The sequence below is a fragment of the Arachis ipaensis genome, chromosome B5, assembly GCF_059453495.1.
Source record: "Arachis ipaensis isolate K30076 ecotype BB chromosome B5, ASM5945349v1, whole genome shotgun sequence".
In the NCBI taxonomy this organism is placed as follows: domain Eukaryota; kingdom Viridiplantae; phylum Streptophyta; class Magnoliopsida; order Fabales; family Fabaceae; genus Arachis; species Arachis ipaensis.
The window spans coordinates 4,933,901-5,005,989 of NC_142440.1; the positions used below are offsets into that span (position 1 = coordinate 4,933,901).

The 72,089-nt window shown below is 31.8% G+C and overlaps 5 protein-coding genes and 1 pseudogene across 6 annotated transcripts; 1 reads left to right on the forward strand and 5 right to left on the reverse strand.

The window, feature by feature from the left end:
• Positions 1–32,793: 32,793 nt before the first annotated feature.
• Positions 32,794–35,394, forward strand: RLK1 (receptor-like protein kinase 1). The gene has a single exon (XM_016343548.3). It carries the CDS (start codon positions 32,841–32,843, stop codon positions 35,238–35,240), a length of 2,400 nt encoding a protein of 799 aa, XP_016199034.1. The 5' UTR covers positions 32,794–32,840; the 3' UTR covers positions 35,241–35,394.
• Positions 35,395–35,403: 9 nt separating this feature from the next.
• LOC107642588 (ubiquitin carboxyl-terminal hydrolase 3) lies at positions 35,404–37,874 on the reverse strand. The gene is made up of 9 exons (XM_016345985.3): positions 37,707–37,874; positions 37,439–37,570; positions 37,287–37,325; positions 37,016–37,121; positions 36,877–36,935; positions 36,674–36,748; positions 36,424–36,472; positions 36,245–36,321; positions 35,404–35,817 (listed from the first exon to the last, which is right to left on the reverse strand). The coding sequence occupies exons 1-9, from the start codon at positions 37,857–37,859 to the stop codon at positions 35,719–35,721; spliced, it is 789 nt and encodes a 262-aa protein (XP_016201471.2). The 5' UTR covers positions 37,860–37,874; the 3' UTR covers positions 35,404–35,718.
• Positions 37,875–38,804: 930 nt separating this feature from the next.
• LOC107642590 (putative enoyl-CoA hydratase 2, mitochondrial) lies at positions 38,805–41,635 on the reverse strand. The gene is made up of 8 exons (XM_016345986.3): positions 41,201–41,635; positions 40,952–41,121; positions 40,800–40,874; positions 40,461–40,551; positions 40,299–40,350; positions 39,830–39,933; positions 39,638–39,714; positions 38,805–39,269 (listed from the first exon to the last, which is right to left on the reverse strand). The coding sequence occupies exons 1-8, from the start codon at positions 41,424–41,426 to the stop codon at positions 39,090–39,092; spliced, it is 975 nt and encodes a 324-aa protein (XP_016201472.1). The 5' UTR covers positions 41,427–41,635; the 3' UTR covers positions 38,805–39,089.
• Positions 41,636–43,209: 1,574 nt separating this feature from the next.
• On the reverse strand, positions 43,210–45,394 carry LOC107640001 (ATP-dependent caseinolytic protease/crotonase family protein). Of its 2 annotated transcripts, none has more exons than XM_088489151.1 (6): positions 45,296–45,394; positions 45,147–45,184; positions 44,790–44,961; positions 44,615–44,651; positions 44,247–44,482; positions 43,210–44,069 (listed from the first exon to the last, which is right to left on the reverse strand). In XM_088489151.1, the coding sequence occupies exons 1-6, from the start codon at positions 45,332–45,334 to the stop codon at positions 43,419–43,421; spliced, it is 1,173 nt and encodes a 390-aa protein (XP_088345277.1). In that variant the 5' UTR covers positions 45,335–45,394; the 3' UTR covers positions 43,210–43,418. The 2 variants fall into 2 exon arrangements, with proteins under 2 accessions (XP_088345277.1, XP_088345278.1); XM_088489152.1 differs by having other exon boundaries at positions 44,790–44,990; positions 45,143–45,184.
• A 4,745-nt stretch (positions 45,395–50,139) lies between these two features.
• VRN2 (VEFS-Box of polycomb protein) lies at positions 50,140–58,350 on the reverse strand. Its single transcript, XM_016345987.3, has 14 exons — positions 57,722–58,350; positions 57,186–57,241; positions 56,591–56,655; positions 56,270–56,322; positions 55,198–55,251; positions 55,049–55,108; positions 54,178–54,224; positions 53,956–54,077; positions 53,590–53,866; positions 52,638–52,686; positions 51,661–51,744; positions 51,382–51,461; positions 51,153–51,242; positions 50,140–50,557 (listed from the first exon to the last, which is right to left on the reverse strand). The coding sequence occupies exons 1-14, from the start codon at positions 57,845–57,847 to the stop codon at positions 50,434–50,436; spliced, it is 1,287 nt and encodes a 428-aa protein (XP_016201473.1). The 5' UTR covers positions 57,848–58,350; the 3' UTR covers positions 50,140–50,433.
• A 7,272-nt stretch (positions 58,351–65,622) lies between these two features.
• On the reverse strand, positions 65,623–66,739 carry LOC148563252 (galactinol--sucrose galactosyltransferase pseudogene; annotated as a pseudogene).
• Between the last annotated feature and the right edge of the window lie 5,350 nt (positions 66,740–72,089).

The following is a 72,089-nucleotide window of genomic DNA, read 5'->3' on the forward strand; positions in this document are numbered from 1 at the left end:
GGCCTTCTGAGAAACAGAAATCTCATCTTTGCCCACTTTATATTACTACTACTTTGAGTGGAATTAAAGTAAATAAAGTTTTAATTGATGGTGGAGCAACAATAAGTCTCTTGCCAGAGAGGATGCTGATGAAAGTTGGCAAGTATCCTGATGATTTGGTTCCCACCAACATTGCTGTGACAGACTTTAGTGGTGCTTCTACTCCCGCAAAAGGTCTGGTTACTTTGGGGAAGAAAGTGGGATCTTCTGAGCGGAACATTATTTTTGTGGTGGTGCCTTCGAGAGCAAGTTATAATGCTTTACTGGGCCGAGACTGGATTCACGGAGTTAGAGCTGTACCATCTACTGTGCATCAAAGTGTCCTCCTTTGGACAAAGGATGGAAAGCTTGAATGTTAAGGCTGATTTGAATTTGTATGTCGAGCAGCTGCATGTCGATTTTAGGGTATATAGTCCGCAATTGAAGCCTTTAAATGTTGACAGGGTGTTAAATTCTTATAACTGTGAGGGCTGTTATTTGTCTTCAGAAGGTCTGATAGTGAAACTACGCCATCCACATCTTACTGTTTCCCCGACTGGTTGGGATTGTTCATCTTAGAATGAATCTGAGGCGTTATTCGATGGAACATGCTTAAGATGTCTCGGATTACCTGATAATTTTAAATAATTATATAAGTAATTTTCCTTCAGTAGAGAATAAATTTGGTTCTTCTGATGAAGTTGAATCATTTAGGAATGTAATTTTTTCTTTTAGTAGCAAGAGTTCGATGTCTCAATAGAATTTAGTCATGGTTTAAGTTTTTCTTCATTATGTAGTTCAAATGATACTATTAGTCATACTGCTGATAAAATAGCAAAAGTTCATTGTATTGAAAATGAAGGTATTGTTAACCCAACAAATGATCAAGTTCATTATGTCCATAATGAATCTGTTGATTTCTCTTTTGATTGTATCTATGATTTAGAACCTTTGGATTTTGAAAAATATTCAGTAAAAGATGAGGATCACTTAACAGGGTTTGAATCTCAAGATCCCTTAGAAGAAATTAATTTAGGATTTTTTGATGATGCTCGAATCACTTATATCTGTAAGAATCTTGCGGATCCTTTTCGAACTAAACTTTTCCATCTTTTACATGAATTTAAAGACTGTTTTGCTTGGAATTATCATGAGATGCTCGGTCTCGATCGTTCTCTCGTAGAGCATCGATTAATATTGAAACCAAATGCTCGACCTGTGAAGCAAACTCCCGGACGTTTTGCTCTAGAAATTAATTAAAAGATTAAAGAAGAAATAGAACAGTTGATTAAAGCCAAATTTATTCAAACCGCACGTTATGTTGAATGGGTTTCGAATATTGTTCCCGTAATGAAGAAAAATAGAAAATTAAGGGTGTGCATTGATTTTAGAGATTTGAATAATGCCACCACGAAGGATGAGTATTTCATGCCAATAGCAGATATGTTGATCGATTCTACAGCGAAAAATGAAATTTTAAGTTTTATGGACGGTTATTCAGGATATAACCAAATCTTCATTGTAGAAGATGATGTGTCCAAAACTGCTTTCCATTGTCCCGGGGCATTAGGCACTTATGAGTGGGTGGTTATGCCTTTTGGTTTGAAAAATGCTGGTGCAACTTACCAGCAAGCAATGAATGCCATATTCCATGAGTATATTGGGAGATTTATGGAAGTATATATCGATGATGCTATGGTCAAATCGATTTCGGTGGATCAACATATTGATCACTTAAGGAAAGTGTTTGTTACTATGTGTAAAAAAAGGATTAAAATGAATCCTTTGAAATGTGCCTTTGGTATGTCGGCCGGGAACTTCCTAGGTTTTGTTGTTCATAAAAAAGGGATTGTAATCGATAAGAGCAAGGCTGATGCAATATTAGCATTGTCTTCGCCTAAATCGAAAAAAGAAGTGCAATCGTTCCTGTGAAAAGTAAATTATCTTTGAAGGTTTATTTCGAATCATTCAAATCGAACTCAAGTGTTTGCGCCTTTAGTAAAACTAAAGAATGATTCACAGTTTAAATGGACACATGAGCATCAACAGGCATTTGAGTCGATAAAGGCATATTTATCTAAGGCTCAAATAATGGCGAATGTTCGTCCACATGAGCCATTGAAACTGTACATTGCAGCATCTACAAACACAATTGGGTGTATGCTAGCCCAAGATGATGAGAACGGGCATGAACGGGCAATTTATTACCTTTGTCGCGTTTTGACTGATATTGAAGCAAGGTATTCCCCAATAGAAAGATTGTGTTTATCCCTATACTATGTGTGCAAGAAATTAAAGTGTTACATGGTAGCTAAATCAGTGAAAGTTGTGGCACAAATCGACCTTGTCAAATATATGTTGAGTTTTCCAATGTTACGAGGTCGTTTAGGAAAATGGATGCTAGCTTTGACGGAATTTAATTTGCAATATGTCCTAGCAAAAGCTGTGAAAGGTCAGGTCATTGCAGATTTCTTAGTTGATAATTCGAATAATCTGAATGACCAGGGGGCAAATGTACTCGACATTAAAGTCGATTATTGGAAGTTATATTTTGATGGATCAAAACACAAGGATGGTGCAGGGGTAGGAATTCTCATTATCTCGCCAGAAGGAATTCCATTAGAATTCCTGTTTGAGCTAAAATATCCTTGCTCAAATAATATGGCAGAGTATGAAGCTTTAATTTTGGGCCTTGAAATCTTGATCGGAAAAGGGGCTTTGGAAGTCCAAATCCTAGGGGATTCTCAGTTAGTCTTGAAATAGTTATCAAAGGAGTTCAAATGTAATCATGAGAAGTTGCAAAAATATTTGGCAACAGCTTGGGAGTTGTTAACTTCTTTTCGAAAAGTTTCACTGGTTCATATCTCAAGGATTCAGAACAATATCGCCAATGAGTTAGTCCAAATTGCTTCGAGATATAGAATTGGCCTAGAAACATTAAAAAATTGGCTAGTATCCATCAAATTTTGGTGCCTGTGGATGAAAGGGAAGCTTTGTGTGTAGGCGAATTGGAAGATGATGATTGGAGGAAGCCCATTGCTGAGTATCTAAAAAATCCTAGTACCCAAGTTGATAGGAAGATAAAATTGCGAGCAATGAATTTTGTTTTGATGGTTGATGAGTTGTATAAGAAAGGAATCGATGGGAGTCTATCGAGATGCTTAAGTTAAGATGATAAAGACATTGCTCTAGGTGAAGTTTATAAAGGCATATGTGGTGCTCATCAAGCTGGGATAAAAATGAAATGGGTACTATATCGAATCAAGTCTATTGGCCCTCCATGATCAAAGATTGTCTCGAATATGCAAAGGCATGTCAAGAATGTCAGAAGCATGGGTCGATACAACAGATCCTAGCGTCTGAATTGCATTCGATTATTAAACCATGGCTATTTAGGTTGGGATCTGGATTTAATTAGATTGATTCACCCCTTCATCGAAACATCATAAATTTATTCTGGTAGCAATAGATTATTTTACAAATCGGTCGAAGCAGTTCCTTTGGTGGAGGCTGGGCAAAATGAAATAACAAATTTTATCGAAGAACATATTATTCATCGATTTACTGACCAAGGAACTATGTTTACTGGTCAGTGAATAAAACATTTTGCTGCTTCAAGAAACATTAATATGCTTACTTCGACCCCCTATTATGCACAGGCCAATGGGCAAGTTGAGGCAGCAAATAAAATTTTGATAAGTTTGATCAAAAAACAAATCGGAAATAGACCCCGAACTTGGCATGAAACGTTAAGTCAAGTACTGTGGGCTTATCGAAATTCACCAAGAGGGTCGACAGGTACGTCGCCTTATGGCCATGATGCAGTGCTACCATTGGAAATCAATCTTAATACTTTGAGGGTGTCAAAGCAAGATGATTTTTCGGTCGATGATTATTGGAATGCAATGTTTGATAAGTTGAATGAATTAGACTCAGAGCGAATATTGGCGCTTGAAAACATGATTTGGCAAAAAGAAAATATTACTCGTAATTACAATCGTCGAATAAAAGAAAAATACTTCAGTATAGGTGAGTTGGTTTTGAATGTTATTTTGCCAATGGAAAAGAAATCGAGAGTTCTTGGCAAATGGTCTCATACTTGGGAAGGCCCTTTCCAAGTGATTGGATTATATTCTGAAAATGCATATTGAATCAAGGATATCGAATCTGGAAATATAATCAATTCAATAAACGGAAAATATTTGAAGCAATATCGTTGTTTGCTAGATTAGGATTAAAATGCATAAGTCTGAAAATAGAAAAAGGGAAATCATTACAAGTACTGAATCATTACAAGTATTGAATTCTAAGGCGAAGAAATGTAAGGTGCCATAAACTTTGCTAAGTCTGAGCGTAACTTAACCCTTTCACTGTCCAGAACCGAAAGTGTTTCGGCTTGCTTATATTCTTCATATTGGGCCTTATCAAGTTGCTTCTAACATTCTTTTTGCTTGGCCTCAATAGAACGGATTTCTTGCACAAGTTTTTGTTGTTCGTGTTGGATAGTGGCTAGAAGTGTAGCTATATCAGCTTTCCTCTTTCGAATTTTGTCAATTCTTTTATTATTTTAAGCCAATTCTGCTTCAAGTTCTCTTTCTTCCTTATCATAATGAGCTTGAACAGAAAAGGCCTGAGAGATTCTTAAGTCGAATTATTCACGGGAAGCTTTAATTGGCTGAAGAGCTGTAGTATAGCTTTCTGATTCAGTTCTGATCTTAGCCACTTTATCTTTGATCTCTTGTAGCATTTCTTGGGTAGTTACACTTCTGTTGGCAACTTGCATGAATTGGTTGACTATAGCAGAGTGTTGGGATGGAACCTGAAGTTCAAGAGATGAACTTAAGACATCAGACAGAAGTGAGTTCAAGGCTGTGTCATTCGTCCATTCAATGGGTGGATGGTCCAGGAGCATGAGAAGTGACAAAAGTTGTTCTCGAGTATTAACATTTAGTTCGGACGGGAGACTGGATGTAGAAGGACCTATAAGTGCAGGAGTAGAAATGAGCACTTTATCCTCCTGAACAGCTTGATTCAGGATGGTGACCAATGTAACCAGGTCAGCATTTGTAGATTCAGTCAACATACCCAGATCTCCAGATCCCAGAACAGGAGAAGTTTGAAGTTCAACATGTTTGGATGGACTGGAAGTTCTTTGTGGTGAAGGGATAGTTTTTGAAATTCGAGATGGAGAATCCAAATCAGGGGCAATAGTTTCAGGGACTCGAGAGGGAGAGTTAGAATCAGGGGCCACCTGAAATCCAGTAGAGGTTTCAGCTTGGTTTGGTGGAGAAGCATGTCCAATATTTAAAGTTTGTTTTGGAGAATGATGGGCATGCTCCTCTGTTAAATCAACTACTTGTGTCTCAGTTGAAATTGGAGGAGCTACCTCGAGAGGTTCAGCAAATGCAGTGGTTTGAATTGATGAATGAGATGCTGGTTGGCCTAAACCTTATTGATGTGTTGAGGTGGTTGGTTAGGTGCAAGAGATGAAGTGATTGATTGAGCAGCAGTAACAGGCTGAAATACAACAGACATGAGTCAAGGTTTATTTTGATTGAATCAAGATATACTTGAAAACAATATCATGTTACCGGAACGGGTCTTTTTCTTCGAATCAATTGAGAGCCCGAATCCGAGTCAATTGTATCGTCCGATTGTGAGGATGCAGCAAGGAGATTTTGGATGGATGGCTCACTATCATCAGAAGAGCTCTCGCTTGATGGTTGCAACTGTAACTAAAGGAAGATTGAAATAAAGGGAATTGCAAGTAAATGTGATTTTCAAAGAATTTTGGTTAAATAATGAGTATATAAATATAGTTACCCTTCTGGAAGTCCTCGAAGGGGTCCGTCAACTTTTCCTCAGTGGTTGGCGTGAAGAAGTTGTGGCTTCGGCTTTTCTTTTTGGAGGCCTCTTGGGAGAGCCCTCAGCAATGGGAACCGCTCGAACAACAGAATTCTTGATTTCTTCTAAGGTACGACTGTACTTAGAATAATAAGTAGTCCACCAGTCAAAACAAGACTTGGTAATGAAAGAGCTACGATCATAAACAAGATGATTATAGCGCTTTCTGTGTTGTTGGTTCTTCGAGAGACAAACATCAAGCTCTTTCTTTGAAGACAAAGAAATATGGCAAAAGGGTTTGCTGTTCTTGGAAAATGGAGTTGGGATAGCTTGAGAGAAGCCTAGCTGTCTAGCTGTATAATGAGGGGCATACAGAGTTGCTTTGAAACGTTCTTTTTTATGTTGACGTAGCCTTGTTGGAATCACTTGCACAGCTAGTAGGCTTGCCCAATTCCTGTTGGCAAGTTCGTTTTCTTCAGTGTCATGGGGGAAGAGAATACGATCAAGCCAGGCAGGATCACAATTTCGACGCAAAAAATGGGTGAAATTGAGGTCCTCATTATGGAAGTTTTTACAAGAGTGAAAAAGGGAAAAAACAGCCCAAAATCGGTCTTCATCCGATTGAGCTTCTGGAAAAATTGGCTTGAAATTAGCCAATCGAAAGCCTTCAATGTGCTGTTTGTCCGAACCGCCACCTCCAGGCTTTATCATGTGCTTTTCAAAAATGGAATTGAGCCAAAGCTGGAAAAGCCAGAGAGGGCCTCCCGTACTAATCAAGTAATTGTTCTGAAGACAATTGCAAACTGGCCAAGTTCTTCGAAAATATGCCATAGAAGCAACTTAGCCAAATTGAGGTTGTTTCCCTCATGAAGGAGGGCAGCAAGAGGGAGGAAAAGTTTCTGCATTTGAACACTTTGAGAGCATAAGATTATTGCGTTCAACCAGTAGAACAAAAAGGCCACGTGTTCATCATCTGTAACAGGGTCATTTTCTGTGCCCATATGGTGAGCAATGAAGTCACTGTAGGAAGTCATGGGGGCAATGTTGTACTGTTGCTTAGGTTGCATATCAGAAGTAAAATCTGGAGGGCTAATTGGGAGCCCTGTGATGGCAGCTACATCAAAAAGTGACATACTAATCATCCCACAAGGAAGGTGAAAATTATTGGTAGTTCTGTTCTAGAAAGGAGTTATGGCACCAATCATCCAAGGAAGCGTTGAAGGGAAAAAGTGAGAGAGTCTCAGAAGATCTTGAATCCCAAGAGCTCCCCAAGCAGAGTTCTTCACTGGTGCGAGACGCTCATGCCCGGCTGTAAAATTAGTTCCACGAGGGTGATTTTAGGGTTATTCCTAAAAGGTTTTTGATTGGTAAAAAAGGAGATATCAAGGTCTTGATTAATCAATAAGTCTTCCCCTTGAGCATTGGGGAAGTAAAGGAGCCTTTTGTTCGCCTTTTTTAAATTCTCAATAGGACCAACAAAACAATGGGTGTCATCACCCACAGTGAAGGGGATGAGGATTCTGTGGTCATCAAGTTGGAGCTGTGGATCATCAATGATTTCATCATTGACCTGGTTCAGCACGTGTAAGGCCGGAGGAGTTGGTAGTTGCACCATAGGATGCATGCCTTTATCCTGAGCAGCAATGTGAGATGAAGAAGCAGCCATTGATGATTAAAGGAAAGCAAAGGATGAGAAATAGAAGTTATACAAGAAGGAGGAATGCAAGAGAAGTTGAGAAAATAGGAATTCGTGAAAGTTGAGCAAAGATGGAAGTGTTGAATCCAAAGGAAGTTTTGGTTTAGCCGTTATTACAGAGAGAATTCAAAGAGAAAAGAGGTAACTTTGTGAAGAAGGCGAAGTGGTGGAGAGAGAAAAAGTGTGAATCGTGGGAGACGTGTCAAACGGGTCAGAATTAATGGAGAAGGTAAATGGCAATTATGATCAGTTAAAGCGACCAAAGACTGGATTAGGATTAAGTGTTTCATCTTGCAAGAAATGAATTTGAAGGCAAACACATTAATCCTATGGAGCAATTTGTTAGTTGAAATAATTACTTTCGAAAGATTAAGCTGATTCGAAATGTTGTGAAGTGTCAGAAAGGGAGTAGAGGCCAAAAAGCCACACGTGCAAGCATTAAGTGGAAATTATTTCACACGGACTCAATTTCAATACCTTGACAAATCGAGAAATTACTCAAATGAAGAATCGAATAGTTTTTTTCGAATGGAGAATCGAGCGGTTACACGAATAGGGAAGTCGAAGGTTTTCTCTAAGTTAGGGATTTGTTGGTAACGCTCATGGGCAAAAGAGCGGAAACAGTTACCCAGGAATCCGCATACAAGACAGCATCGTGCAATTAATGGTCGGTTATGGAAGTGAGTTATAAATATTAGTGAGTCTTAGGAAATCGAGGTTGGAACTTTGCTTCAGAAAAACACTCAAGCACATTCACATCCTAGCGAATTTCTGAGTCTGGGTTCGAGTTTCTTTTTTGTAGGGTTCCTTCCATATCTTTATCTTTTCAATTTAAATTTTCTACAAACTTTATATTTTCAAGCAAATTTACCTTTCAAGCATTGTTTAATTTCCATGTCAAATTTACATTTCAGCACCTTTAATTTCTGTATCTAAAGTCCTTTGATTCAATTGAAGGCATCTTAATCGCTTTCTTTAAAATTCAATGCAAAGCATTTCGATTTAAGTCAGTTTTACTTCTCGAATCCTTTATTTTACACTTCTTTTAGTCTTTTGCATTTTTTGAACTCATTTTCTATCTTAATGCTCGTCTAATTCGAGGACCTTTGATACACTTATAGAAAACTGGTACCTGCAAAAGAGGAGTAGGTTTTGCTTTCAGACCATTAGAATCGAACCACCATCAATTTGTTAAAAATCGACAAAATACTAGGTAACTAATGACTTTTTTGAATAACATGAACAACCACCAATCAAATAAAAACGCACTACACCTCTAAATTACCCACCTAAATCTTAAAATTAGAATAATCATCCGCACACCTAATAAAATAAATATCCGATATACCTATTATTTATATTGTTAAGTATTTTTATTGTCTACCTATATTTTTTTATTTAAAAATGATCAATTTCCTCTAAGGAACAATCTGTGAAGAATATCCTTCATAAAATGTACTCGGGTTTGTCGGGAGTTGACATAGTTCGATGAAAAGAATGACAACGACTAAAGATTATAATTTTAATTATTTGTAGTTGACGTTAGTGATCTTATCCTATTGAGTTAATTTAATTCTGGAAATATAGGACTTGTCGACCTCTCACCACCACTGATCACATCAAGCATTATAACTACAATACTAACTATTAATTGCAATATGCATTGCTTAATTGAAATTAATAATTTAAATAAGTCATACGATGAATAATACAATTTGGCGTATCTCCTTGTATTCACCAATGTAACTCCTATCACATTTTTCACAAGCATTTGGCTCTCATGCTCAATTTATTGTCCTTTTCTTTTTTACTTTTGTTTTTTAACGGCGAAGAGTCTTAGTTCATACTTTTAATTATTTTTTAAAAACATAAAAAATTAAAAAAATAAAGTTTTTTTTCTTAATTATCGACTAAAAAGATAATTTAGAAAATGACATAGGAGTCTCAATTTTTTTTTTTAATTACTGATGAGAACATATTGTCTTTATGCATATTAAACAATGTACCGGTTCAGATGGGCAACCTTAGATAGATCAGATTATGTGTATCTGTCAATTCATCGTTATGATTATAGGGCTATAGCCTGCTGATTTCGACGTACGGACGAAAAAAGAAATACAGCCTTTAACTTGTGATTCAAATTATTGGAGAAAATATTTAGTTTGGTCTCTAAATTTATATTCGACTCTCAATTTAGTCTTTGAAGTTTTAATTGTCTCAATTTAGTCTTTAAATTTTTTAAATTTTAATTACATTAGTTCTTGCGGTAGTTTCCATCACAGAGTCAATTGAAAAATTCAGAGACTAAATTAAAATAGTTGAAATTTAAAGGACTAAATTAAAATTCGAGTGTAACTTCAGAGACTAAAACTGAGTACTTTTTCAAATTATTATTATAAAAGAAATATAAATTAAAAATATATGGACAATCGCGTATGTCATAAAATTATATAAAATTAAATAAAAATATTAAATATATATTAAAATTAACTATCAAAATTAGTCACCAAGTATTTTTGTATTTTTATACGTATGCAAATTTAATATAAATTAACTACTAATTTCATGTGTCGTGCGCTTGCTTCCTCTTTCTTTTAAGATTTGGCCGCCTTCTTCGGATCCTTGATCCTTCGGTCCCACTTCTCACCGACCACATCGTCCTTTTGTCACCACCATGTCAGAGTCTATATGGCTCGTTGTTAGCACTGGTCGTTCGTGGTTTTTTGTCGCTCGCGATGGTTGTTTTTGCTTTTTTGTTGCTCGTCCTGGTCAAGGTTGTTGGGAATAAATAGTATGACCACAATTCAATTAATCATGTGTCAAATAATTTGTTATTGTTATTATATTAAAATGTTACTATAATAAGGTCTTTGATTAAATTTAGGAATTTATTATTGTGATAGTAATCATAATATTGAGAGATAAATCTTATATAATTTAATTTAAATTGTTCTTAATCATAGAATTATTAAAAATGACGTTAATAATACAGAAAGATCAATATATATATATATATATATATATATATATATATATATATATATAATGGTTTTCATTGGATGAAGATTAATAGATCTCATCTATTAAATTATATATATATATATATATATATATGGTGCATATAGAGATATGACCGTTGAATTGACTCACTTTGAGAATTCCTAATTGTTATAATTATCGCATATTTGTCAATAGGATATTCTCAAGATGAACATGGTAATAGAGTTTCCTTTGACCTGCGACTATCATAGTAATTAACAATATATTTATGATACTTTGATTTCGGACACCTAATACCCTAGGGTGCTAGTTGAATGGATATTGGGTATGATTTAAATACTTGTAGAATTAATGATTAGTCAATAAGAAATCCGTCAACTCTGATAAAGAGTTTGAGCCCCATGATTATAATGACTGAGATGAATAAAATCTTGGCCAAGGGGATTGAATGAATGAATAAATGAGTTTCTTAAGTCATTCACAGTTCATTATAATAATGGTAACAAGTTAGAGTTTGACAATTAAACCATACTTTAAAGGTTAACCAAGAGTTGGAAAGATGGAAGGAATTATACTTTGTTCTTCTGAGGTTCTTAGTAAAAATAGATTACTTCATACAATCGGGTCGTTGAGAAGTGTTGCTAGACGCCAACCTTAATTAGTAAATTTAGTATGACTAGTTTACTACCCGCTTAGTATTGAACCTATGGGGTCACACACTAACGAGTGTTCTAATCTTTACTATAGAATTATTTAATTATTATTTTGATTTGATCAAATAAATAATTATATTAATTCAAATAGAATATTATTATATTATTTGCTAGCACCAAGAATATAATAATAACATGATAATTGAGAATATTAAATGAGATTTTAGAATAATTAGCTATTCTATTTCCAAATTTGAATTATAAATTTGGAGGAAATCCTAACTAATTCTGTTTCAAATTGAATTATGATATGATTCATAAATTTGAAAGATTCAAGTTTAAAATAATAAGTATGATTCAAATTTGAATTGAGATTCAAATTTAAAATTAGCAACAAATTTCATATTATATATATGTATGCCAAGAGTAGAGGAAATAGATGAGAATAAAATACAAGAGTTTTATTCCTTTACCTCTACACACATAAATGTATGTGAGCCTAATTCATGGAGAAGAATTTTATGGCGTGCAAAGAGTTGCAAGAGGTTTCTCAATTTAGATCAGATGTCCATTGGTCAAGAAGTTGACAGCAAAGGTTCGTCTCGGTGTGGATACGCATAGCGCCTTCGTACCATCGAAGAAGAAAGTAATTTTTACTAGCGTATACGGGTATTTAGATCTAATATATATTATTTATTTGAATAAAATTTAAACACAAAATAGATCTTTAGGATTACTTTCTTTTCTTCCGCGGCGTGTTATGAACACATGATAATCCTTCAAAAATCAGGAGAAAGAAACGATGTCGGTTTGAACCACATATGGTGGGAGTCCAGCAGATCCGAGAAAAGGTCCGTGGAGGATTTTGGTGGCGCCAGCAACAAATTTGCCACTATTTGTTTTTGTCGCGCGAAGCTTTGTGTGTTGTTTGATTGCTAAAAGAATGGATTCGATTATTGCACTTAAAAATTTTTCAAAAAGAGCCAACTACCACTAATCGTACTGCACGGCGAGAGCCTACCATAACACTAATACATTTTGAATATAACGTGATTAAAAGATTAGAAACCTCATTTTCTGAATCATAATTGGTTTTTTTAGTCGTTGCATGAATTTGCTTCCCTCATGTAACATTAGTAACATTGGCAGTAGCATTAAGTACATAACCAGACGTGAATGAATTGATTTCCTGTCTAATTTTGCACATTTGAGCAAATTATTTCACTGCTTTTTTGAAATATCTATTTTGTAAAAAATCTTATACCAATGAATTCTATGATATATTGTCTTTGACAAATATTTTATCAAAAGTAATATATGCTTCTCGTACTTCACCACTCCTAGTATAAAGACTAATAAGTGCATTATTAATTCAAAGATCAGAATTACCAACGAACACATGACTGTTCATGCACTAATTGAACTTGCAAATCCTATATTATCATATTGAATTCATTGATCTTGCATTTCTTCAAAAAGATGAAGAGCTTCAAATTATAATCAAACTGAGGTTTTTAATGCTTCACTCGCAATAAACTTTGACTTGAATGATTGAATTTGATTATTATCTTGAGCATATTTGCTTATAACTAGATTTCGTAATATAATTTGGAGTGAGCTTGATTATAATCCAATTATAGTATGAGTTTGAACTTTGATTTGAATTCTAGAGTTTGATTATTACTTTGTTGTATGTGTTTGATTATAATCGGTTTTGAAGTATGACTTGGTATATGTTTGAATATAATCTAATTGTAATATTAAACTTTGATTTGGAGTTTGATTATTAACTTTGTTATGTTTGACTATAATCGAATTTTGAAGTATGATTTGGAACATGTCTGATTATAATCTAATTATAACATTGAACTTTGATTTGAATTTTGGAGCTTAATTATTACCTTGAGTACATTTGATTATAACTAAATTTTGTAATATGATTTGAAGCATGTTTGATTATAATCTAATTATAGCATGAGTTTAAATTTTAATTTAAATTATTGAATTTGATTATTACTTTAAACGCATTTAATTATAATCATATTTTGTAACATGATTTGGAAGGTGTTTAAAATTATAATTAGGGATGTCCAATTCCAAAACAACTTGTCTAAAAACACTAGAATTTGGGATAATTTTACAATAACCAAACATATTGTGTATAACTAAACATAAAATCAATCAAATTATTATAGTAGTAGCAATTTGTAACTAAACTATTATACATACTCAATGTTAAGTTTGTGTTTTCTCAACCTCCCATATAGTATTAGTGGTTTTAACATACGAGAACTGTGTAATCAATACATAAATTTTATTGTGTAAAAATACAAGCTAGCCTAAGAGTAACAAATATTAAATAATGTGCATCAATCAAACATCGTTCTAAAAATTAATCATACAACATACTGATAACCTAAAACAAAAAGTAACAAATTGACACTAATACCAACAGAAAAATAGAAAAGTATAGGTGAACAATAATATTGGTGAACAATATGAACAATAGAGTTTGTTCTTGCTGAGATTGACCGATGTATAACTCGTCCGCCGGTGAATACTTGTAAGCTCACCATTAAGATGAAGTATACGTCGGCAATAAGAGAACAAGGGAGTGGGTACCTGCAAAAGACACTCCGACGCTCAAGTCAGTAAGTGTTTAAGAGGTATATAATAATTCTATGAATATAGAATGTAAGACATGAAATAAAAGTTATCATGTGTTATGTGTGTTTATAATAATTCTATGAATATAGAATGTATTATTGAGATTAGATATAAAAGGTTCTTTTTATAGGCATAAAATTGATAAATAGAATTGATGTTATGACCGTTTGGTCATTAAGATAGAAATGATGGTCATTAAGTCGGTAATGAAGGTGTCAGTTACAAGCAAAAGAATGAATGATAGTTAACGCCGAGTTATAACTCATAATGCATAATAAAGACTGAGTTATAAGGTGACGGATCACAGCCCCCAAGCTTTGTCCGCTGATCATATGATCCAGGCTAAGCTTAGAAAATAAAATAAGTTATAACTCGGTTAAAAGATAAGTGAATAATGATATGGTGAGCCCCCAAGCTTAGTCGGGTTATTATGTCGACACTTATTCAAAAAATAATTGAGTGATAAGAGTCATTCAATCAAGATAGTTGTGTGGGGGATACTTTTCCTCTTAAGAACAATTTTAGCATTTGATTGTACATGAACTGAAAAGTTCAGAGATAGATATCCATTGACGGAATCGATTGTATGATCCGAGTATATAATGGTTAATTGTCTTGGGAATTTTTCCAGCCCACAACAACTTATTGATAAATTTCTCGCTCAAAGCAATTAGTTATTGAATATTTACAATTTATAGTGAATGTCTAACATGAATAAGATAAATTGAGAAAATGAATAGGTATAAAGTCGCAACATATATTGAATAATATATATTGTAAAAGTAAAATAGTTCAAAGTAAAAAAAAATATACCTTAAAAATTGATAATTGTAGAGAAGAAGACGACATATATGAATGTCATACATGCCAAACGTGAATATCTGAATTTTGTTTTGTAGGACATGCTTTAATTTGATAATAAAGTAATAAGATAACAGTTATTGAATTATACATTTAGTATAATGTTTCTAGCAGTTACAGTATGACGAAGAATATTTCTCGTGCAATAATAGTAAATTTTGAATGTTTGCATGTGTTTTTGCTTAACTTTTTGTATTAAACAAATAGTAACATAAAAGTTAATAGCATAAAGTGAATAGTGTAACAATTATATACAGTTGATATACAATTAATTTTTTATGGAATCCAATTTTAATATTTGAACTCATCATTACCGTAATTTAAATGTATAAATGAAATCATTAAGCAATAAGAATATAATACATAATGAAATAAAAATGCAATAGACATGGTTGTTATATGTCATTATTGTATAGGACATATATTGAGGTTTGAATATAACTAATAAATCAATACATATTAGTTACACAAAATATAAATGTAAAAGTATGTTGAATAAAATATATAATTTTACTTGTGTAAGTAGAGAACTTTGAAAAAATTAGCAAAATTGATAAGTGAGTTTGTACTTGGATTTATTGAAAATCGAGTTTTTGTTTTTTTTTTGTTTTTTTTTTCCGGATTGGTTGAAAGCCAAGTTTGTTCTCGGATTGATTATGGCATGTGAAATATTATGATACGTTAGATTAAAATTTGATAAAATGTATTAAATAAAATCTTAAATAAGATTGTTGAGATTGGTTCAAAAATTTGAATGTAAATCAAGTTTTTTGAACCTAAGGGGAGTGGGAATTATTTTACTCGTCCCCACAGACGGCGCCAATTGTTCTTGCTGAGATTGGCCGGTGTATAACTCGTCCGCCAGTGAATACTTGTAAGCTCTCCGTTAAGATGAGGTATACGTCGGCAATAAGAGAACAAGGGAGTGGGTACCTGCAAAAGACACTCTGACGCTCAAGTCAGTAAGTGTTTAAGAGGTATATAATAATTCTATGAATATAGAATGTAAGACATGAAATGAAAGTTATCATGTGTTATATTGTGTTTATAATAATTCTATGAATATAGAATGTATTATTGAGATTAGATATAGAAGGTTCTTTTTATAGGCATAAAATTGATGAATAGAATGGATGTTATGACCGTTTGGTTATTAAGATAGAAATGATGGTCATTAAGTCGGTAATGAAGGTGTCAGTTACAAGCAAAAGAATGAATGATAGTTAACGCCGAGTTATAACTCATAATGCATAATAAAGACTGAGTTATAAGGTGATGAATCTCAGTTAAAAAGATAAATTAATCCATAATTTAATTAATGATTTGATTAATTAAATTCTAATAATAACCATATTTCAAATTTTAAAAATCAGGGTTTGCATATTGAAAAGTTACGTTTCATCTTCTCTAACCATATTTCATCTCTCACTCTCGGTGGACCTTCCCCGCCCTGGAAGCCAACCATCGCCGCGCACCCGTAGTCAATGCCGCCTCCCTTTGCGCCAACGTCCGACCAGCCCCCCAAGCCACGAATTTTTTTTCCCACAACCCGCGCAGCATGCAGCCCCCTGTAGCCCACACGAAGCTAGTTCGAGCACCGTCGCTGCTGCGCCCGCTCCCTCGCGTCGTCCCTGACTCGTCCCCTCACACCGTCACTGCCGCGCCTGCGCATCGCTTCTGCTCCCTCGCGCCGTCGCTGCCCCTCGCTGACCCGGTGCCGAACGTCCTCTAAACGAAGCAACAAAAATCACAACCAGGTTCTTCCTGCCCTAGTTCCTGGGTTTGTTTTTTTTTTCCTTTTTTTTCTTTTATTTAAACTGGTATTGGAATAAACCTTAGAAAATTTTCTAATGAAAATGGAGAACCCAGACTGAAAGTGATTGGAAGCATATTGGATCGCCATGCTTATAACATTCTGCATATTGGAACTCTTTTTGTTGTTAGGTATTTTTGTAAATTTTCTTAATGTTATTCTCAATTCCGAATCCCCACAGACCTGTAGAATAGCTTCTGCCAAGAATGAACTTGAACTTGTACATCAATAGGTTGGTTTTCATTATTATTATTTTTTTCATGTCACTAATATTGTGATTTATATTAGTTTCTTTTATTGTTCTAGTTCTGTCACCAATTGGATGAATGTCAGAGATTTGGAATATAATATTATTCATCCATTCAGTTCAATGAGAAAGTCTTTGTTTTAGTTTGTCATTGATGCATGATTATAGAATACTTGATGATGAGAAAAAAAATTCATCTGATTTTATCTTGATAAATGACTCTTGTCACTGCGACATATTGAAATGAAATGATACTAGTATGTGGTCCACTACACTACATTTCCTTTCTCAGCAACTAGCCAATGAAAATCAGAGAAGGTTAAAGAAGAAGAACAACCTTGATTTGTCACGGAGTTTCTGCATTCTAGTTGAAAGTGATCTTTCATTTTAAATGAAGCATAGCAAAAGGGTTTGAAAGCTATGCTCCTATCCTATGTATCCCTTGTAATGTGCTGAATGAAACTTTTGCTAACATATTCAACTCTGAACTTCCTTCCAATTTATTGAAAGTCAATTGAACAAGTATCTTTTCTAAGGGAAACTTTTTACTACATTCATGTCCATATATATCACAATGACCTTGTAGCAAGCTGAAGGTTAATTGCCACTAAATCATTTGACTACTAAGCAGACAATTGATAAAAGGTTTCACATTTGATTTATATAGGTAGATTTTCATTAATATACCATTTATTACTTCATAACACATTACTATTAGCTCAGAAGCATTACTTTTCTTTCTTCTATCTTGATGAAACCATCATTATTCGAGTCTTGTTACCTATTAGCACTGTTTATTCTATAAACCAATAAATTTGCATTTAGATTGTAATATTTCACATGTAAAGAGACAGAATTTAAATATCTGAATCAATCAATTTTCTTAATACAATGCAACACCAAACTCTTTTTTATATGGTTGTATTCTGTTTTCTTTCTTCTCTTAGTGTGGAAAAACATGAACTATATTTATTCTCTCATTATTAAGTGTTTAGTTGTTTGAATTGGATTCAAGTAAATACAATTAAATTATGTTGGATGTTCATTTTACTAGATATTGGATGGTTATTTTCATTGTTAAGTGGATGTTTGGTTGTTAGTATTAGATTCAAATAAATACAATTAAATTATGTTGGATGTTCATTTTACTAGGTATACGGATGGTTATTTTCATTGTTAAGTGGATGTTTTGTTGTTAGTATTAGATTCAAGTAGATACAATTAAATTATGCTGGATATTTATTTTATTAGGTATATGGATGGTTATTTTCATTGTTAAGTGCATATTTGTTTGTTAGTATTAGATACAAGTAGATACAATTAAATTATGATGGATGTTTAGTTTCATAGGTATGCGAATGGTTATTTTCATTTTCAAGTGGATGTTTGGTTATTTGTATTAATTATTATGTACCTTATGTGAATACATAAAAAGCAAAATTTTCTTATATCTTTAAGGAATTTAATTTTGATACACTGATTGTGTAAAAAGTTTTACCTAATCGACCAATCACATCTATTTTTTTAGATGATTATTCACGCAGTCAAAGTAAAATAGCAGTAACAATAATTAGATACATGCATAAAATTAATTTACACTGATAATATATTAAAATTAAATAATCTTTTAGTAGTTAGAAAGAGTTACTAGAAAATTTTATCATTCTCAATATATATAAATTTTATAGACAGTGGTGTAAATTAAATTGTGACCAAGATTAAATAAGAGTGAACTCACCCTTGATTTTAATGTTTTTCTAAATTAACCTGCATCTATGTATGTAGTTCATACATTTGCATCATTCAGATGATTGCAATCCCTTTTAAAGTATAATATATTCGTGTCATCAATGCATAAAAAGTAACAATAATGACAAAATGAAGGGTTAAGTAATTAATTTTTACCCTTTAGAATCCAAAGAAATAATAGAATAATAAAATGCATTAAACAAAAAGAGTGAGTTAGTTTTGTCACAAAATAGTTACCTTGCTATTGTTGGCTAACTGCAGTACATGATCATTGATCACTAGTAAAATGGTCAATTCTAAATCATAATTTTTTATTAAAATATGTCGGATGTTCAATTCACTAAGTATGCGGATGATTATTTTTATTCTTAACTGTATGTTTATTTGATTGAGACACAAGTTAAAAAAACGGAATATCTATACATTTGTGACTAAAAAAACATCATAATGTCTTATAAATAAACTCTAACTATTCAACAAATAAACAATATCAAAGAGGGTTGTACTATTTTCACTTTTATTCGACTTTTTTTTTCTTTTTTTGTCAGTCTTTTTCTTGGGTAATTCTTCAATCCGTTGTGTCATGGTCCTCTTCATGGGTAAGCCACATAAGAATTGCCGAAAACCATTGGTATAACTCGAACAAACATCTCTTTATTGAACTACAATAACCATCCACATAAATGCTAAAATGAACATTCTTATTGTTTAGGTAACAACTAAATCATTGAACAAAACATCACCGATGCATTCGATTTAAATGACTCTAATCAAACCCAATTTATATTAAAAAAACCTGCAGAGCATGCGCATGGCGAATCCAACAATTCAATACACATAGCAATGGTATAAATCAAACAAACATGTAGTTCTCATATAAAAGAACCAACTACATACATTGTAATCTCAACATCCTCGTTAAATCATAAACAAATTTACTGAAATATCACTCTTGTTCTTGGTTTAAATTATCTCATTATAAATAATTCATAGACTTTTTTTCTTTGATGTGTAATTTTATACAGACTAGACGTACCTTTAATTTCTATTAACTGATGGAGTTTGTAAGTAATAGATCAATTAGTTTTATTACATACTATCAAATAATATAAGAGTATGGCTATATTTGATGAGTATCTAAAGATAGAAAATACCAACATATTATGACAATAGAAGTAGAATTAAGATTAAAAACAAAATTGTGACTTTATTGTTGTCACATGTATGCATAAACAAAAATTTTGCAAAATCTATTTTATGATAGAGCTTCAAAGAAATTTATTTTTCTCAATATCTATATATTTCTCTTCTAAAACAATTACCAAATAAGAGATATTCATCAGTGCAATATACAAGAATAGAGGAACTACATGTAATACATCTCAATAATTTATTAGTTTTATTAGTGTCATTATTACTATCTCAATATAGAGGCTAATTATAGGTTGGACCAACATGTATCATTTGCCTAGTTTCCATTGAGCTTTGAAGCCTTTCTTTGGCATGCTTTAATGCCTCTAGTTCTTCAAGGATACTTTGATTTACTGGTTTGGGTCTATTATTTGTGGCTTGTGATGTTGCTATCACATTTACTGGAACTAATGCCATTGAATTATGAATGAAATATCCCTTTTCATCATCTTCTTTCTCTGTCACGGATGATTTTGAGCTAATATTAGAAATCCTGGAAACAACCAACACCTAAAGACTTTTATGAATATCTAATCAGTAAAAAAACAGCTAGCATTGTACTGACCTTTGATGGCGGCGATCCGGAACACATAATGGTGGTGTCGGGGTTGTTGGCGGAAGACCACAGGCGGCGCGAACACGCCGGGCCGTCAACCTCGGGAGATGGCCGCCAGAAGACGACGTAGGGTGTGGCTGGGCGATGTCCACGCAACGGCAACGGGGGGCTCCGACGGCCATTCCTCGGCTACACCAGGGAGGCGCTCTGGAGGAGGGTAGCCACGGCGACAAGCAGGCTGGGCTGCGGCCGACGGCGAGAAGCAGAATGGATGGAGCGCCAGCTATGAGCGGGCTCTCTTTCGTGAACGTCGTTTCAATTTGGGGGTAGGGGAAACGTTTTTACTGCTAGGTTAAAAGGGGGGGTGATTATGATAGTAATAATTAGGATGATTAAAATTAGGATTGGGGAAAAATTAGGGGTGTACTGTGTTATTAGTTAAATTAGGCCAATTTTAAGACCCGTTGTTCATATTGTTCAAAATGGTTATTGTCTACCTAACACTCCCCTTATCAAATTTAGTTTCACTTAAAATGCCTTAAAAGTAAATCCTTAACATTAATGTCGAGTATATACTAATCTGAATTTAGAAAGCATATACTCATTCACCATAACTAACTAGAATTTAAATATTAATAAATATAAAAATATGAATTTTAATATTAGGGTTACCCGACCCATTGGCTCCCACGAGAAGGCATTGAGATCCAAAAAAAATGTTGAGCATGAGCATGAAATCAAGCGACTTACTAAGAGAATTGCAATCCCTACACTCTGATTTTCATAGAACCCCTCTCTCTCTCTCTCTCTCTCTCTCTCTCTCTCTCTCTCTCTCTCTCTCTCTCTCTCTCTCAATATAGTGATGATTGAAGTTTCTTGTTAGCTGTGGTATTCTTTTGTAATCTGATTTGAAATTGAGTATTTGAAAGAAAAGAAGTAGTGAAATTTAAAAGAGGAGAACGATAACAAGCAAAAAAAAAAGAGAGAAGAAGGTCGATGTACTTCACTAAAATGGAGAAGCAGAAAAGACAAAGATGGTAATGGGTGTGACAAAAAAAAATCACCACGACGGAGAGTGGAGGAGGAGATGGCTTGGAGCGTATGTGAATGAGTGAAGAATTCCGTTAGGGAGCCAATGGAGTATCTGTATAATGTGTACAATGGACTATTTTTTTGGCCCAATATGAGTTAAAAATGAATATTCAGGGTAAAATACTACTAGTTTATGAAATACAATACACCCATACTATCCAAAATAACCATCCGGGTATCAGGGATAATAAACATCTGATATCCTACTGAATTGAACACAATACAGCCCATTATACACATTTTATAGATACTCCATTGGCTCCCTGTACTTCCTCATGAGTGAAAGTAAGATTATTTTTTCAATTTTAAATTTTTTGTATTTGTATACATATAAAAATATAATGATTAATTTTAATAGCTAATTTTAATATGCAGCTAACATAGTTGAATGAATACACGTACTGAATAATTATTTAATTACATTGAAAATAATTTGAATATATTATACAAGGCAGTGTTTACATTTATAAGAGTAATGCAATATCATCAGTAAATATTATTATTTTCGGCCATCACTTAACTAGTAATAATTTATATTTACATTTACAGATGTTTTATACACAAAAATTATATAATTTATACTTATATTTATCAAAAATTTATACACATAAATTAATATAATTTGTATTTATATTTTTTATAATTTATATGCATAATTTAATAAAATTTATTTATTAAAAATAATTTAATATTTACACTAACTAAATAATACTCAAAATTATTAAAAGTTGTTGTCCAAAATTTTTCTATAGTAAAATGAATGGATATTATAAAATTTTAAACTTAACATATACATGTATACAACTATATTGAATCCGAGAAAGCTTTTATTTTGGGGACGTGGACAAAAATATATGAGGAAGTATAGGGAGTTAATGGAGTATTTGTACAATGTGTATAATGGAAATATAGGGATGTTCGATTCAGTAGAATATCAGATATTTATTATCCCTGGTATCCAGATGGTTATTCTGGATAGTATAGATGTATTGTGTTTAAGAAATTAGTAGTATTTTATTCTGGATGTTCATTTTTTAACTCATATTGAGCCAAATAAATAATTTATTATACACATTGTACAAATACTCCATTAGCTCCCTAGCAGAATTCATATATTAGGATCAAATTAGGAGATTCTTCGGCATCTTTAAAAAGTGAGAGAGTATTAATTCCCTTTAGTTGTTAATTAGTGGCTAAACATTAGTCATATTTAGCTCAGTATTTATTTTTAAATAGCACATATATAAAAGAAGACTTTTATTTTTCACTTAAATACTTATGGATTCCAAAAATCCAAATTTCAATCTTCAGATATTTTAGTTTATTAAATTTTAACATTTATACTGTAAAATAATTTTTATTTCTCAGTAATACTATAAATTTGTCAAATTATTTGGTTGTAGTAGTAATAATGCAATTAACTACCATTATGGTGTTATATAGATCACTTTCAAAATTATATTGTCGCCAATATAAATTAATTTGCATTGAAAATATAGAAATTGATGAACACTTTATTTTGGGGAGAAACTAAATTAACTAAATTTGATCAAGTGAACTTAAGTACTAACACATAAATTGATAGCACAATTCATAAAAATTAAATTGCGATGCATAGTAATAGTCCAAACGGGTTTAACTAGGTCAAAATAATAGTCCATTCCATTTACAAATCAGCCTCATCAAGTATATCTTACCACCCGAATATAAGTTAGGACTAAAATTTAAATTCAAGTTTGAATAATCCACGTTGGAATGAATGTTCAAACTAAAAACGAATGCGTTCCCATGACATTTATACTAGATTCCAAAACGAAAGATGAAGCTATATGCCATGCCATGACCACACGCCCATACCGCACGAGGGTTATTACTATAAACTATATTATATATATGGCGGTTGTAATTTATATTAATAATTTATTAAGGTATGAGCTTGCGGGTTGCCGCAGCCATTTGCTTATTATTATCCCAAGCACTTTATTCAAACTTTGACCCACGACTTTTCAGCAACGTAACGTAACATATATACAGAATATGTTCAACCTTTCTTAAGATGACTGCAACCTAGTTTTTTAATTAATGTTATTGGAAAATATAGCTACCAAATCAACTTTCTCTTGACCTTTTATTTGTTTTTCGATTTCCTCATAGTTTACATTGTCTACATCTAAATTCTATAACCATTCGTGTACACACTTTGCAGTATATGTGCAAAAATATTATCTTTATATTAAAATTAATTATTATATATTTATATATAAATATATAATTTAATTTATTTTTAATATATATTTTATATTAATTATTAATTTTAATAATGAATTCTGGTGTACATTTAATCAATAATATTCAGTATGAAATAATCTTATTTAGTTATATTATTTTAACATAAAAATTTAACACGACATGCAACCTTTTTTATCTTTTCTTTTTCATTTATTTATGCAATGATTCTTGCTACCTTTAACATGAATAATGAAAAGTTTCCTTTCGTTATCATACCTTTATTGTTTATAGGGCTTATATTTTATTTGCGAGTATTTAATTTAGACCAACTCGTTCAGATAGAGTTATTTATTTGATTTGTTACAGGTAGAATAGAGTGCGGTACGAGTTTGTCTATAGATAGGGTAGGGTACGGGTTTAGAGTGAATCCGTATCCTACTCTACCGGCACTCCTAATATATATATATATATATATATATATATATATATATATATATATATATATATATATAAGTTATGTATGTAGTGAAAAAAGTGAGTGTTGAATTCACAATCTTTCTCCTATAAAAATTTGAAATAACCACTAAGTTAATTGATAATTATATTATTTGTAATTTTATGTTGGATTTCTTTAAGATTTTATTGTTTTTAATTTTAACTTGAACTTAGATTTTTATTTTCTAATTTATTAATATGTATGAAATTTGGAATGATTGAATTTTATATTTACTTGAAAAAAATTTTTTTTTCTGCGGATATGATCGAGTAGGGTAGGGTTTAGAATTTTAGGGTGCGAGTAGGGTTAGGGTTGAGAAATTCTCAATTCGCAAGTAGAGTAAGGTAAAATTTTAAGAAAAATTTTAACCTACAGATAGGATTAAAGTAGAGTCCAAACCCTACTCTATCCCTTACTAGCCCTAATTATTTACCAACATATGATACTAAAATTACAAACAAAAATATATGCCAACAGTTGCTTAAATTCAGGGATTTTTTTAACAAAAAATAACACATATCTTGATAGTATTAAAAGAGAAAAAACTTTACAACTTAACATTAAATTTTAAGTTTTTTTCTTGTTTATATAAGATATAAAATATAAAATATAAAAAATATATATTTATGTTGTTCGGCTAATAACATCAATTATGGGTTGGATCTTCAGTGATAACATCAATAATTCTATAGAATATTATTTACCAAAAATATATAAAAGAATCCTCAGTGATGGTAACACGAATGAATCTATTATCTATAAAGAGCGAATGTTATTATTTATATATAAAGAAATTATACACACTATCGTAATCATATTCTTATAACAATAAATAATAATATGGCAACATGCCATTTTTTGCTTAGGTTACTCTTATCTTGGTATCATATACTATCATACAAATATTGAGTTAAACCCCAAAATATCGTGAAATTGGTATCGTGCACTAAAATTATCCTCTAAAATTTTAATTGTATTAATTATTTTTTGAGATTGGCAAAAATACATTACATTAGTCTCTAATCCATTTTTTATTAAAGGTGTGATGACATGGCTTGATGACGTGGTGTGTTAGTGACATGTGTCACTCCATAATTTGGCCATGTGTAATGGTATGATGATGTGTTGACTAGTGACACATGGCATGCTGACGTGAATGGTTGCGCCATGTGTCACAATGCTATTTGGCAACGTGTCTGTTTGTGTCACGTGTCGCAACAGTATTCGTCCACGTGTCATCCATTATGTCATGATTGTAGATGCATCAAATTAGTCCCTCACTTTGCATTAAATGACTCATTTTAGTCCCTAAAATTGAATGTCGTGCACTAAACAAATCCATTCAGTGGTTTTTTTTCCTTTTTTTTCTATAAATTCAAAATTATCAATATCTTTGAATCCATTAATTTCAATTCTATTTTTTCACATGTTATTTAAATACAAGTGCCTTTATAAAATATTTTTTCTCTTGCGGGTACCTTGAACCGCTGTCTTGGAGTTGACGTGAAGATATTTCAAGCACCCCCACTATCATCTTCGACCTCTTTCGTCTAGATTGAAGAGGTCAGAGATGGTAGTGAAGGTGCTTGAAGTGCCTTCGGTCTAACCCATTTACACAAAATGAAAATGTGTATTTCATAAGAACAAAAAAAATGTGTCTTTTAGTTTTTGATTTCTTGTTAAAAACACTTTTTTTATGAAAAAATGTGTCTAATCAAACATATACTTTTTTTTTATAATAACATACTTATATATTACAAAATTTACTAATGTATTTAAACAATATGTGAAAAAATAGAATTGAAATTAATGCATCTAAAATTTTGAAAATTTTAAACTTTTAAAAAAATGAGAAAAAACTGGTGAAGGGACTGGTTTGGTGCACGACATTCAATTTTAGGGACTAAAATGAGTCACTTAACGCAAAATGAGGGACTAATTTGGTGCATCTATAATCATGACATAATGACTCACAGGTGGGCGAATACTATTGCGACACGTGGCACAAACAGACACGTGGCCAAATAGCATTGTGACACGTGGCGCAATCATCCACATCAGCATGCCACGTGTCACTAGTCAACACATCATCATATCATTACCGTGGCCAAATCATGGAGTGACACATATCACTAAACACCACGTCATCACGCCGTTAATAGAAAATGGGTTAGGGACTAACGTGGTGCATTTTTGTCAATTTCAAGGACGTAAATAGTACAATTGAAATATTAGGGACCAATCTCAAGGACTATTTTGAAGTTTAACTCTACAAATATTAGATTCGTACTCTACAACATTTTGGTTATTTTGAAGTCATAAACTTAAAATGTTAATAATTAATAATAAAAAACTATAGGAAAAGTATAGGTAGTCAAGTGTTCACCAGTTAAGAATTAAACAACTCAATTAATAATGATTAATTTTAAATTAATTTTTTAAATTTAAAATTCGATTAATTCACATTAATAGCATTTTTGAATCAAAATTTACTCAAATTTATTTTCACTTTCACTCACCATTCTCCACACAAAATCACAAATCCTAATCCCTCTTCCCAATGCCCCACGTTACCACAGTTTCATCCTCGCGCCGCTAGCGTCGCCGCAGCACCGTCCTCGCGCGCCATCGTCGGTCGTCCTTGCATCCTTATCCGCCACCTCATATGCCGTTTGCGCAAGAAAGACAGCCACCATCACGCTTCTACTTCACCCTCCTCGCGTCCCATCGCGACTCCCCATCGCTCGCCACTCGCACCCCACGACTCTCAATCCGTCGCGACACAACCACCACCAGGTCTCATTCGCGACGCGCGATCAACTACTCCGATCCATGACGACTCCTCCACTCGTCGTAACACGCCACCACGAGTCCCCCACTGTCCACGCAACGCGGTCCAAGACGTCGTCGCCGGCCACCCTGCGGCTCTTCTTCTCCTCCTCCTATTTGGTTTTGTATGATTTTTTTAACTATTTTTATTTTTTCTACATTTTGGATGATTCTTTTTATTAGTTTTGGATGATTCTTTTTCCTATGTTTTGTATTTTTTTTTTTTTAGAATTTGGATGATTTTTTATCTTATGTTTTGGTGCTTTTTGTTTTTTAGAATTTCAAATTTTTTTTTTTAAAATGAGAAATTAGTGTTTACGTAATAAATGGTAAAAAGTGAATTAGAGTAAAAAGAGGCAATTAATAATCATTAATTTTGTATTTTTTTAAAAAAATTTAAATAACTACTAATTAATGACAATTAATATTATTAATTAGTACAGAATATAATTCAAAAATATTTATTAGTTTATTATTGGCTAGAGACTCCTTAGCCGGATTGAAAACTATATGATTAAAAGTTTGCGAAGTGATTGGGCCAATCATGTTTCAAGCCTAGAAGTGATTGGACCTATTGAAACTTAACCAATCTATCTAAATAGTTCAGACATGAACGTTACGACTTCTATGACCCAAAACACAAAAAGAAGTTACGATTTCGCAGGCCCATTGTTTACTGGACCTCGAGGGTTTCATTTTCCTTGATGGTAATATGTATGTAGATTGACCGAATTGGATTTGTTTAATGGTGAATTTATTAGTCTATTTAAATAAATATTAGGTTTCACCGAAAAAAAAAAAAAAAAATAAATATTAGGAATTCAAATTTTGCATTAGAGTAAAGTATCGTTTTTGTCCTAACGTTTGGGGTAAATTCTATTTGTGTCCCTAACGTTTAAATCGTCTTATTTGTATCTCTAACGTTTGTAAAAGTGATTCAATGTTATCCTGCTGTCAATTACACATCATGAGCGCTTTAGTTTGAGTTTAAAAATCTCTTCTTAAAGTTAGAATACAAATGCCTGGGATAGAATCGATGATCTACTCCAAAAAATAGCTCATCAAATGTTGAAATTAATTCCTACAACATTTATATAATTCACTTTTCTAGGGACATAATTGAATCTAAACACAAATAGTGGATATAATATTAAAATTGAACGCATCCAAGTGAGACCTAATTGAGAATGAATACATCCAAGTGAGAATAATTAAAAAATATAATCTGATTTGTTAGTATAATTGATAGTAGGATAATATTGAATCACTTTTATAAACATTAAGGATACAAATAGGACGATTTAAACGTTAGGAACATAAATAAAACTTACCCCAAACATTGGGGACAAAAATGATACTTTACTCTTTGCATTATATATTCAGCAATTTATTGAATCCTGTGGGACAGGAAAATACTGACATACCGTGGACAAAAAGAAAATGTAGATTTTTATAAACAAAAAAGAATGTATGTAGATTCAATCATTGTGATCGATCCTTGAATAAGCATGTGCAATTGGTTTCATAGTTGTCGTAATCAGATGGATAATCCAATCGATCATGGAACAAATTTATTAGTTTATTAATTTAATCGATAAATCACTAATTAATAAATATAAATTTAAAAAATATAATATAATTTGTATATGTTATATATTTTAAAAAAATGAGTTTTTTTTTTAATTGTTGACTTGTAATTTTGACCAATCTGTACTAATTCATCCTAATTCTGACCAATTTTCTTTCTTAAATAATAAGAATGATGGACCAAATCGGTTTAGAATTTAGTTCACCAATTATCCGATTAAATTAATTGGTCTAATTTAGTTTTAACAACTATGTTTAGTTTACCTGCCTCACTGAGAGAGTTGCACAAGGGTTCGAAATCCATAGTAGTAATAGTGTCTAACGTGTGTAAGTGGGTGTGTTAAAAAAATACACAAAAAATTAAATACAGAATTAAAAAATATATAAAAAGTTATTTCTTATTAAATAAAAGTAAATTATTATTTTTATCTAAAAAAATTTTAAATATTGATCAATTTTTTTACAAAAAAATAAAATTAAAGCTATATCTATAAAAGATGGAGGACGAAATATCAACAATAAAAAAGAAAACAAAAGAAAAAAAAATTAAAGAGCAAGCTAAGAAAAAATATATAAAAAATATAAGAGGTTGGTGCCACTTTCAAAAAGGGAGAAATTGTTCACAAGAGGGAAAAAGACAACCATTCCAAAAAAAAAAAAAAGTAAAGCTAACTAAATAATGAAAGATCATGGAGAAGGACTTAGCAATAACTAAGAATACTGAAGAAGAGAGTATTGAAACTTGAAAGTAAAGCACTCAAGACTTACAGACTTGGATCCTAACTCATGTTGCATTATAGTGATGAAGATGCAACGATGAAGTACTTGAAAGAAATCCAAAATGAAAAGGCTAGCCCCAAAAAAGATTGACAATAAAAGAGACAAAAGGAGAACAATTCTAAACCATATTAATATTTATAATATTCCTCAATGATTGTGTTTTGGAGCTCTAGAGGGTGGGGAGTAGAAAGAAAATAGCTGGTATTATATACAGGATACGAAACGTCACTTCTAAATTTTTTGGTATTGTTGAAACAAAAAACTGGGTATACCAATGATAGCTTGGTGAAGATTATGTGGGGATAGAGTGACTTTGAGTGGGGGCCGTGGAAACTGTCCATACTATTAGAGTTGTGATGTGCAATTGGGAGAAAGAGGTTCTTATAAAAATTAAAAGGAAGGAAGCCAAAAAATGAAAAGAAATGATGCTCTTTCTCTTAAAAGTTTAAATTGATAAAAATAAATACATAAATAATTATATTATATTTCTAATACATCCCATCAAATAAGAATATCTTTTGAATTGATTTTTTTATCTTATATTATTTTTTTATTTTTTAAAGGTTATTAATGATAAATTCTAAATTTTTAAATTTTATGTCATGATATATTATTTTTTTTAAAGTTTAAATTAATAAAACGAAATATATAAATAATTATATTTTTAATAATAAACCATAGGACATATGGAGTTTCAACAAACAAACTTGAAAGAATTCAGCCACCTAAACATTTAGAGAAGCATTGCAATAGTTAGAGATTGTGATAGAATAATTTAGTGTAATTAAAATATATGATTTTGGTATAGTGTGTTTACTTTATATGAGATAACTGTTGATGTTGGTAGTAGGGGTGTACGCGAATCGGATCGGATCGGATCGGAAATAGTCGAAAATTTGATATGATCTGTGCAATTTTTTATCGGATCGGATTGGATATGATGTCCGTGTTTTTTAGTGTCGGATTCCATTCGATCTGATTTGCAAATGTGCGGATTGGATCGGATATTAGATATATTCACATAATTGAACCTTCTCTTTTTAATCATGTTTCTATGTAAAAAATTCAATAAAAATATTTCTTTCACATTTTTAAACTTATTTATTCCTAAAATATTTTTAATCAAACTTTTCCTAAATAACAAAAATAAAATAATACAATATATGAATAATAATTACTAACTAAAACATACAAACAAGTAAATATAATACCAAACATATTTATTTATTTATTTATTTATTTATTTATTTTTAATTATTATTGTGCGGATTTGCGGATATAGAGCAGATATCCGCGATCCGATCCGATCAATGTGCGGATCGAATCGTATCCGCAATTTTTGGATCGGATGCGGATATTTACCGCGAATCTGCAGATACGATCCGATCCATGAACATCCCTGGTTGGTAGAGTACTTAGTACTAAGTTGTCCTAGTTGTCATTGTCTTTGAAAATTTTGATGGTGATGCATTATTTTTGTAGGCTATTTTTTTGGTATGGAAATAAAAATAATTATATCTTAGCATTATAATTTTTGGTGTTTTTAAAATTGTGAAAAGTACATAAATTAGATGATCCGATTTTTGTACTTTAAATTTTTTAATTTTATTTTGGCACAAATTAGATGGTCCAATTTCTGTACCTCTAACAAATCAGACGATTCGATTTCTGTATTTCTAACAAATCAGACGATCCAATTTTTATTTTTCTAATTTTGCATTTGAGAATAAAATTTCAACAATTCACATTTAAAAAAAATACTATTATCATTCCAATATTAGAGACAAAAAGTTTTATTTTTGTGTGGTGTTGATTGTGTTTTGGGAGTTTTTATTTTTTTTTTCTTAGTAGGGATAGAATTGCAATTAGAAATTTTAGGATTATGATAATAACCATGCTCTATTATGTATTGCATGTACTAGTGGCATGTTTATCTTCTTTTGTGGTTGAGGTTTTGAAATCTAATTGTTAAAAAAAAAATTCTATAAAAAATAAATTTTATGTGATGAAACTATCTCAATATTTAAAAACTACTTCAAAATTTTAAATTATCTTTTTTCTTAAATCCTGAATTATAGAATTATTTATTCACAAACTCTTATGAAAACAGTTTGCTATAGAATTCTACAAAAAAAAAAAAGATATATTTAACGTTAATCTTAGTTGCTTGTTTTTTATTAATTGAAATATTACTTGCTTGTTAGCTTCTATATATTGGTCCTAAATTAAATATGAAAAGATTAATCTCTGTTCTCTGAGGGTCTTGTACGCAGTTTACTTTAATCATTGATCAAGTCATGTGGAGCATTTTTTTTATTTTTCCTTTTCTGACGATAATCGTGTGAAGCAGAAAGAAAACATTTACTAGTCTAAAGTACTGTGGTAACGTTTTTACTTTTATTTTTTTATTATTTTTAGCTTCAACATCTCATTAAGAATTCGTATCTTCTTTTATTCAAATGTTACTTTGACTTTCCAAATTCTACGCTCAATGACTTCCTATATAATATATGCATAGACATTCGTGAGTTAAAAAATAAAAATAAAAAACATAATTAGTAGATTTTCGCTCCAAAAGCCAAATGTCACCCAAAGAAATGAACAAACAATCTTTAGCATGTTTGGCATCTTCTCTTCCAGCGCTCTTGTTCATTGAATTTTCTACTTTTCCAAATCTTAGTCATTCACTAAGTAACAATTAGTCAATTACTAAGCGTTACAGTCAATTACGTGCACCATTTGTTTACTCATCATTTTTGCACTTTTCTGTTGGTAAAATTTATAGTGATTATGATATGGAGTTTTAGACACGTTCTAAAGACTCTATTTATTTAGGATTAATAAATATTTTAAAATTTACAATATAAAATCTGTATGATATCCTTTTTTCATATGGAGTTTTTGACACGTTCTAAGGACTATTTATTCAGGGCTAGTAAATATTTTAAAATATAAAATTTGATATAAAATACTGCTAAAAGAACATTAAAATTTAGTGTTTTCATTGGTGAATTAGTCATTAATATTTAAAAGTATAGAATAAAATATGTTATTAAATCGCTAAACTAAAAAAACTACATTTAAAAAATTGAATTAATAGTTAAGTGATAGCAAATAACAATAACATATTTTATCTTAATTAATATTCGTCCATATATGTGTTTTTCATGTCGTTATATTTTCATAAAAAAATATTTTTTAAATATATTTAGATACATTTAAATATAATTACGTGATAATATGATTTTATTTTTAATTTATATTGTTAAAATAAATTTATAAATAATATGTATTATTAATTTTTTGTATTTTAATATTTATAATATATTAACCAATTTTTTATTGTAAAATTAGTTTCAACTTTTTTTTCTTTAAGAATTTAGGATTTAGGATTTTGCAAAAAACAAGGACAAATAGTAAAAAAAATAACTACCAAAAAAAATCCAGTTAAATTGTTTATATATTGTTAACATTTCCTCAAATGTGTATATAATAAGTAATTTCTGAAACTTGTAGCAGCATCAAAATTTCCATGGCTTCAGCAACCTTTTTCATGGCTTCCCTTCTCTTTCTTCACATGACACTAGCCTTTGCCAACATTACCATAAATTCAACACTCTCCACCACCAACAACAACAATGCATGGCGTTCACCTTCAGGTGAATTTGCTTTTGGATTTCACCAACTCAAAGACACAAATCTCTTCATAGTTGCCATATGGTACGACAAAATACCAGAAAAAACCATAGTTTGGAGTTCATATTCACTCAGCAATCCAACACCAACAGGATCAAAGATTCAGTTAACACCAACAGGTCTAAAACTAACAACTCCCAACGGTGAATCCACATGGATAGCACAAACCAACAACCCTCTTTCCCATGGTTCTATGCTTGACACTGGAAACTTTGTTCTTGCAAGCAGTGATAACAAGAAACTTTTGTGGCAAAGTTTCAAGAACCCCACAGATACTTTGTTGCCAAACCAAACTCTTGAATCTGATGCCACTCTCACTTCTAGATTGACTGATACAAACTACACAAGAGGGAGGTTTCAATTCTATTTTCAGAATGACACCATCATGTTAAGTCCTCTAGCATGGCCTACCGAATTTCGCTATGATAATTACGATGTTTTCGGACATGCTGCACGCTTGGTGTTTGATGAAAGTGGTGAGATATATCTGGAGACAGAGAATGGTAATAGAACAACACCACAAGCTCCTAAATGGCAACCCAACTTAGCTCTTGATCCTAGGAACAATTACTATAGAGCTACACTTGATTACTTTGGAGTTTTGACTCAATATGTTCATCCAAAGGACTCAAATTCTCAGCAAGGGTGGAGAGTTTTAAGGTACACTCCTAGTAACATTTGCACAAGTATTTTCAATGATTATGGAAGTGGTGCTTGTGGTTACAATAGCTATTGCTCCATGGAAGAACAGAGGCCTACTTGCAATTGCCCTGATGGGTATACTCTGATTGATCCAAGCAATGTTTTTGGTGGATGCCAACCGAATTTCACTCTTGGTGGTTGCGGAGCAGATAATTATGGCGAAGAATTGCAAGCGCGCCCAGAAGATCTATATAATTTTAGTGTTTTGAGTGATGTGGATTTTCCTCTTAATGATTATGAGCAGATTCAACCTTACTCTCAAGATGAGTGCCAACAAGATTGTTTACATGATTGCAATTGTGCTGTTGCAATCTATACCAACAATCAAACCTGTTGGAAGAAGAGGTTGCCTCTTTCTAACGGAAGAGCACAAAGTGGAGGCCAAACAATACTTATCAAAACAAGAGTTGCACCTCTTGGCATTCCCACTGGTGCTGAATCAAAGAAAGATCATAATAAGATTAAGCCAGGTTTTCATGGATTACTTATTGGATCGCTTGTCATCAATGTTGTACTCCTGGCTGCAGTTCTTTTGGCTTTTCACCTGAAGAAGCGAAAAAGGGACATCAAAGTCTCAAGTCTTCTAGAAACAAATCTGCATTCTTTTAGCTATGAAGCACTGAATGTTGCGACACGGGAGTTTAGCGAAGAACTGGGAAGGGGTTCCTTTGGCATTGTTTACAAAGGAACCATAGAATCAAGGTTTTATAATGTGGTGGCAGTCAAGAAGCTTGACAGATTGGCACAAGAAGGAGAGAAGGAATTCAAGGCTGAGTTGAGTGCCATTGGTAAAACCTGCCACAAGAATCTGGTAAGGTTGATTGGATTCTGTGATGAGGGAACTAACAGAATGCTTGTCTATGAGTTCATGAGCAAAGGTGCTCTGGCAAACTTCCTATTTGGACAAACCAAACCCATTTGGGATCTCAGGGTAAGGTTTGCTTTGGGGATTGCAAGAGGGTTGGTGTACTTGCATGAAGAGTGTGACACTCCCATCATTCATTGTGACATAAAACCTCAGAATATACTCATAGATGATAACTTCAATGCAAAGATATCTGACTTCGGGTTGGCCAAGTTGTTGTTGTCTGATCAGAGCAGGACCAACACCATGATCCGAGGAACAAGAGGTTATGTTGCTCCGGAATGGTTCAGGAATGTTCCTGTGACGGTTAAGGTGGATGTTTATAGCTTCGGTGTTATGTTACTAGAGATCATTTGCTGCAGAAGGAGTGTGCTGATGTTGGAGTCCGGGGAGGAAGAGAAGGCTGTGCTGACTGATTGGGCTTATGATTGCTTTGTAGAAAGGAGAATAGATGCTTTGGTGGATGATGATACGGAGGCTATAGCTGACAGTGGAAGGTTACAAAGGTGGGTGAAGATAGCAATTTGGTGCATTCAAGAGCATCATGAAATGAGGCCAACAATGGGGATTGTGTTGCAAATGCTTGAAGGCTTGGTTGAAGTCTCCAATCCACCATCACCCTTTTCTTTAAATCCAGTTTCTTCACTGCCACACAGCCAAGAACCATAATAAAAAGGGGGCAAAAAGATATCCCTGCCAGTGCTTTGATTTTGATTTTTATTTAGTATGTACAATTTACATAGCGAATGGTTATCTTGTATTTTCAACTCTCTTAACTAGTTGTAATTCATGCATAATGAAAAATCCGTACTTTTTAGGCTCATTTGTGATTCTCTGAACACAACTTATGATCATATATTCATATCTTCTTCGGTAACGTTTTTTGTAATATGCTGTTAGTTACAGGGGCTGCCTGTTATAGACGATGTCCTTGGACCATGCATATCCAGACATCTTCGCATGATTGAATTGTCTCAAAACTCCATCCATTAATCAACGATATTTTAACTCTCACTGCATTAAATCTTAAATCGAAGAGCATCCATTTCCTAGACGCTTTATGAAAATAAAATCTGAGCATAGCACTGGCACATTCAGTAAGCAGATACATGGATTTCTTCAACATGAAACTTGACAGCCTTAGCCCTTAGAATCCATCCTTGGATTTCTTTGATACAGCAATGACATTGAAGTTGATGGAGTCTGGATTTTTCTGGATCATGCTCTTAATCACTTTAGCTGCATCCTGTTGTAATCAAGAGACATTAGTTTTTCTGAAAAATACAACTAAAAATATAAAAGAGAGAACAGTTATTGCAACTTAGAAGAATGCATCAACACAATGCAAAAGGAGCATACACGTGATATATGCAAATTTTTAAGCACAGCCTGTGGCCAGATTTTCCAAGATGATTCCTTGTTTTTGGGCAGTCCAACAGTTAAACAAACTCAAAGCATTACCAATCCCTATAAAATTGGTCTTAAAAGGACGAATGTTTCAGTCAAGGCAAATTGTCCGAGCCATTTTAAAAGCACAACCAGTCCGTTGTTTCTTCATGCATCATTTAAATTCAAAGCCCTCTACCAGGACAATAAAATCATTTGGCAACACTAACGATTTCGTTTGAACATCTTTCGGGAACAAACAATTATTGCCTATGCAATATATTTACCTTCAACAAAGTACTTGGCGAAGATGGACCATGAGATATTGGCTCTGACTTTCTTCCATCAAGCTCATAAAGTTGACCTGAATGGGTTTAATTACACAGAAATTAATCGGGTAAATGTAACCAAAATAAAGGGGATGAGGGAAAAGCCTCATATATATGCAGTTATATAAAGAAATTACCATCCACACAAGCAAAGCAGATAAAATGAGCATATGCATTATCTGCTGCCTGCATTACAAATATTTGAAAGACAAAAAAGGGGGTAAGTTGACAGATTGAATTAAATATAAGCATCATACTAACAAGGCCTAAATTGATTCAAGTACATCGGATTAAAATTTTAAAGATATGAAAAAAATGACCATTTTAACTACTATATCAGTATGACTGAATCACTAATATATCATTTTCACATCATCCTCCATTTACCTCTGTATCGCCAGCATTTGCTGCCACTGAATGAGCAACTTCCATTTCTCCATCATTCTCAAGGAATTTTGCACGCTGTACGATACAAAAGTTCAAACAAGTAAAATTTAGTAATATTTCAAGCTCATCAATAGCATGTTTTCCCGGCAGCACATGTGGATATACATAAAGGAAGATACAAAGTCCAGGCAGAGAGGAACAACCTGCATTGGATCCATGCTTGCAGTAGATTTAAAGAACTTATCCAAGAATGACCCCTCAACTGACAAAATCAACACCGACCGAGTGAGAAATAATGGTTGATGTCTTAAAAGTCTATTCCATCTACTACTGAAGACTTACCAAGCTTAATCTCAGACGTGGGGTTGCCAAGAGCATGAAGCAATCCTACTGTACCACAAGCATTACCCACAGTTTGCTTCATAAAATACACTTTACTGCTATATTCCTAAAAAAATCCCTCAAAAAAGGTTGTTCATAATAAAAAAATCAAGGATAATGCGCTATGTGCTAACCAGAATAGAATTTTATTGTTTTTCTGAATATTGAAACATGCATGTAAAGTGTCTTAAAATTGAAAATGAATATCCACAAACAGATTATGTGCACTCACCCTTTTTTCATGTTCCTGTTGCAACCTCTCTTCTTCAGTCTGGTAATATCAAAATGTTTTAAAAAATCAGAAGAAAAGAAACAGAATAGTCACATTCATGTGCATAGAATAAAAAAATAAAATAAAAAAAAAAAGAAAAAGAAAAGGGAAACCTGAGTGGTTATAGGATAAAGGAAAAGAACAGCAAGAACAGGCTTAGGAACCATTTCGAGAAGCTGATCATCTAAGCCATAAACATCACAGCATTCTGCTTCATCCTGTGGAAGCCCAAGCCCCCATAGGAACTGCAACAATCATCCAAAAAGAACACACTTAAATTATGCGTTCATGTTCAAAACTATTCGGCAATAAAAATTTGTTACTGTCATAATCTTAATTGCATTAGAACCTAACTGCGAGAGAGGATTAGTAGGAAAGAACCTGGTTCATGACATCAGGATTAGCTTCGAGAGGAAGCCACCTTTTAGAGGAAGCAGAGGTGCTTTGTTGTACCGACGCCATTGTTTTTGTTAAAAGTTTTTTGCTTCTTTCCTTCCCACTCCAGGCACACACTTCTCGACTTCTCGTTTTCATTATTATTTATACTTTTATTTAGTCTTCTGTTGGGCCTTATTGGGCCTGAGTCTACACCAACCAGGCCCAGTATTTCAACAAACGAAGCCTAGCCCATTTAACCACATGCCCCTCTCTTGTTTCAGCTTTTCAGTTGACATACATATTCTACAGATATGCAGTATGCAGCAAAAACTGTTACTTCGTTTTTATAATATTTCATGATGGCTTTTATTTATCTATTCTGGAATAAGTAGAAGTTATTATAAAATATTCCTAAATATTAGAAAAAACAAAATATTTTTTTCGTTTTTATAAATTTTATATTGACTTTTGTTTCATGAGTGAAAGTGAGGAAATAACTAGAAGTTTTAGGAACCAGAAAGAGTACTGGAACAAAAATGTTTATTACTAAGTGTGACGTGGGTAGTTATTCAGTTAAAGTTTTTCGTTGCTTGGAAGAACACATCAGCATATAAAAATTACAGATGGATTCGGTGCTGGAGTATTCAAGTAGGGTAATAACTAATAACAACTATATGTCTAAAGCATAATAAGAGGCGAAAATTTGATGTTTGAAAAAGCTTTATTAAAAGGTGAAAATTGATATATCTAAAATACTTAGGGTGCGTTTGATTTGCGTTTTTAAATCTGTTTTCATTTTTAATGTTCTCTGTTTTCTGAATTTTATGAAGAAAAAAGTGAAAACAGGAAGTAAAAACAAAACACAGGATTTTATTATTTTCACTATATTCACTTTTTCCTTCACAAAATTCAAAAAAACAGAAAATATTGAAAATGAAAATACAAATCAAACACACCCTTATTTTCCGTTTGTATAACAAAACAATATGACACATTTTACTAGAAGGATTTGGCTCTTCATGTTGTTGCTGCACTTTAGAATTAGAAAGTAAAACACCTTAAAGGCTTAAACTATTGACGAGAGCATCTTAACTCGCCATATTTTGCATGACCCTCCTGAAAGGCCATATCTTTTGTTTTAAAATTATACTGATATCACAAGTTGAGGTGAGAACATAAAAATTGGTGGTGTTATATAGTTTTACAAGAACACAATTGCAAAAACAAAATCCATTAGTTCTTAAAGGACCACACAACCATTGGTACCAAACATTACAGGTGGAGAAGAATTGAATTTATTGAATGTTTGATTCAAAACATCAATGACCACCTCATGATTTAACCTCCCTAGCATTCAAGAAACAACTAGCCATGGTGATACTCCTTTCATTCACCTTTGTAGTTTGGCTTTCTCTTCTCAACAAATGCAGCCAAGCCTTCCAACCTATCTTTGGTATTCAAAGTCATCTCATAGCATGCTTCTTCCAAATCTGCAGCTTCTGCCGGATCTATTATCAGAAGTCCCTCCTCAATTGCTCTTTTACCAGCCCTTACCGCAATCGGACCCTGCAAGAGAATTTATTTGCAGTTAATGCTAGTATGCTGCTTGCTTTGCTTTCAATTCCCAAAAACCACAATTTAGTAAGTTTCTTTATGATTAGTACTCGAATTTAAACTAACTAAACTTGCCAATATACAGGACCAAGTAAATAATTGGCAATTACAACACAACTAAAAATAGGGATCATCTAGAAATCCATAGGGGAAACTAGTTTTACTTAAGACCCCCCATGTTTTAATATCTTCAAAATAAAGAAAGTGAAAAGACAACCATAATTCAGGGAAAAAAAAACACTTTCTCTTGAATTTTAATTGATGCTGCCCAGTTACAGTGCATGATTCTCAACATGAAAGATATTTTTCAGTGATGTTACCTTCTCATTGATATTCCTGGCAACTTCAAGTGCCTTTGTGTAAGCTTCACCAGCAGGAACACAGTAGTTGGCAAGCCCTGCAGTAAATGGAACGGTACACAATGTGTTATGTGTTCAAAGATATTCTTGTACCTCCAAATTAGTTAGAGTTTATTAAACAATGATAAATATGGTGGGAACTAATCAGCATACCTAGAGCCTCAGCTTCTCTGCCGTAAACCCTTCGACCGGTCAATATAAGATCCTTTGCTATTGCCTTACTGATCAATCGAGGTAGTCTTCTTGTTGCACCAGCCCTGTCCAAATAATAATTCTATTAAGGCATTTCATTTTACACCATATGTTGATAATTGGGCTGTTGGTACACTCGTTTGAACTTGCATCGGCAGGAGAAATAAGTTGTTCTCCAAGCCAAAGCATTAAAAACATATGATGATAACCAAATCAAACAATCATTGAAAAAAGTAAAAGAAAAAAGATTCAAATTCCCCACTTCAATTCATCTTATTTAACAAGTATATTCTTCATTAACTGTCTTGAAATTGTATCATTCATTATCTGTTGGTAGTGAGCAGAACTAGTTTAGATATAGAGTTGAAAGTCACAATAGAAGTGATGCAGTATGGCTATGTGAAGATCTAAAGATCTAAATAATATATACCCCGGGATTATAGCATGTCCTGTCTCTGGCAAACCCAAGACAGCATCTTCTCCTATAAGCCATGAAAGGGAAAGAAAATCAATTTATATAATATTTCAATTTCATTATAAGCATATAAAATATACAGATAGAGTTTGTGATTAATCTGTCATGTTTAAGTACCGCATATTCGAAAGTCGCATGCCAGGGCCAGTTCAAGCCCACCACCCAATGCTGCCCCTTCAACAGCAGCAATAGTTGGTATGGGAAGCCTCTGAATAGGAAATGACAAAGTTAAGTAATTCATACAAGTTTCAAGAAGGTAGGTTCACAGAGATGCAAAATCAGAACAAAGAGTAATTTCACTCACAGAACTGAAAAAACTAAAAGAGTAACTTCATAGGCATTAACACAAACAGGTTAAGGTCATGGATACAGAGTTCGATTATATGATGTGTGGATTGTGTTGTTCTGTTGTTCAAGTAAAATTAGCGAGTGTTAGATATATAATCGTTCATATACCTCTAGAAATGAGAAAGTTGCGCGAAGAGCTTTGGAATATTCCCGAACCTCAAATGCAGTAAACGTCTTGCGTTCCTATAAGTAACAATAGTAACACAATATTTGAATGAAGTTAATTTCAAAATGCAGAGGGTGATATAAATTTATTATACCTTCAAATCGGCACCAGCACAATAGACACCAGGAACTGAACTGGTGATGATGGCAACATTAGTGGAAGAATCTTGATTAATCAACTCTAATGCATGCTTTAACCCTCTCATTAATTTGGTGTCTATGGCATTCTTATTTTTAGGCCTATCCAAAGTTACCTCAACAATCCCTGCCCGAAAAAAAGAATTAAGTAAAATTACAGGTATACCCTCGGCAGTTACACCATGATCAACAAACTTAAATCTTACCAGAATCTGAGTGCTGGAGTTTTTGAAGCTTGACGAACTCAGAAGCGGAAGGCTCCAAAATGAGGGTCCGTTGGGTCTGATACTGATAGTGATGATGAGTGGCGATGTGGTGAGGTTGATGAGAAACTGTAACGAAGCTCAAAGAAGCTTTATACTGATAAGCTATCACATTGGAAATGGAGTCTCTACCCACACTCCGGCTCAGTGATCTCAACGCATGCATCATTTTTTCTTCTTCTCTCTTGAGCTTTAGATTACTAACTAAGCTTTTTTTTTTTTTTTTCTTATTTGCAGGATGGCAGCCAAAAAGGAGAATGATGAAATCGTTGCATTTTTATATTAATTAATTGATATCGATGGTGGTGCTGACAGTGCGCTCATCTCTAGACAAGATAAGGTTCCAAACTGTACGAAATTCATTTATTAGGTGCACCACTATTATTGGCTGTTGTCTCAATTCTAAACTCTCTCTTGGAATTTTCTTTTTTTTGTTCAAACACGACATCAGATAAGATAAAATAATAAAAAAATAAAATTCTGTATTATTATATTTTGTTTAACAATAAATTAAAATAAATTATAAAAAATTTATTTATTTTTTTATTAAAAATTTTTAAATAAAATATAATAATAAAAAATTAATAAAAATAATAAAAAGATAAAAAATAAATTATGTCTTTTATGAATGTCATTTATTTTTATTTGTCAAGATGAACACAAAATACGATAGGTCAAAAATTAATCTGTTATGGATTAAAACTCTATTTAAGAGTCTGTCGTTCCTAGCCAATAAATTACTGTATGCATAAAATAAGATACGAATTCCGACACTTATTTAAATGAACAAATAAACAAACCACTCCAGTAACTCAAATTAGTTTACGGGAGCCTAATTTCTATCCAATGGCACTTTAAAAGACTACAACAACTGCCACTTATACACATGCGTGAGCCACAGAATTTTCCTTCTTTTAGAAAGTTGAGTGGATGGGCAGCCTTTCCTTTTTTATATCCATCAAGAGACAGAAGATGGGCCTAATCCAATATAATGATATGATGGTACTGATTCGGGCTATAGAATCAACCCCCTCCCCCTTTTTTTTTTGTAAAGATAACTTTGTTTATGAAAATCAAAATGAATTGCATAATAATCAGTTAATCACTAAGAATCAATTATCAAATAATTTTTTCGAAATTTCTTTAGTAAACGAATGAAGGTGGGCTAAAAATAATAATTACAACTAAGTTTTCGAAATGTATGTTGTACAAGACATTTTTATTTTTTATTATAAAAAGAATAATTTTTATTAGTAATTAAAAAATATTTTGTACCATAATACGATTCTAATTTTTTAGGATAAAATATTTTTTTAGTATCTAACATTTGGAATTTTTCTTTTAATCTTTTGGTAATTTTTTTTTTAAAGTATTTTTTTTCAATTATAATTTTCTTCTAGATAGTGACAAATATCATAATTATAGTAGTCATAACTCATAAGGATAGTTGTAATGATTTGAGAGCAGAAAGTAATAAAATAATAAAAAAAAATAACAATAGAAAAAGAATTTTAAAAATGCATTTTCTGAAGAAAAAACTTTAATTTTAACTAACAAACTACAATGAAACAAAATATAATATTTAGAATAAAAATATATCATTTCAAACATTAGAAAAAAAAATTAAAATTTAATCTGAATATTAGAAATTAAAACAATAATTTACCAAATCTTTTATCATTCTGTTAATATAAAAGAGACATACATTAGAGATAAAACGTTTTTTTTTTTTTTGGTCCGGAGATAAAACATGCTTAAAATATTAGAAATTAAAACAATAATTTACCAAATCTTTTATCATTCTGTTAATATAAAAGAGACATACATTAGAGATAAAACGTTTTTTTTTTTTTTGGTCCGGAGATAAAACATGCTTAAACGGGAAAGAAACAAAAACTTAAAATTTACTTTCTCATTTGATCTTAAGACAACTTTATTTTCCCAGCACGAAGAAAAAAATATTACATAGACCAATCTAAATTTGGTGAACACAATCAAATAATAAACTTTTTGCTTGTTCAATTGATTAGTGTTACACACTTACACACCATTCGACAAGTAGATTATCAACATCGATTTCGTCCGAAAACTAGAAAGTAATAAAAACTCACTGCACAATTAGCCTTGAGCAGTTGAAGAACATGTCTCTAACAATATTTTCTTATAAAACCCTATGAACCCATTTCTCAAGCCTAAGTTGCTTCAGAGCAGGCCCAACATACGGTTTACCCTTTTGAGGGCATTTCCATTTCCCTGTAATCTCAATGACATTGGATTGTTGAACATTTGTTACATCTATTAATGCCTTTCTCTTTTTGACAGCTTGCTTTTCACAGGCCAATGGAACTGTTCCTGTTTTTGTTGAACATTGTAGTGATACTATTTCTGGTTTCTTCCAAGAATTTTCACCATTGGGTTTGGCACATTTGTCCTTCCTTGTTGAAATAAATCCATCATTTTCTTTATTTCTTGTACAAGTTGAACTCGTTCCTGAGGATCTTTTACATAAACTTATGCTCACATCAACCGTGCCATGTTGGATCTTAGCTTCTGATTTTGCTTCTCTGATATCATTATTTTGTATCATTTCTTGAATTCTATAGCCTGAACTTTTCTTGACATCTAATGGCACTATCTGCGCTTTTCGGCTACAATTAACGCTTCCATGATTCATCCTTATTGTTTCCCCATACTCCTTTGGATTAGAATTATGTTTCAATGTCTTATCCTGTATACATGGCTGCAAAACATTTTCCAAATGGGAAGTGCATGTAGTAGCTAAATTTTTTTCAACTGCAGTACCATTGTGACCCTGTGATTTTCAGTTTTCAACACCAGAGAAAATTAATGAACACAGATAAGTTGGATGTGTTGATGTATTGCAAGTGCAAAGTAATATGTAATCTACTTAGTATGTATTAAAAGTGTTATGTATACCCTATTACTTCTATCATAGCAAGAATGTTGAAAAAGAAATCTAGAATAGTACCCTCCTAGAAGGCTCTTCTACCCTTTTGTTTTCATCAGAAGGGCTATGATGTGGAAAACATGCTTTTGGATGATCATTTTGAGACCTGTCTTCATCTTCATTTATGACTTCTAAATCAAGCCTTTCCTTCTCACACTCACTCTCTTCTGAAACAACATCCTTAGTCATGCTATACGTATCCGGCACATAAGACTCGTATGCATAGCTGGAGAACCAGTTTCCAATATCAAGAGGCTCTGAATCAAAAGAGAAAACATAGCAAGCACAGATATACACAAAGTAACCACAGTTAACTAGTGGAAATAATCAAACATTTCACATTTTCTGTAAGATTAAACGTTTCTTGGTAGCCAAGTCAGAGTACAAACCTGAAAGGGGTGAGTCTGAGCTAAAAGAATCCAAACTCTGCCAAAAAAAAAAAAGGATTTAAAACCTTAAAAGCCCCTTCTGAGCTACACACAATAATACAGTTCGTTAAATTCCTTCTTTTTTTAATGATTATGCATTCAATTCAAAATTAGCAAGTTGAATTGAAAAATTTACCCTGGTCAAACACACTTTCTCATTGTGCTTATCATCCTCAACTACTTCATCTTGGATCTTATCAATTTCGAAATTCGCCTTTTCTTCTTCATTTTTCTGGATATTGGATCCTCTAAACTCAGATTCTTCAAACCCAAAATTTGTATCCGGATCGGGAGACTGATACTTGTAGCTTGAGAACCAATTACCAACATCAGGAGGCTCTAACAGATAAGCCCACAAAACACATTTACCAAAATGAGTGCATATTTTTCTGCTTAAAGTTTAAAACTTTAAAGAACCCCTAAGTTTCTCGTTTCTAACCCATTACTCGATTTCATGCTGTTAGGAAATTTTCAATAAGAAATTGATACATACCAGAAGGGGAATGAAGGTGAGGGAAACGAATTGGAAATCTAAACCAAGCAGGGGGGAAATCAAGTCAGAAAATTGAAAATGTAATTTTCTCAGCTGCCAAACAGAGAAAAAAGAGAACGGCAGAAGCAAAATGTGGTTGAGGATTTTACCTGGGAATCGAGGTTTTTAGGGCTTAGAATTGAATCCATGAAAACGCATCTGAAGAATCTAGGCTGGGGAGACACACGAGAAGCTGAAATAATAAAATTATGTTTAGTTCTCTTTCGGAATTTTGAATGATATGCCAAATTTTTGCATCTTCGCGGCGCGATATGGCGCCAATTTTGAAAAAGTTAAAAGAAAGAAATTATTTTTAATAAATATGATATAAATTTTAAAAGAAAGTATTTTCTCAATTTTGTATAGAAGATGAAAAAAGAATCGATATTGCTAGGTATATTCTAAAAATCAGTTCACAAATATATAAAATATATATTAAAATATAAAATATGTATTAAAAATAAATTAAAAAAGTATGTATTTATATACAAATATATTATACGATTATACCAATTTTTTGTGTGAACATAATATTTTTTTAAGAAAATTTTTATAAAAAAAAATATATTTTTTTTATGAAAAAAGAAACGTACTGTGACAGTGAGTGGCAAATTCACTAAATGAAAAATACCCATATAAAAATTAGATAGCGTTGGAGAGGTAATAAAGGATAGTTACATCTTTAACTTGCTTAACATTTAGAAAAAAACGATATTCTCTATTTATAAAATATATACTTTTTTCATCAAAATTAAAATAACATATAATTTAATCTTTTTGCTCAAAGGGAAAAGCTCAGTATACAAGCGATTAGGGCTTGTAACTATTACAAGTTCATTAACGCCTAATCCACTAAAACGCGTTGTAACTCCTACGTCACTTACACGCGCTATATAAAGATCCCGCGTTTGTATAACTACCAAATTTAAAAGATTTGTTTCCTTCTTTGTTTTCCTTCTTTCCAAATTTCATCGTTCGTCTTCTCGCGCGTCTTCTCCTGGTTTTTCGATCGTTCTTTTCTTCTCCTTTCTCATTGGTTTGTTTTTCGTCATTGACGTTAGTTCTTCTCTCTGTAACTCCAGCTTCGTTTTCTTTTCGATTTTCTGGTTTTTGAAATCAAAGTTTGAACTCGTTTTGAAGATAATAGATGATTCAACCTCAGATTGTCAGTTGAATCAGGGCGAAGTGGAGCACAAATAGGAAGGAAAACGAGATTAAGAATCAATTGATTACATGTAGCAAAGAGGAAAAATGAAACCCTCATAGCAAAGACTCATTTGATAGGAATTGGAATGATTTTCTGCTAAATTTTGGTCTTGTGGACAACAAGTGGCTTTCAGGTAGTGTTGGGTTAAAATCTGCAGCAGAGGTGTAAATTTAATTTTTTATCGGGTGTATTTATAGTCTGTGTTTGGGTGTATTATGCAGATCTCTATGCAGACCGTCATATATGGGTTCCAATCTATTTGGAATTCTGGATCACCACTTTATATTATAGTACCTGTAAATCATACATTTTGAATACACCAGAGAGAGTTTAATTAATTTTGGTCTTGTGGACAACAAGTGGCTTTCTGGTAGTGTTGGGTTAAAATCTGCAGCAGAGGTGTAAATTTAATTTTTTATCGGGTGTATTTATAGTCTGTGTTTGGGTGTATTATGCAGATCTCTATGCAGACCGTCATATATGGGTTCCAATCTATCTGGATCACCACTTCATATTATAGTACCTGTAAATCAGACATTTTGAATACACCAGAGAGAGTTTAATTAATTTTGGTCTTGTGGACAACAAGTGGCTTTCAGGTAGTGTTGGGTTAAAATCTGCAGCAGAGGTGTAAATTTAATTTTTTATCGGGTGTATTTATAGTCTGTGTTTGGGTGTATTATGCAGATCTCTATGCAGACCATCATATATGGGTTCCAATCTATCTGGATCACCACTTCATATTATAGTACCTGTAAATCAGACATTTTGAATACACCAGAGAGAGTTTAATTATGGAAAAAAAATTTACTTATAATTGGATCAAATATATTTACACCATGTGTTCAATTTCTTATAAGAGTATATAACAGTTACATTAATCAGTGACAATATCATTAGAATCTATCTGACAAAATGGACTCAATAACAATAAGGATGGCCTGGACAGTCTTATTGCATCACTTCTCCTCGCTCATATTTCTAAATTTCTCACTCAACGGATGGGTTGCACACTTTAGGTCCTTGATTTGCTGTAAACAAAGCAAAATTAGAGTTAGATATATTTCTATTATGAAAAACTGATTTGATCGAAGACATATATTTGTTCTTACATTTTTTTCAGCTTGGTTTCTGCCTGCCATTTTTTCTGAAATGAAAAATACACCCATAGATATCAGTAAGATACACCCATAGATATGAGTCAGATACACCCATAGATATCAGTCAGATATCACTCAAATACACCCAAATGATTACAGAAATACACCCAAAGGATTACAAAAAATACACCCAAACGGTTACAAGAATTCACCCAAACCAAAATTCGTTGAAGTACATCTTATGCATAATTCAGAACTCTTTCTCTTTCTCCTCCTCATTTTCTGCTGCTTCTTCTTCTTCAAAAACGATTTTACCATGAAAAATCGAAAAAAAAAGAAGAGAAAACAGAGAGAAAAGACGTAAATGAAGAAGAAGAAAAAGAGGAAAACGAGGAAGAAGAACGTGCAGAAACGAAAGAAAAGGAGAAGAAGAAGAGTAAGAGGAAGAAGAACGTGCAGCAAGAAGAAGAAAAAGAATTTTAGAAACCATGAAAATCGAAAAAAAAAACGAAGAAGAAGAAGAGGAAGAGGAAGAGGAAGAGGAAGAGGAAGAGGAAGAGGAAGAGGAAGAGGAACCGTTTGAGTGGGGCGCGTGTAGTTACGCTCCATTCAAAATGAATTAATGCGCGTGTTAATGAAGTTTGGGCTGATAACTTGTAAAACTTGTACGGCCTTTTTACTTGTATGTGTAGCAGGCCCCTTGCTCAAAATACTATAATAGTAATAATAATATATTTATTATTATTACAATATATATTTTTTAAATATTTTTTATCACATGATACAAAATATTTTAATTTGTTTATTACATTAATATTAAATAAAATTTAGACTCATTCTTAAATGTTTTATATTCTTATTAATTAAACAAATATTAACTCTCTATTTATTATATATGGTTCAAATCTAAAATTTATAGTTGAGTTAAAAATTTTAAAGTAAAAATTTAAAGTATTTTATTTTTTTATTTTTCCTTTCTTAAATTTGATGGCAAGTTAATTTTCACGAAATATTACACTCTTCACTTTTTCCGGACAAATTAGCCTTTGCATAAAATTTATTATATTAATAATCATATAATATATAAAAAAATTAAATTAAATATTTTTGTAATAAATTTAAATATTTTATATTGTGTAAAATATTAAAAATATATAAAATGTATTATTATTATTATTATTTAAAATGTATTATTTGGATCAAGTTAAGTACATAAAAAATAAAGATGGAGAGGTTCTCAAGATGAGAAGATTAATAAAAGGTGCAAGAGCTAATTCTACGAGTTATTTAATGAAGAACAGAAGACTCTTCCAAGCCTTGGTTGGTTATACACAAGAGAAGAAGATCAAAACTTCGACTACTATCGAAAGATTCGAGACTTTGAGGTAAAAGAGGCTCTAAAGCGGATGAAAAATGACAGAGTAGTAGGACCCGATAATATTTCGATTGAAGTTTGGAAGGCCTTGAAGAGAAAGGTATCAATTGGTTAAACAAGAATAAGGTTAAAGATGATGTCAGATGAGCGGAGAAAGCACCTTGGTACTTATCTACAAGAATAAGGGGGATATATAAAGTTGCGAAAACTATAGAGGGATCAAGTTCATGAGCCATACCATGAAGTTATGAAAAAGGGTGATAGAACGGAAGTTGAGCCAAGAGACACAAGTAATAGAGAACCAATTTGGTTGAACAGGATCTTAAGTGTATCTTAACAGAGAACAAAAGTTTTAAGTATCTTAAGTGCATCATACATGATAACGAAGAGATTGAACATGATGTAAATCATAGGATCCAAGCAGGTTGGTCAAAATAGCGGAGTGCGTCGGATTTTATATGTGACAAAAAGTGCCTTTAAAACTCAAAGGTAAATTCTATCGCACTACTATCAGACTGGCTATACTTTATGGTACAGAGTGTTGGGCGGTCAAAGGGGAGCACGAAGATAAGTTAAATGTGGCAGAGATGAAGATGTTGAGATGGATGAGTGGTCATACGCGATTAGATAGAATAAGGAGCGAAGATACAAGAGAGAGAGTTGAAGTAGCACATATTGTGGAAAATATGGTAGAATTCCGTCTTAGGTGGTTTGGACATGTGAGAAGAAGACCGACAGAGCATCATGTCAGGAGAGTGGATGAGATGGAAGATGGACAATGGATAAAAGGCAGAGGAAGACCATTCATGAGGTGGTCAAACAAAATCTACATATAAACGATCTCGCCGTAGACATGATACATGATAGAGTTCAATGACGTCTGATTCATGTAGTCGACCTTATCTAGTAAGACAAAGCTTTGTTGTTGTATTATTGTTTGAATCAATTAAATAATTATCACTAATTTGTATATAACTATAATAATTATTAAGAGAAACTCTAGAAGATCAACACTTAACCAATAAAAAAAATGAGTAATTTCATTCTATTAGATATAATTTTACACCATTAAAAATATCAATAATGGTTTACTAGCCCTAGTATTCTTCAATTATTAATGTACTTATGGAGGATAAATTACCTTTTATTCTATATGGCCGCATCATGATAGATTTATTATGCACTTTCTCTACTATATCTCGTTCTTCGTTTGATTCTTATCTTCGTGACATTTTACGATTGTAACAATAAAATAATAAACAAACAATCCAATTTTAAAGAAAATATTTCATCAACTTTTATATTTCAATATTCTTATAGATTCTATAGTTTGAATAAAACGTTTTTAATTTGTCAGACAAGATTCAGCAATGGAGGTCATTGCTGTGAGGGAATCTACCTAAATTTCAGTTTCATACATTGCGAAGATTAATACAATGTACAGTAAAATGATTAACAATAATAATAAATTATTAAAATAAATGGAAAATGGGGACTTGCAATAAGGTAGAATACAAGACATGTAAGACTAAATTTTTGTAGCTGAATCGATTTCCTCCTGATCTTCTAATTCTTGCCGTTATCCAACCCTTCGTTTCTGTAACTATCTAATATTATATTACAGTTGTTCATTGTGCAAGCATCAAGAAGACCATGATTCCAAAGTTTGATCATGAATAACCTCCAACACCTGTAGTAAATTATAGCACGATTTAGTTTCTGAAAAAAGAAACGAAAAAGACATGGGTTTGGGAACATGTGAGATACGGACATATAGCAATCACAACAATGGATCAATAGAACATCTGAGCAAGATATAATTCCTATTTCATACATCGGGAAAAACCAGATAACAATTCTACCATACTTAATCCTGCAAAAGCATTTTATTTTTATTTATTTTTTTCTAATTGATGGATACCCACATCCTGTAGGAAGAACTATCCAGATAGTAAGTTTTCAGTGCCAACTATGCCTCTTTTCATTATCAAAGTCAGCTACATGAAAATATTTTTTGAAAGTGATTAGAATTAGATAGTAAATTAGATGTGTTCATTTTCTAAAGCCACCCTCTGGAGCATATATTTTTTTTTTTTCAAGTGATTCATATTTTACTGTTTTAGAAAGACAAAGTATGTCTCTGCATATAATTCGCTGATGATTTCTATCTGGAATCAAACTCCATAAGTCAAAATATTAATTTGTTCTTTAAGTATGAATGCTTCAAGCACAGAAACTGCATGAAATTAGAGAAATGTAAATGGAAAAAGCAGCAAAAAGATTACCAAAATAAAGCTGGGGATGAGATTAGCTGTTTTCCGTGAAGCTTGGAAAATGCCTCACATGCCCACGAAACATGGCCATCAGCCAGCACTCTGTCATAGCAATTAAAACCAACATCAATTATGCAACAATTTCTTTATTAATCATGCAGGAGTCAAAAGCATTCTAGCTTGATAATGATAACCGAAGGTACACATGTGGAAGATTAATAGGGTGGCCAGCAGTAGATACCTTTGCTTCCTCATAAAAGAGTTCCACAGATGCATGAGTTGCTTTTCATCTTTGGAAACATCCACAAAATCATCAAGCATCTGCAACATTACAGTTTAACATTATCATGGTGATTCTATATAGCGGCATTTGTAGCACTCTATATACGAGTAAACAGCAAATTTTTTATAAAGCATTGCTTGGGCAAATTAGGTGTTTGGTATTTTCTAATTAAAAAAAAATCAATTTCAATTGACGTGTCTTCAGAAAGAAGATAAAAATGTTGAAACCTTTGCTTACCCTTCGATCTTCAAGATCTGCAATGTCATCATCAACTTCATCTTCACTATCGCGATCTGATAACACTTGTTCTAGAGCCATAGGCTTAAAGTAAGACACACAAAAGCAAGAGATGAGACTTATAATCAAATCAATCATTACCAACATATGCCTATTAACAGAAGGAACACCTCAAGTCTATTAGAAAAGAATGTCAAATTACAACAGCTACACGAAATGTGTTAAATACCCCACAGGCCACATTCAACAAGTTAGCTAGAAACGCTAGAATCCAAATTTGTACATTTTATTTTCTTAATAAAAGTATTCTGCACTACTCATATTGAGTATAATATTCTATCCCTCCACAGGGGCTAGTGAAACATCAATTACATCCAAGATAACCCTTGTCCATCAAAATGAAACCATATTTTGTCCCAGTGGAAAAGAATTTAAGAGGAATGGAGAAAGATGGGGCCTTCAAGCTCCCATCAACAACTCTGTTCCAAAAAGAGAATATCTTCTGAAGGAAATAAAAAGATATGAGAAGAATTAGGATCGTAAGGTATCCTCCAACATCAAAAAATCAACCAAGAGAAAGGGAATGCAAGACAGTTAGGAAATACATACAATAAAAGGAAAGATTGCTCAACCAAAACAAATGAACTAAGCTAACCAAGGCCTAAAGCATATCACAAAAAAGAATTCCCATAATCAGTAGACACGAAAACCAGCAGCCTGTCAATATAAACAGTAAACCAGCTAGTGGTCAAAGACTCATTACAATAAAGATTAGCAATCTAGCACCATAGTAATGTATGACAGATGTTATAACATAAAAAACAAGATCCTTTACAGCCAACAAATCAAAACAGCCTTAAGTTAACTTGCATCAATGGTGCATAAAGTACACCATACATCAAACATGATAATATTAATATGCACAATTGCACATTATAGATAAAAACTATCAAGATCTTAGATATCTTATCACGTACCTGAACTCTATGTGAGTGAAAGAACTGTCTCTTCTGCAGGAGCATTCGGCTGGAGAAACAAATTTGAATTAAAAAAAAAATATTGAATTAAATTGGCCAAACCAGGAGCATCATCAAAGGAAAAGAAATAAGAAAAAATATCATTATTTCTCTCTGACACATTATATTTTATAAGAATTACAAGGTGGGATAGTCAATAGCTGATAACGGCTCATAGGAAAGGGCCAAAAATCCACTGCAGAAATACAGCGGATACTGTTGCAGCTTACATCTACACATATTTATTATATGTAATAATGACAAAATCTACTAATAAATACTCATGTAATGACGTATATCAAGAACAATAAAATCAGAGACATATCAAGACTTACAGGAAATAAAATTCATCAAAAGTATCACTAATTTTTCCTTTATACAAAAAAGGAAGAAAAAAATGACATAAAAGAAATGCAGAACGGACAAAAAACAGAGAAGATAGAAGCAAAGTGCATATGTGAAGAGAAAATACAAAGTTACTGTTATTATGAGTGGCAGAGTAGGCAAATTTATATAGAAAAAAATAAGGCTTTTCAAAATAAAATTAATATCACAAATCTGCCATCCTTTTTTTATTATTGGAAAAGGAGTTCGCACTGATATTTCAACAAACGGCTGCAATGGGCGTGGAACCACGGCAGAGAATGGCGGCTGCTATGACCAATGCAGATGATACAATAATAATGAATGCACGAGCGAAAAAAATCAATCACAGATGATAGAAACAGAATAGATACTATGACCATGCCATAATTGTGTTACATAGAAACTAGTTAAATCACATATTCATGTTCCCTTAAACAAGCATCAAGTATAAAATATCAGTTAGAGAAGCAACCATAGAGAACTCAAGAACTTTAACAAGTAAAACCTAAGCCTTCAAAAGGCAAGATATAGGTTTCTAAGAACGTACTTTTTTGAGTCAGATCGATCCATGTTTAACTTCTTTGTTTTAGCAGGCACAGCAGGATCACTTCTATATACCGACTTACTAGTTTCTGGATCTCCTGAAGATTGCGGCATGGCAATTGAAACACCTTGAATGTTGAAACTGGATGCAACATATTCAAGGCAGTCTGCAGTGCCAGGAACATCGGGACCAAATCTTTCGACAACTTGTTTTTCCATTTGTAAATTCTTCTGAATATGACATGTTTTAGACATATTCTCCCCTTTGTAGGAAAGGATATCTGCAAATAATTTTTGAGATTTTAGTCCACCCTTTTAAGGGTTTAAAGTAAAGAATTAGATAAGTATACTATTGTCACAGGATTGTTACCCTCATTCTTCTCTAGAAATCCATTCTGTGTTCCCTCTGGTGAGTCCAACTCTAGGAACTTTACATTGGCTCGTTTTTCATTTTGAACAGAGTCCTTTCGTAAACGTTTTCGGGGTCTTGAACTGTATAGATGTTGTTGTTTGAATAAATTAAAGTCAACAATCTTGCACAATATTATATGAACTGGTTCGAGATAGCATTGAATATATACAAACAACCAACCAGAAGATGAAGGTTTGTGATTGTGGATTTACTCCATCAGCAACACTCTGTATACATATTATAAATTTGATAACAAAATAAGCAGCTAGCAAACAAAAAATCCATTCATCTCAAATGAAAATGCATTGCCATAACATATCTAACATATATACATAATCAACTGATGAGGCAAACCTTGGCAATGTCCAAGACACACCATTGTTTGGTGCATAATTCACACACCTTCAAGGACAGATTTTCAAACAAGTTCTACAGGATAGGATTAGACATTTGACCTCTAGTCCTCTATTAATTTATTTAGTGTAGAGCTCATGATCTTTTAGAGGATTTTTACTCTCAGATTTGTTGAGATATTTGAAAACTATGCTTCATAAATAGCTTTTTTCATCTGATTGTTTCTTGCTCTTGTAAGGAGGATCTCTTATCTTCTCTTTTTCTTGTATTATTATTCTTTCCGTCTTAATGATATTATTCATTTATCAATTAAAATAAGAAAGTTTAGACAATATATTCTGGGGTTACAAACACTAAGCTAAAATATTGCTCAAATAACAACACTTGTGAATAGCCAAACATCAATAAAGCAGTCAACAATGGAAATAAAGATCATTAAGTGGTAATCAAGTTGAGCTATCCAACATCATTTTAGCTTGTTACCATAGAATCCTGGCTCTTGATAAAACATTTTATAAAAATAAACAACAATGTATTACATGAACTTTCCTCTCCCTCCTTTTTAATCCCCAATGTAGCCCCCAGTGAATTGCTTGATGATTTAATCAACAGTAAAATTGTAAGCAGTGTACAATCCCTAAGAAAAGCAAACCATTAGGCATAAGCCCATAAGTCAAACATTAAATAAGGTTCCTACCTCTGATCTCAATATATCAATTTTTACCGAGACGTTAACTGCTTGGTAATCATCAGTCACCTACAAAATAAAACAAGAATATGTCAAAAAAAGCTCTTACAAAATAATCCATGAGTTAAAAAGTTTAGTTCACAATAAAAATTGCGCACCCAGAACTCAAAGTTGAATAGATCATGTGATGAACAAAGATGAAATCGCAAACCCTGCATGAATAAACCAATGCTTTGATAAATTACCAAGTGAATAAATGTAACAAATACTGAATAAAGTAAGAAAATGGCAAAAAAAAAAAAAGCTTATGATAGGGAAATCACAAACCAAATCCACACATGTTCATATCATGATAACATGAACATAGCAAAAAGGGAAGTGTGGCAAACAACTCATTATTAATTTGTCCGGTTAATTCTAGCTGAATTATGAAAAAAAAAAAAAAAATCCCAGAAAAGAGTGAAAGCCCTGGCTATATCCAATCAACTTTTGTATTGAATATTTTACCACTTCAAAGCAACATTCTTGACCACTCAAACCAGAGTGGTACATAAAAATTTTGTCCATGACACACAATTTTCAAAGTCTTCAATATCCTCAATCTCAAACAAAGAAAAAGTAATAACAGCCATATCATAAATTATTAATGGAACAAGCAATGCAATAACCTATTTAAGTATAGACACTAATATGGAAATTCAACATGGACACAATAACATGTCAAATTCTCAAAATTGTAGAATCATAGATATGAGATATCAACTCTCACTTTTTCACTATTTTAAAGGCCCTATCAAAAAGCATGTATCATAGTTTCTACTTTCCATTGGCATTTCCTTTCCTGAATGAACATGTCTTGCTTGATATAGCTAAAACTAGTCATGTACAAGTACATTACAAGAGAATAATCCTTTAAAACAACTGAAAGGTTAACTTTTTAGGCCCCTCTCTATCATTGTTTTTATCTATTTCATTTACAATGACTCCAAAAAAAATAGAGATGAAAACGGTCTTGTATTGAATTAAAATCTAAGTTAGTCTATTAAAACAGGCATGCAAAAAAGTGTCCAACTCATGCCTAGTATTCAAGTTGGATCAACCCCTCCCCTCCCCCCCCCCCCCCTTTCTTTTTCTTCTCAATTGCACACAATTGGACATGTCTTCGGTGTGTGCCAAACAAAAGGCATGCTTGTGTTTATAAACAATAATAATACAACTCCCGGAGGATACCTTAAAGCTGGCACATTGCATCAAGCAAAATGGACAAGAAAAATGTTCAGTCACTGCATTTGACAAGAGACAGGATATATATCAGAATATCAGATTAGTCAAAGTCTTAAAGTCCAAATTATAAGTGGATTTAATATTCTGCACTAGAAAATGCTCAGCAATAGACAGTTGCAAGGATGTTGGAGTCGGTGAAAAGAAAAGAAATCATAGAACATTGACAGCAAGTTTGATTGCTTCTCATAAAAGACATACATGTACTATAAGAAGCCAGTGGTATAGACAAGATGTTGAATCTATTTTATCATTGAAAGTATGATATACCTTCAGTCTTTCGTATCATGTTGTAACAATCCCTGTAGTTGAAAATCACAATTCCTGCTCTCAACCTAGAAAATAGAAGCAGAAAGAGCATAATTCATGAGGCACCCTTCCATTGATTCATGTTTGGGACGACTTGCAAGAATTCACAGCTGTTGAAAGCAAATTTAGCCCATCGTGATAATTGTAAATTCCCAACTCCAACCCCCCCCCCCCCCCCAAAAAAAAAAAAAAATCTACTTAACTGTGACTATAAAGGGAGGAGCAAATATTCAGAAATAACTGGGACAATTATCATCAGTGAAGCTTATAAGTTGCTCTATGCTCTGGGGCGATTAATGCAGAAATAAACAACTAACTAATGTTACTTTCTTAAAAAGAAGACAGAGATGTGGCAAGATGCATTAACTGGAAATTAATTTAATTCCAGCAGCATAATTATAACAAGAAAGAAAATACTCTGAAAAGTTTGAATGAGCACATTAGCAATTAAAAAATGTAGTGAGTAGTGTGTTTCAGCAGAACTGCCTGAATGAAACGATATAAATGTATATAATGCTATCATATATAGCAGCATTAAGTAAATAGGAATATTTACCTCCTTTTACGCCTTGCTTTTATTTTATACCGCAGAGATCTCCTAAGAAATGAAGGCTGCAAAATTGAGATATGGCATCAGTTAAGAGAGTATAATCACGCAATGAATAATCTATCTATTCTATAATAACAATAATAATAATTATTATTATTATAGTAATGTGGCATCCACGTTAATTCTAAGAATAACAACTTTCCAAATGTGGAAGGCATACACATAACAATGTCTAGAATATCTAATATATATGGAATTCAATTCATTTTCTATCAAGGTCAGCTCACCACAACAGTTGAAGCATTTAGCTAGGGCTTCCTTCAAATAACAAAGTTTCGGTTCTTCAAATTACAGGCAGAAACGAAAACTTAATTCATAAAGGAAAATAACAAAAAAACAAAAACAAAAAACCAGTAAAAGGTTTGAAACATTATGCCTAAAATATCATATGGAATTATAATTGGAGGACGCAAAGTGAATTAATTAATAAATGAAAAAAAAAAAAGGAAGAAGAAGAAGAAGGAGAAGAAATAGAAGAATACGTTGTGAAGAGAACGACGGTAGAGGATGTTGTAAAGCTCAACAGGCTTGCAGTAAATCAAGAGGCTCTCGTCGGCGGCGGTGTCTTCGTCGCCGGAATGGTGAACGGGAGAATTTTGGCGGCACATGTTTGGTTGGTCTGAATTTCAGCTGCAAAGACAGTGTAGTTGCTAATCTGAGAGGTTTAGGTCAGAACGACGAGACGACACCGTATGGAAGCAAATGTTATTTATTGCAGAGAAGCTGAAACCGAATCCATGAGAGAGAGAAAGAGAAAGAGGGGAGGGGGGGGATGAGGAGATCTGGCGGAGAAGAAGGAGGGGGCCCCACTCTGAGAACCTAATCCAAATTTTGAACCCAACACTCCTTAATTCTAATTATGGGCAACGATGGTTCATTTACGATTGTTGTGGTCCAATTGAGCCCAAATCATCATTTAATATTGGTGATTAGTGAAGAATTTAAATGGAAGACTAGTATTCTTTCAAGACAATAAGAAAAAAACAAAAAGAAAAACTCATAAGTTGCTACGTAAAAGTCACGCCTGTTCAGTGATTGAGCTAAACTGCTAAAGTGCTCGAGCTCAACCCTCTTCCCAAAACAGACAAAAGTCTACCCGACCAAAATGTACAATTTGCACCTCACTAACCACCCCTTTACTTTTATTTAAAAAAAAAAACAAATAGGATATCTAAATTCTCAAAAATTTAAATTTTTTTATTTTTTTAAAATTTGAATATATCAATTTTTAATGTTTACTTGAATTTGTCAAATTTAATGAAAAAAATTAAATATAACTTTTGTTATACTAATCTGATTAATATAGATACACATTTAAAAGAATTTTTAAAATAGAACAAATTAAATTTAAAAATAAATGTGTTCAAATTTTAAAAAAATAAAAAATTTAAATATATTTTTAAATTTTGAACAATTTAAATATCCACATATAGGATTGAATTTGTCTTTTTCTCTTTATTTTTTATCTTTTGTTTACTATGCTTTTTTCAGAAGGAATGTTAGAGTAAAAAGCAAGAATTATGTTTTTGGGAATGTGAGTACGAGACCTAGATCCAAAGACAAGAGAAAAGATTATTCTTTATCAAGGGATTAAAGTTCTTATTTTATCTTTTATAATCAAGGAGTGCAATTATGTTTATAGGTGGGACAAAGTCAAATTTAATTAGACTTGAATTTGATCATAAAAGGATATCAGATCTATTTAGACTTGACCTAAAAACGATTCGAAATTAAATTTAATAAATATTATATCATATTTATACTAAAATAAATTATTTTAAAATAAAATAATATTGTATAATATAAAAATATATATATAACATTATTAATTCATTCTAAATTTTATATTTTTATTATAAAAAATAACTTTAAATGGAACTAGGTGATTCAAAACATAACACAAATTCCACCCGAAAATAAAATCGAGTAAAAATAATAAATTTAAATTCAATAAAATATGCCTTAAGTTTGGACCGAACTTCATATCAAAGTAGATCTTGAACACCCTGCTGCAAACTGAAATTTATACTATTGTGTCATGTTTTTCTTAGCAAACCAATTTTCACAAAAACTCCTTTCCTCAACATGTTTTGGTATGCCAATTCTCAGGGTTTATTCCCAAATTCTATGATATCTCTTATAAGTGGGTTGAAGTTTTGAGTTTAAACTTAAGTTCTAATTTTTTCTCGTACCAAGGTCCCAAGCCATTCTAACTCCAATATAATATATGCCTCCCTTGCCTGTATGGTTCTTTTCTTTCTATATGCTTCCTAAAAATTGTGTGTTGTTTCTAACAACATTCGTTGGTCTATGGAATTGGAGAGAGACCACCTTTTTATTCCTCCAATTTTAAACCCACCAACATTTTATGAAAAACTCATCCTTGCATATAAATGATGGCTCTTTCCAATTCCTTCCAACTCCAAATAGTTCTCCATATAGTTTTCTCTTCTCTCTTCTGATTCTCCTTTGTTAACAATTGATAGGTTGAAGCTATTGTGCACGAGAAGTGTCTTTTCTATTCTATTCTGCCTTGGTAGAAAAATCGTTCTAATATTATTGACAATCGAAGTGAGAGCATATTTTCCATCTTCTGTGTGTCTCATTCCCTTGCATCATTAACATAATTTCTGTAATGGCATGAATTCTGGTGGCTAAAGATAGCAAGAGTTTGACCGGCGAGTGGTGTGCTGACATTTGACATGAATGATTGACTGGTGAAAGTGTGCTACGGGAATGTTTAAGGAGATTAGGCATTAGCTTAAAGGTTTTTTTTTTTAACTGCGGTGACAAATCCGGTAACAAGAAACAAAAAGAAAACGATGATTTTAATTTGGGCCTTCAACTACATGGATAAAAATGAAAAATAGGTAAGATGGAATGACCAAAAAAGAGGTGACCATTGAAAAGAGTGTAATTGCACTTAAGTCGGTTCTAGTTAAAATGGCATATTAACATATTTTTTAATAAAATAATATTACATATCTAAGTCTTTTTGTTAATTAAATTTAATTAAATTAATCAAATATAATAAAAATTAATTATAATTAATACTATTTTAAATTTTATTATTTAACTTAGTTAGATAAGAGACACTCAGATAAAAATGTTTAAAATGTTTTTTTTAAGATATTTTTTAACGATTAAAATTTTATATATGTAATCAATTAAACCGTATTATTTATGTCGTAAATAGATCGGACAAACGAATTTAATCAAAAAATTGATGAACCAAATTTTAAACCGATCTAAATTATTTTTTTTATAAAAAATGACTACAATACCCTATTATAAAAAATGACTAAAATACTCATATTATATATATATATATATATATATATATATATATATATAAGTTTTCAACCTATTTTCCGTCAATAAATCACTAATTGCATATTGACTTCATATAGTTGGGAATATAATCATTCATATTATCTCTTTTTATTAGTTTAAACTTTAAAAAAAAATAGTATCATAACATAGTGTTAGAATTTTATATCCAAAAAATCTATAATTCGATCCTAAGTGAATTAAAAAAAATATATAAGACAAATAAAAAAAGGCCTATACAAAAGATTAAGCAAATCCAAAAAAAAAATTTATTTGAAAAAGTGTATGAGAAATACAATTATTCATGTTAACTCTTTCTATTAACTTAAGTTTTTGAGAAAAATTAGATCACAATAGACACCTTGCCTGCAATATTTATGCTCATTAATTCCCGTTATAACCTTAACCTTGTAGATTCCTTTAATGCCAGAAACATTATTAAATCCCTTCATCATTCTTCTTCCTCTGGTTCTTGTTTCATTGTTGTAGCATTTTAGCTCTGGACAAATTTTCATGCATGCATGTTCTTCTCCAGGTTCATTTTTGGTGAAGAGAGATTGTCAAGTTTCATTACAAGCATTCTACAAGAGAAGAAAAATAAATTAGTGAAAAAATTTCACACACGAAGGCACAATAATTCATAGCAATTACCAAGAAGGTATATTTCGACATTAAAATCTATCCCTCGTAAAAAATCTATCAGTGGTAACAGCTCTTTTTTCTTTATTTGCTATACATGAATCTCAAAATAATTGAAAGATTATAATCGTATTATCCATAGTTTTTCTACTTCAAATTATGAAATCTTTTGACACTTTTAAGAATTTTATGTTCTGGTGTTGCTTAGCATTTAGATAGGTGTAAGATTTACATAAATTAATTTGACGCAGAATGTTTAATTGAAAAATGAGTATATCTGGTTTTGAAATTGAAAAATTTAGGAATATAGTAAAGAATAATATTAACAGTAGTTTGAAACTTTTAAATTGCACCATGGTTTAAAACTGCCGCTAAATATAGTGAAAGATTGCAATAGAACTAATAATTTAGTCACATATCCAAATAGTCGTTAAATGTATCATAAACAAATTACCCCGATAAATGCTATAAATTAGCAATGCTTTGATATCTCTAAAACGGTTGCAAATGATTTAGCGAGGGTTTTACCATTAGTTGTGTAATCGTTACTAAATACACTAATGATGCTCAAATTGACGACAATTTTATATTTGTCACAAAAAAATTTAGCAACGATTTTCATAATTAGCTTAGTTCAAATCGTAACTTTCAAAGTTTAAACCACTTAAGATTTAAAGATCATGCATCGTGCCAAATCAGGTTCAAGATCAGATCGATGAGCACAGAATTCATGAAAAAAAGTATAATCAATGATAAAGCTAAGATGGATATTTTTAAAAGATTCAAGCAAAATAAAAAACTGTTGCATAAATATTGTTTTGTGCAGTGAGAATTTGTATTCAAATTTTGAAATAGCCCTTTTTAAAAAAAATTATACAATATTATTCTCTACTTTAACAAAATTAATAAATAATTTATTACAAATTTAAGTTCTTTAAGAATTTAATATTGACCAATAAATTATTATATATATGAGACAAATTTTAAATTATTGACACTTGCTTAAATAAATGGATAAATTATTGAGCAAGGATAAATTTATGTTGGTTAAATTTTATATGAAACAGCTTGTAATCTATTGTTATATCTCCATTTCAGTCTCATGATATTTACTTTCTATTTTTTTATTAGTATGTAACTAATTTATAGTAGAATGAAACTTAAAGATTTATTGCTCATATGATTACATACTAGACGGACTCATCTTTATTATCTTTCAATTTATAAGGTTTGGTTTGGTAAAGTTTTTTGAAGAGGTGTTTGTGTTTTCTAAAAGATAAAGTTCTTTATTTTGTGTTTGATAAATAAAAAAGATCAAGTGTTTGTACTTGCAGCTTTTAAAAGATTGGAGTACTTTTGAAAACACCTAAAATAAAATTTTTTAAAATTGACTTGTACTTTTCAAAATTTAAAAATCTAATATAATCTCATATGTTAACTAATTTTTAAATTTAATGCTTACATTTATGTCTATTATAATATTTTTAAATTTTAAAAGCTATTTTACCAAATACAGTTGTTGTTGCTTGTGTTTATTAAAAGTAATTTTTAATTTGATTTACCAAATATAAATGTTATAACTTTTAAAAAGTCATCTTTTAAAAATTAGCTTTTATAAATTATTTTTAAAAAATAAAAATTTTACCAAACTAAGTATAAAAATATCCATTTTTCCAGCAATAATCTCATATATATGTCACAGAATAACGATACTCAACGAGTCAAAACGTTTCTAATTTTGTGCACAACAATAGAGTTCCTTGACCAGAATATTTTAGGGACTATTTTGGTGTGATTTTATTGGGTCTAGGATCAGATAAGGGTCTCAAAAATAGACCCGGTTATTATTTCGGGTCGGGTCCTGGCCATGGCTCAGGTCACCCGAAGTCAGTCTGGTGGCCCGGTCATCATACACAATTAATATTTTGTGTTATTAGTGATGGATGATGGTTATTCTTATGTGGAATTTAAGTATTGTAAACTTTAATATTTTGTATTATTAGTTATTATAAGACTATAAGTTAATATTTTATGTTTAAAATGCATAAGATTTTAGACTAATGCATAATATTGCATTATTTATATTAATTTAAATATTTTGTGTTATTAGACAATATTAGTATTGATTATGGTTATGCTTTAATTTTAGAGAAGAGTTGGTTCTTGTTATATTTTTCTAAGTGAATTTTACCATGTCAAATAATGGTTGGAGTCTTGGAAATTTGGATATTTTCACATGCTAGCTTATAAGAAGGTATCAAGGTAATGTAGTGTTAACGGCCCGGTTTTCATCTGATTTTTTATCCAGTATAATCGTGATCCGAAAGTGTATAGATTTTATCGGGTCGAGGGTCGGGTTCGGATCTAATAAATAGGTCCGGTACCCTACCCGCGGGTACCCAACCCGGTCCAACCCGTTCGAGTAGAGTAGGATTAGGGTACGGTACGGGTATGCCTGTGGGTAGGGTAGGGTACGGGTTTAGGGTGTACCCTACCCTACCCGCACCATATATATAGCACATATTTTATAAAAACTTCTCTATATAGTGAAGGAAGTAAGAGTTGAATTCGCAACCTCTCTTATGTAATGACTTATAATAAGTGAACAACCACTAAACTAGTTAGTTAATTTAGTAATTTAGAGCATTAGTTTTTTATTTTTTATGTTATTAATACGTATAAAATTCAAAATAATTGAATTTTATATTTACTTTGAAAAAAATTGATATTTCTGTAGATAGGGTGGGGGTAGAGTAGAGTTTAGAATTTTAGGGTGTGGATAGAGTTAGGGTTGAGAGATTCTCAACCCGCGAATAAAGTAGGATAGAATTTTAATAAAATTTTTAACCCGCAAGTAGGGTTAGAATGGAGTCCAAACCATACCCTACCCTACTCATTGACAGCGCTAATATGAGCTATAGAACATTTGAAATTTTAAAAGGATTTTACTTAGTCTACGGGACAAATCTAAAAAACCACTTTTAACTTTATGCTAACTATTTCATTTGATTTGTATAATGTAGAGGGTGGTCTTTCCACGGAATATATAACTGGATTAATTTGTCAGCGTAGCAAGTAGGTAGAGAAAAGCACATATAATAAATTTTAATCAGGATTTGGATAAACTTTGAGAACTCTTGTTCCAATCTGGTTTTGGAAAATGGAAATAGCAGAGACATATGACCAAAAGTACTCGGTTTCGTGGACGAGGAGCAAGAAAGAAAATAAAATATGTAAAACACCAAAAAGTTGTTGCGAGTGGGAGCGAGTAATGCTTCAAACCATTGGTTTCAGCAACCCAACGTGATTTGTATTTTTATTTTAAAGATAAAGCATATTTTTTGTATCTAAAATTTATTAAAAATTTTAAAATATTTTAGTTAAATTTTATTTTATTTTGATTTTATTTTAAAAATTTTTTTATTTGTATTAAATATATTTTTGATAGTTAAATTTTTAAAAAATTTATGATTAATTTAATAATATTACATAATAATTATATCTGATTTATTTGTATTGAAAATTATTTTTATAAAATTATTACTGAATTGATTATAAATTTTTTAAAAAATTAGATATTAGAGATAAATTTAATATAAATTAAAAATTTTTAAAATAAAATTAAAATAAAATAAAATTTAAAAATAAAAAATATATTTTACTTCTATTTTAATGATCTCATGAATAGCTTAATAATTTATTTAAAAATAAAAAATTATAATATATTTTATTCAGTTAACATACCTTTAAAAATGGCATTTAGTATTTACTTTACAATGTCAGAATATATTAAGATCAAATAAATGATCCTCTGCTCTGAGGATAAGTCTAAAAACCAAATCATCAAACACCTAAACAAAGGGATATATAAAAGAAACTTCATTTAAGGTCCGTTTGGAAACTCTAGAAGTAACTTTTTTTAACTTTTGGCTTATGAAAAGTAGTAGTATTAATGTCTAGTGCAATTTTCAAAACCAAATTGCAACTTTCTAGGAAGCTATTTAGGAGCTTATAGAGAAGTTAAAAAAATGACTTCTCTCATAATACTTCTACTTTTCATCACATTTTTCTAAAATAAGTACTTTTAGAGTTAAAAATCCAAATACAAAATAACTTATTTATAAGTTACTTTTAACAAAATTATTTATTGTTTAAGTTATTTTATCCAAATGAGCTTAATTAAGTTGGTTATCCAAATTGGGCCTTAGCATGATCATTCTCTATGAACAATAGTTTTTGTGAAAAAAAAAAAGGTGAAAACTCAGGTGAAATCGACTTCACGTGAAGTTGATATCTGAGAGCTATTAGATAATTTGACTGATTTGACTAAATTTTCATTCAACAGTTTTCTGATATCAACAAGTCAACTTCACGTGAAGTAAAGAAAAATAGAACTGTAAAAGAAATATGATAGTCATTCCCTGATGGCTTGATATGTATACTGAACGATGGACGATTTTGATGAACTTGGCCATGGCACTTGAACTACAACCATTCCCTCTTCATACTCAAAATCGACATCTTTGCCATCAATCTTACAAGCTCTAGGACTCTCTGAGGAAAAGACCCTCATCTTCCCAGCTCCTCTAACACCAACCTCAACAACATTCTTATCCTCATCAAACTCCAATGTTTGAATTGCTCCACTGTTGTTCAACATGTTCACCAGATCAGACCAATAGGAGCAAAATTCACAACCTTGTTGCTGCCACCGCAGTTCAAGGATCTAACTGGTGACACAGTTACAAGCTCAGTTGAATGGCTCCAATGAGATTTCATGGTACTCATTTGGTGATGAGAGGACTAACTTCTTGGCTTGGCTGAAGTACATTGCAAAAGTTTGAACATTTTCAACGGGGATTGGGTTGTTGCCACTATTCCATTCAATGTCTTTGATGTTGGCTTTTGTTGATACCAAATGAGAAAACTCCAAAGCACATTTGGTTGTTCTAGTTTCACGGAACCACCCTCCACCTTGGCAGTTAAATGCTCCAAGAACTCCCGTGTACTTGTTGAGGTTCTATATTTTGAACATAGATTTGCCACCAATTAGCATTCATTATAATTATTTAATATATCTGAATATTTATTATAAAATATTATGTCTTTATTATTATAATTCTTTTAACACTTATAAATACTATTTTATATTATATTTGACAACTTGAATACACTTAATAATACTTACAAACATTTTTTCTATTACTCTCTCTCCTCTTTTTAACATGGTATCAGAGTCATGGTATCCTCCTTGAAGAGGATCGGTTGTTTTTCCTCTGGTTAAATCATCGTATTTTTCATGTTTTTTCTCTATGTCATTTTTTCTTGTCTTTTGTCACTCCTTTGATACTTTTCACCTCACCGATTAGTCTATCCTCTACGTTTTGTATCTTTTCAAGTCTAATGAATCAAACACCACTATCATCCGCTACTTACCTATTCTCATGTAGAAAACGTATATTTTTCGTCACCTTCTGGCAGTTCCATTTGCGTTTCCTTGTGGCAGTTCCATCTGCGTTTTCTTCCGGCATTGTCTACGTTTCCTTTCGACAGTTTCGTCTACGTTTCCTTCTGGCAGTTCCGTCTGCATTCTGTAAGACCCATAATTTTTTAAAAATATTATTATGAATTAATTTCAATTTATTTATTCATTAAAGACTTTATTTTAAAAATTATTTTATTAAAAGTAATTAAATCAAATTTTGACAATTAAATTATAAATTTTACTTAATATTATAATTATTGAATAATTTTTTATATTTAAATTATACAACTTAACAGTTGTAAAAGAATAAGAATTTTATACAATTTAGTTAAATAATTAAAATTTTAGAATTTAATACTTTAATTTTATAAACAAAGAAAATAAATTATATTATCTCTAATTTAAATTCGAATACTTGAATTAAATGCCAATTAGTAAATTAATAAATAAATAATATTTTTAAAATAATTTTAAGGATTAAATTAAATTTTAAATTAATACAATATATCCTAATTTAATTAAAATTCCTAAAGCCAAATATTCCCAAATTAAATCCAAACCCTAACTTTAACTAAATCAAACCCTAACCCCAACCTAATCCTAGTCGCCATTCATTTATTTTTCTAACCTAGCCTACGGAAGAAAGAAACGAGGAAAGGAAAAGTAAAGAATAGGGGAGAGCTCGAGAAGGGGAGAACCAAGAAAGGAAGAAAGGAAAAGGGAGTGAAGAGAAAGAGAAGTGGAGAGGAAGAAGAGTGAGTTGAGAGGGAGAAGCCGCTGCCACTGCTATACGTGTTCACGTCGTCGTCACAGCGCCGCCATCCTCGCGCCTCTATCACTGTTAGAACTGCACGCCGCTGTCAGAAGGACCTTCACCATTGCCGTCACTATTTGCGGAAGGAGAGAAAGCAAGCGCGCTAGAGGAAGAGAGAGAGACCGAAACTGCGAGAGAGGGAAGTGACTAACGAAGCTTTTGCGGGAACCGTCGCCAGAGGGGGACTTCGCCGCCATTGATGTCGTCCTCCACCATTGCCATAGTCGTCGGGAGTTACCGTCGAACATGCCGCCACTAGCCACAACCGTCATCAAAACCGGAACAGATTCACGGTAACTCTGCTTCTTGCTTTCTTGAAATCTGTTCCACTTCTATTTTGTTCCATTATTCTGATTATTGTTGGTGTCTCTGCTGCCTTAGTCACTCGGAGGGATGCTACTGCCACCCGGACGGATGTCCTGGTCTGATTTCTGCTCCTTGCGGCTCCATCGTTTTGTTTTCTGTAGTTGCAGCGAGTTCCCGATCTAGAATCCTTATCATTATTGTTGTGTTATATGCTTGTTCTGATTCGATTTTTGTATATGTCTTTGTCTTAAATTTCTTGAAACAGTTTCAGCCATTGTAATTGCAATTTATATTGACACGATCGTTTTAAAAGGCGTCGGGGCTGTTACTATTATATTCCCGTGGGGGTTAATGCTGTCACTGTTGCCATGAATTAAAGAGAAAGAAAATTGTCACAATAAGTTATACGGACTCGGCTAACTGAGGTAGGGGATTGTTTTAAAGTTAAAATATTTTGGGGTTGAATACCTGATGAGTTTAGTGGATTAATGCAAGTGAATTAATTTCTGTGCTTGAAATGATTTTCTGCTGTGATTGAAGTTGTGGCTGAACTAATTATTAATTTGTCAATTTTTGAGTTTCTGACAAAAATGATTGAATATGTTGATTTTGTACTTTTGTTTGAAATTGGTTCTTATTGGTTATGAAAAATGGATTTGAAAACGTTAATTTAAAATATTGGTTTTGATTGAGTCGAAGTTGAAAAGAGGGGACCCGTAATGGGTGGCAAACTCCAGTTTTTAGGGGAGGTGCTGCCGGAATTTTTCTAAGAATTTTGAAGAAGTTTTGGTTGTGATTTCAAAAATGATTTTGATTTAAGTAACTTTAATAAAAGAATTATGTTTTGAATGTTTTTAAAGATTATTAAAGAGAATTGGATTCTTATGATTTGGTTAACTTATGGTTTTAAACTCATTTGATTTTTAATGATGAAAAGAGATTTGATTAACTAGTAAAATATCTTAAAATAGTAAATTGAGTATAAATTCAATGGTTTGGGAATAGAAAAGTGAGTTTAAGATTTTTAATGAAATTGAACATAACAGTTAAGAGGGAGAAAGTTATTTTAAGAAATATGGTGAAAAATGTGTGGTGTTGATTTGGAGGCGAGTTTAGTGAGTTGTTTGAAGGTTTCTATGAAATTGAGGTGTGATTTAGTGACAATTGGGTTGTTTGAGATCTGGTGATGATTCTGGTTAATTATAGTGATGTGGGGTGATGACTGTGATTATGACGTTGGTTATGATATTGATGACAAGATTCGTGATGAATGAGATATGATTAAGAATGGTGTGGATATTGATGAATTATGATTAAAATATTCATATGACTTATTTATTTGAATTATCTGAGATACAAGTTTTTCTGGGTAAAGTATCGTGACTTGCCATCACGTGTTCCAGGTTGAGACTCGATACTCTGTTGACCCTACGACGTAAGGGTAACCGGACACTTATAAATTCTCGAGAATGGTACCCCTATTGAGCGACTTGATATATATATGAGAAAAAACTATGCATAGACTCATGGGATGCGCGTCGGAGGACTGTCCAATGGTTAGCTACCAGGACATGTCGGGTTGGCTGTATAACCGACAGATGAGCTCATTAGCCATAGGACAGGCATGCATCATATGCATTTGTATGTTTTGATTAGTGTGTATTTGTTTTGGTTTGCTTAATTGCTTAGCCATGTTCATCTGCTACTTGTTTTACTTGCTGTACTTGAATCTTATCTGTGATTTCTTTGTTTGTCTTGTATGTGTATGTTTATCTGAGAAATCCTTTTTGGTGGAGGCGTGATGAGAGTGGTTTCTGGTATGTGGTAATGAAAGTTAGGCAGGTGGACTAGGTGTTGCCTGAGTATTCTAATGTATGTATTATTTGGGTATGAGCGAGCGAGGTAAGTTGGATAGGAAGTCACTAGGCACGTCTTTGGTCCTTTTTGTTTCTTTAAATTATTTATCTTACTGATTTGTAAGTTAAAGGAATTTCTTTAAACACCTTTTTAAAGTAAGTTTTTCACCAAACTTTTTCAAAAGGTTATTTCAAGAAAAAAATTGTTTTATAATGGAATTAATTCTATTTGCAAGTATTTCTTTACTTTGATGGTATACCCGATCCTACTGAGAATGTGTGGTTTGTTCTCACCCCAATATCTTCCACCCTTTTAGTGATACAGGTTCGAAGACTCAGTTTGAAGTTGCGGGCGATTATTGACTTTATTTATGAGTTAAGTCACTTTTATAGAGTTCCCTTGCTTGTTGCTTAAGATTTTTATTTTATACAGAGTGATAGGTGTTGTATCTGAATTTTATTTTGATTTACTTGTATAAGATTTACTATTATTAGTAATTATGTGATTATTATTACTTGGTGATATTTGATATATGATTTTTAGTGAGTTGGAAACAATTTTCTGGCATTTTATTAAAGATTAAAACGCGATATCGAACTAAAGGCTCAATATTAAATAGTTAGTAAGAAAAAATAGGTTAGTAACGCCTTACTTTTGGTACGATCATGACGTATTGGAAGTTGGGTCGTTACACATTCTCTTCCGGCAGTTCCGTCTACGTTTCTTTGTAGCAGTTCCGTTTGCGCTTTCTTTGTGGCAGTTCCGTTTGCGTTTCCTTGTGACAGTTTCGTCTGTGCTTCCTTCCAACAGTTCCGTCTGCGCTTCCTTCCGGCAGTTCTGTCTGTACCCGTTCTATTAGTTTATGTATTTTTTTATTTCGTTGTTTTAAATATGTTTTAAACTCAAGTTGTCACTTGAGTTTGAGGGGATGTCAGAATATATTAGGATCAATTAGCATTCATTATAATTATTTAATATATCTGAATATTTATTATAAAATATTACATCTTTATTATTATGATTATCTTAACATTTATAAATATTTTTTTATATTGTAACATTTCAAACAACTTAAATACACTTAATAATACACAAATTCTTTCTCTATTTTAGTCTCTTATTTCTACCATAAAAAATGAAAGAGAATTGATGATATATATTACCTTATATTGGTTTCCATATAGTAAATATCCTCCTACCTATATATATGGTTCGGTTGAAATTTATATATAATTAATATTCAAAAACCATTTAGAAACAATAGTATTTATTTAAACTCTTTCAAGGTTTAAGGAATTGAGCATCACATGTTGGAACAAAAAACAAAGATAGTTAACCCTCTAAATATGAAATAAATCCTTTGAGATGATAAAAATCTATTTGAAGTTAAAATGTTATTTTTTTATTAGAAAATCTATCATTCCCCAAGTTATATTCACACTGCTTTTGAGTTTTAAAAATATCTTTCAAAGATATAAGCAATTGGACTTTAACTATCATTTATATTTATACAAAAAATGATAATGCCTATCACACTTATTTTAAAATGTTTTTTTTTTATAAATTCATGCAAAATACAATTCACAACATTCATGTGCTAGTTAAATAAGATAAGCATTCTCATATTCTAAAAAAAAAAAAACTAGATGTTTAAAACATTTTTTTTAAAATATTTTTTATTAATTAAACTGTGTTATTTTTGTCAAAATTAAATCAGACGAATTGATTTGGCTGAAAAATCGATAAACCAAACCTTGAATCGATCTAAATTAATATTCTTTTTTATAGAAAATGACTACAATAACCCTATTATAGAAATATTCCTATTATATATATATATATATATATATATATATATATATATATATATATATATATTAATTTTAAAAATCCTAAATCCTAATCCTATAACGACACAGAGAAAAAATGATTAAAATTTAGGATTCTCAACATATATTATAATAATAATAATAATAATAATAATAATAATAATAATAATAATAATAATATTTTAGTCATTTTTTATAATAGAGATATTGTAATTATTTTTTATAAAAAAATATTAATTTAGATAAATTTAAAATATAATTTATCAATTTTTTTATCAAATCAATTTATTTGATCTAATTTTAATAAAAATAACATAATTTAATTAAATATATGTATTAAATTTTAATTATTTAAAAATATTATTAAAAAAATATTTTAAATGTCTTTTTTCTAAATACACTAAATATATATAAACTGTGTAAATATATCCACGTGTATATATATACATTTGATCAGAATAATAAGCAGATTGATAATAATCAGTTAATCACACGTTGGATGGGTTTGTATATCACATATATTTCACGTGGTCGAGTGAAGTGTTCAAGTGATTGCTCCAATCCACCTCAAAAAGAAGAGAGTATGTTGC

Coding starts and splice junctions, on each gene's coding strand:
- RLK1 (XM_016343548.3), top strand. CDS start 32,841: ATGGCTTCAGCAACCTTTTTCATGGCTTCCCTTCTCTTTCTTCACATG.
- LOC107642590 (XM_016345986.3), bottom strand. CDS start 41,426: ATGATGCATGCGTTGAGATCACTGAGCCGGAGTGTGGGTAGAGACTCC. Junction 40,875..40,951: donor GTGCTGGTGCCGATTTGAAG/GTATAATAAATT, acceptor TGTTACTTATAG/GAACGCAAGACGTTTACTGC. Junction 40,351..40,460: donor ATGCGACTTTCGAATATGCG/GTACTTAAACAT, acceptor CATGGCTTATAG/GAGAAGATGCTGTCTTGGGT.
- LOC107642588 (XM_016345985.3), bottom strand. CDS start 37,859: ATGAAAACGAGAAGTCGAGAAGTGTGTGCCTGGAGTGGGAAGGAAAGA. Junction 37,571..37,706: donor ATCCTGATGTCATGAACCAG/GTTCTTTCCTAC, acceptor TGATTGTTGCAG/TTCCTATGGGGGCTTGGGCT. Junction 36,936..37,015: donor CACGTCTGAGATTAAGCTTG/GTAAGTCTTCAG, acceptor TGATTTTGTCAG/TTGAGGGGTCATTCTTGGAT.
- LOC107640001 (XM_088489152.1), bottom strand. CDS start 45,334: ATGGATTCAATTCTAAGCCCTAAAAACCTCGATTCCCAG. Junction 44,483..44,614: donor CTCAGACTCACCCCTTTCAG/GTTTGTACTCTG, acceptor CTTTTGATTCAG/AGCCTCTTGATATTGGAAAC. Junction 44,070..44,246: donor TAGAAGAGCCTTCTAGGAGG/GTACTATTCTAG, acceptor TGAAAATCACAG/GGTCACAATGGTACTGCAGT.
- VRN2 (XM_016345987.3), bottom strand. CDS start 57,847: ATGTGCCGCCAAAATTCTCCCGTTCACCATTCCGGCGACGAAGACACC. Junction 55,109..55,197: donor TATTCAACTTTGAGTTCTGG/GTGCGCAATTTT, acceptor TTTATTTTGTAG/GTGACTGATGATTACCAAGC. Junction 51,745..52,637: donor TTCACTCACATAGAGTTCAG/GTACGTGATAAG, acceptor TCTTACTTTAAG/CCTATGGCTCTAGAACAAGT.